Consider the following 54864-nt stretch of genomic DNA (forward strand, 5'->3'; position numbering starts at 1 on the left):
GAACTTGGTGGCACTCTGACTGGTGATCCAGGTGTGGACTCCAGAGTCCAGCGCTGCTCATTGCATTTGGCTATTATTCTTTCAGTAAATAGTAAACTTTATAAACCAAGTCGAGAACAAAAGAACCGGGGCAGAGTGCAGGAGGCTTTAAGAGCCCCGGCTCTAACACCTATCTGATATTTTTGACAACCTACCTTTGGTATAGTTGGATTCCTGACCAATTGGGTACCCATAAACCTCCACTTCACAGAGTGTAAGTACTTTATGTGGACCAGGTAAAAAAACAGTCACGTAACGTCCCTCCACAGGTGTGAAACGCAGAGGGTATATCCCCCCTGGAGAGATTCTATCAATGACACCAACCCTGAAAGAGAGACAGAAAAAAAGAAAGTAGCTCATACATGATGTTTAATATCTAGTAGGGGATTATCAGTGATGCAGACTGTAGTGTCAGGCTTAAAGTAACTGAGCTGACTTGACTGAGGTTGAAGGTAAAATTTCTCTGCAAGTAATAAAAGGTACAAAATTGTGCTTTTTTCATATATATCATAATATATTAATAAATGTTAAGTTCTCACAGTGGGTTTGCGGCACCATCTTCTTCTAAAGAGTTGCCAATGTGAACCTCTGCCCCGTTGATCCTTTCTGGATAACTGTCTCCTCTGTTGGTGATGGTGACGTAGGAGATTGTGTAGATCTCCAGTAGGTCCACTCTCCACCAGGGGTTGGTGTGTTGAGCAGTGCTGCTGCATGATCCATATGAGTAAAGCGATTCATGGTTTCCATCAATGGCATTGGATGCGTCTGAATAAACATCTGAATAGCGGCGTGACTGACTTGCTCTGCCAAGCAGGGCCACATTTTCTATGAAAGAAATACATATTTAGCCATATGTGCCCTTAATAGGAAGATTATGAATTATGTCCATTTTCATTTAGATTGCATGATGCTTAAACTAATTCATGCTCAAATTATTTTCACAATTCTTTGAAGACTATTTTTCTCAGGTAGTTATTATTATTGTTCAAAACATGACCACCTCAGACCTTTTCTGACCTGTATAATTTCCATTATTTGCAAAACAGTTAAATGAGTGTGTGTTTTGATAAATGTATGCGACTTCCTCTGATCTCTGATGCTGTTTTATAGTAATCACATCATTTTGGCTATTCTCACATTATACTTACCAAGGGCTGAGCACGTCCCCAAGAGGAGCAGCAAAAAGAGAAAAACCATGTGTTTCATTTTTTTCTGCTGGAGACTGATGAGAGAGAGATTCATTTTTAATAAAAAGTAAAGATGATGGATGGAAGAAAAAGACAAGAGAACTAGCCGCAAACTAAAAGCATTATTTTTCTCTCTTTTTTGAAGAATGAATCATGGTAAAGAGATAAGTTAAATTGTTGTTTCTTTTTGGCTATCCTTGCTCTGGACATACCTGTGATTGATCTTGTGATTGTTTGTCGGCTGCACTTCAGATTTATTCCAAGACTTCCCTGTAAGTACATGTGAAACGCACCAACTGTCTGGTACTTAAATTGAGGTTGAGTGGAGGTAAACAACACTATGGGCAACAAGGGAGTAACTTTAGTTTATTCCAACAAAGTAATTATGGAACTTAAAGGACAGGGCTTTTGAAATACCTTTAAAATGTTTACCATTTGGAAACATATTTAACATTATGTTGTTTTCCCAAAATGTCAATATGGGTACACACCAATTCTGGTGTACAGCAATACACGGTAGGAACCTAAAATCTTGAAATAATGAGGGACATATCAGTCTTTCACTCATTCATTATCCTTAACCACTTATCTGAACTCGGGTAATGAGGGGCTGCAGTCAATCCCAGCTGACTGATCACAGGACAATTTTTGCTCATGGTACTTAAAATATTCTGCCCATTACTAGACAGACATAGAAATAAACTGTGCATGCACCTTAAAGTCATAAATATGCAAATGAGTGCATTTTGTCACCTGCCGAGACAGATGAGAGAGAGATTCATTTTTAATAAAAAGTAAAGATGATGGATGGAAGAAAAGTATTTACAAAATATTAATATAATTTATTCACCCTTTCCTCTAAATTCCTACATTAAACTGTTATTTTTTCTTATTCTTCAACTGTTCTAACATTTAAGTACCAGTAGGAAGTATTATTAGTACCTTATAAATTACACTGTAAATCGCAGACTATTATGTATATATATATATATATATATAGTACAAAGAATGTGAAATTGAAAATAAATTAATTTCTTACCCGGATTACTGGTGAGAATTAATCTTTTGTCCCTGGAGTTCGATGAGTCAGTCAGAGTTACTGTGTCTTGTTGATTAGGCTTTTAGTTGTAGCAGCAGCTTCTTCTTCTGACAGTGTAAACTTGGTGGTTAAAATGGTTAAAAATGCTTAAAACAAGCTATATAATCTTGATCTGTGGATACGATAATGATGAAGATCAAGTTTTTTTAAGGACACTATCCAATCACATCACCTCATGGGAGTGTATTTCCATGCACTCCTCATCCTTCCATGGCAATTTAAGGACACATCATGAAACAGAGATGGGTGAGCCTGAGGGGGCCTGGCTCGCCTACAGAGCTGAGAGCAGAGCTCATAAATGACAGTATAGCCAAATGAACAGCAGGTCTGTTGTCATTCGCTCAGATTTTGTTTGATTTTATCAGATGGAGTCGCACAATTGTTGTTAACTCTTTTATCCTGTCCTTGAAATTGCATGGACTACTTGATGCTGGTAACAGAAGCCAAGAGGGGACAAAGGACTGGGCAGGGAGTCCTTGTTTCACTCTTTTATCAGTTTTGTAAATGCTTTCAGGAAATATTAAATATGAACCAGCTGTGAAACCGTAGAATCACAGTTCCCATCAGTGGCATTGTAGCCAGCCTCAAGAACATCCCCATGATCCCTGGTAGGTTGATTTTATCAGATGATTTTGCAATAGTTATTGTTAGTTGACTTTTTCATTCTTTCCTTTGTGGTAATCACATGTCGTTTGTCATGTCATGAGAGGCAGCTGATACCCTACAAGAGCAATGGGAGCTGATGATGCCCTGGACCTTTTAGTGCTCGCTGTAAGCCAATATCCGATCAAAGGATGCTGCAAAACTAGTATCCCTGTTTTTATCAATGGCATTGTATACAGTCCCCCCAAAAAGGAAATTTTAGATATGACCTGGCTGCAAAACTAGGATCATGGTTTCAATCAGTGGCATTGTAGACACAAGAAGTAGCTGATGCCCTGATTGGACCTTTAGGTGCTGGTTATAGAAGCCAAAAGGACACAAAGGACTGGGAAGAGAGCTCCTGCTTCACTCTTTTGTCAGTATTGTAAATATAGTCAGGAAATATTAAATATGAGCCAGCTGTGAAGCTAGGATCACATTTATCATCAGTGGAATTGTATACAGCCCCAAAAACATCCCATTGTCCCTTATAGGTTGATTTTATCCAATTACATTGCAATTGTCATTGTTAAAATTTGATTCCCATTCTTTGAGGTGATCACCAGTCCTTTCTGAGTGGGAAGCAGTTGATGCCCTGGTTGAACCTTTTGATGCTGGTTGTAGAAGCCAAGAAGGGACAAAGGATGCTGCGAAACTAGAATCCCTGTTTTTTTATTTTATTTTATCAATGGCATTGTATACAGTCCATAAAAAAAGGAAAATATAAGATATGAACTGGCTGCAAAACTAGGATCATGGTTTCAATCAGTGGCATTGTAGACACAAGAAGCAGATGATGCCCTGATTGGACCTTGAGGTGCTGGTTATAGAAGCCAAGAAGGGACAAAGGACTGGGAAGAGAGCTCCTGAATCCGTGTATCATTCGTTCTTTCCATTTTCAATTGGAAAGTAAGAGTTGCGTGTAAGAGTTTTATACTGAAACAAGTAAGAAAGAATGACAGTAAAGTGTTTATCCTTCATGTTAGCTCGCTCTGAGCAGTCTCAATGAATTTACCATAAATATCACAATACGGGTGCACTACATTATATAGGGACGGCTGGTTTGACTACGGTGAAGCGAGTGACGGCTCACTGGACCGCAGTCAAACTTCCGGGTCACGTAAACCTGACCAATTAAATATTAAAATCAAATTAAGTGGGCGTCCCGGTGGCTCACACCGGTAGAGCGCTTACCATGTAGGCTGAGTCCTTGCTGCCGGGTTCGAATCCGGCCTGAGCTCCCTTTGCCGCATGTCTTCCCCTCTATCACCCCATTTCTATCTATCACTATCAATAAAGCAAAAAATGCCAAAAAAAAATAATCTTTAAAAATCAAATTAAGTCCTTGTGCCTGTTTTTCCATTTCATATTTTTATCTGAGCCAAATCTTGAAATATGAAAAAATAAGCATTTTTTTCGTTTTTTGTGTTATAATTGAAAACAAATAACAAAATAACCAGTCAATTTGTCATTATTTGATTTTTGATTGCCAATTGAAAATGGAAAGAACGAATGATACACGGATTCAGAGAGAGAGAGAGCGATGCTCACTCCTTTTTTAGAATTTAGCCTTCTAGTTTGGAGGCCCTTATTCTAAACATTTGTGACTTCTAATTTTAACATGTTACATAAGCTCACATGTACAAGATAGGAGTTCATTGACTACAAAACACAACTATATATTTATTTACCGTCCTCTGCCATCATATGTGTCCTGAACAGTAAGTTTACGCATGATTATCTATTTTCATTTCATTTCATTTATTCTTTATTTATTTCTCGATGAATCATTGAGGGCATCCCCTCATTTACAATGATGTCGAGAGTACAGAGAAAACACAAAACAGAGTACAGAGAAAACACAAAACAATACAGAGAAAACACAAAACAGAGTACACAGAAAACACAAAACAGAGTACAGAGAAAACACAAAACAGTACAGAGAAAACACAAAACAGAGTACAGAGAAAACACAAAACAGAGTACAGAGAAAACACAAAACAGTACAGAGAAAACACAAAACAGAGTACAGAGAAAACACAAAACAGAGTACAGAGAAAACACAAAACAGAGTACAGAGAAAACACAAAACAGAGAACAGAGAAAACAGCAGTTTTTCCAAATTCAGTATTTGTCCGAGGAACATTGAGCATTAAGCATTGATCAGAGTGTGTTGGATAATTACTATGTGACCAGTTTAATAAGGTGCTGAGGTATGGTGGCATATCACCTATCAATACTTTATAAATGAAGAGGAACCAGTGTATGTCTCGTCTCACAGATAAAGGTGCCATCACACCTTGTTGTATAGGAGTCAATGATGGGTGGAGTAACTTTCACCAGTGATGAATCGGAGAGCAGAGTGATAAACAGAGTCCAGTGAGGTGAGAGTGGAGGCAGAAGCATGTCTATAGATAACATCAGCATAATCCAGAACTGATAAAAAGACAGCCTGAATGATCCGTTTCCTACAGAACAGAGGGAAGTTTGCTTTGTTTCTGTATAAGTATCCGTTTTTTTGTTTTAATTTACTTGTAAGTATATCAATATGAAATTTGAATGTGAGTTTTTGATCTAGCCAGACACCCAGATAATTGTATTGTGAAACCCTTTCAATGCTGTGACCTGTTAAAGTGGTAATATGTAGACCGTCTTCTGCAATATGTCTGGCTCTTTTGTCTGAATTGAGAACTAATTTTAGATTGAGGAGAGAATGTTGTAGTTTTTCAAAGGCCTGTTGGAGAGTTTCAATGGCTGAATGTGCAGTGTTAGCGGTGCAATACAGAACTGTGTCATCGCCCTAGAGATGGGCGTTACAAATTAGATTGCGTGATGCAAAAACTAATTTATGTTGAAATTATTGTCACAACATTTTTGTTATGAATTAAATAAGAGTGTATTTTGAGAAATGTATGCAACTACCTTTAATATTGTTAAATAGTAAACACATCATTTCTGCTATTCTGAGCATGTCCCCAAGAGCAGCAAAAGAAGAACTCCAACGAGTTTAATTTTTCTTCTGAAGACAGACAAGAGAGATTATTTTTTACTAAAAATTAAAGAAACACCAACTCTGGTGTACAGCAATATGTGGTAGGAACATAAAATCTTGAAATAATGAGCAACATATCAGTCTTTCACTCATTCATTATCCTTAACCACTTGTCTGAACTTGGGTCATGAGGAACTCCAGCCAATCCCAGCTGACATAAGACGAGAGGCGGGGTATACAAGGCTCATATCAGCCATTTATTGGGTAAATTACACACCGACATATGCAATTTAGCCAACCAGTTTATGTTTTTTGAGTTGACCACAATACAATTTTTGGCCATGTTAATTATATAGTAATCTGCCCCATACCAGGCACTGAGTATTTACATAATATTTAATATAAGTTATTGATCCTTTCCTTTGAAATGCTATGTTGTAACTGTTCCCCTTGTCATTTGAAGTATCAGTAGGAACCAGAAAGAATTTTATTTGTACCTTATAAATTACACTGTAAATCACAGACTGTATTTTACTCCCAAGTTGGCTCTTAAGAGTATTTTAAGTGTAATTAATGAAGATAAAAATATAAATTGTTGTACAAAGAATTACTTACAAACAAGAGGAAGTAATGAAAAACAACCCCAATTCCAAAAATGGAAAATGAAAAGTTTTAGTTGAAACATGAAACATATTGTCCTTGTACAGTTTATAGTGAAATATGTCAAAAAGGACTGCCACATTATTGCATTCTGTTATTATTATTATTAGTATTATTATTAGTATGATTGCTGTAATATCTGTAAAGGTTACTTGTAGTTGGTATTGCCACACCAACTGGAATTAAATGTTAGTCTTGCTTTACTAACGTTTTTTTTATAACCTGGCACATGTAATTACACACAAAATACTTTAAATTGGCTTTCTATCACACACACATATATATACCTCTGATGAGGAATTCAAAGTCCATTCAATGTTGTACATGTGTAAGTGATGCCAACCTCTTGTATGAGAAAAACTCAAAACTCCTTCAACCATTACTGAATATTAATATAGTAATTTGGTTAAAATTATGCAATTAATTGTTAATCAGAGTTCCAACTTGATAGTTAGTAACTTTATGAGACTGATTTATCTAAAGTGGCTATCTTTTCTCTGTATTACAGAATGGTGTCCCCTCTAGTTGTGACTTAGAGTAGGGAGGAAAAAGGGTTTGTTTAAAACTCTGCTTAAGAACAAATCTGAAAGTGTAGAAATAGAAATAGAAATAGAAACAGTTGTGGTTTTACAGGTGCATGGGCACTTTTCTAGCTGAGTGCAACAGTCTCTGCCTGTTCAGTACAGCCACAATTTCTAGTTTTAACTTAAATGTTTGCATATTTAACAACAGGCACTTTAACTTTAAACAGTTAACTCTTGAGGTGCCAGGAGGCACATTCTTCCTTTTGTTTGCAGTCTTTATTCTAAGCTCAGCTATTGGCTTGCTGCAGCTTTATATATAACAGAGAGGTGAGAAAGGTATCAAAAAGGTATATTATCACATCCATCATTTGGAAAGAGAGAGAATAAGTGTATTTGTATTGAAACTATTTCTTCGAGAGGGAGGAGTCGTCATGTTGGATTAGTTTCAACAGTGTGTGTTTGAATGATTGCCAGAAAGACTTTTGGCACTTTGTGTTTCATGTTTACTCCTCCGACATGACGCTATGTCCTTCTCATGTTACGCTACCTACTTATCAAATATTCTGTGATGAGCTCTTTGTTTCTAAAAAGGCTGCAAGCTTCCCTCAGCTTTAATGTACTTTTTGTGAATGAACCTGTAACGGGTTTCATAAATCGTTTGATCTGTGGCATTTTATCCATCTGACTTCAGAGCAGTTTGTTTATATACTGCTCGTAATGAAGACTGCAGTTTCACATATAGAAGTGGTCTTGTAAGTCAGGTGCCCATTTTAAATAGGTGGGGCTGTCGTCACATTTTCCGAATACTTAAACAGATTATTCTTGTTGCAGGCGTAAATGTGTTCAAGATGTCTTTTATAATATTTGTCTATTTTATCTGTATTAAAAAAATAAAAATAAAATACTCGCTATCAGCCCCATTGCTTTTTTGTCTTAAATGTATGTTTGAACATAGAGATCAACCAGTTATTTTCCTTCTTAACTTTAATCTATCACTATTATTTTGCTCAGCACACAGCAGCTGTTAAAAAAACACGTCAGACTTTTTATCTTCATTGGTGCTCAAGTTTAATGAAGTTCTTTTAAGCAAAGATGATATATAATGCAGCAGCAGCAGTAGCAGTACAATCACAAGAGACAGTGAGACAACATTATGAATGGAAACAGGTAGTAGGCCTATTTCACAAATGAATGTTGTAGATTATATTATCACAGAAATAATCTTAAACCCAGTTAACCTGACTAATATCTGTCTAAGACTGGTGTCAAACATGCAGCATGAGGACAAGAACCGGCCGGCCAAAGGGTCCAATCTGGCCCTGGGGAAGATTTTTCGTTAATTAGTTAATTCATTATGAACCATTTAAGAATCTGCTTCTTTACACTAAAATAATGGGGGGTAATTAAATTGGAGTTGTTGTTTATTTAGGTTATTATGCAGTTGTTTTACTAGTGAGGTGATATTGAGCTGTACGGTCCATTGTCTAAACTGAGTTTGACACCCCTAGTCTAAGACAAACTTACTGAATCGATTATTTTTGTTACTTTCATATGACAGCATTGGTTTAGTTCTTGCAAGTAAAATTTGAAGCTGAATCCAGGGCAGAGGCATCAACCTCGGCCTCTCACAGGGTCAGGTGCTCCTGTCTTCCAGGGATAACGACGGTACCGTAGTGACCATCCATCCTGTTGGGAGGCTGGAGTTCAACAGTAGCACCTGCCGGGTTGTTGTGATCACTCACCTGGTAGAGGGAGCACAAATACCTTGATTAACTCAGCAAAAGTCGGCAGACATTTTATTTTTTACTTAAATAAATGTCTTCAGTCCATGGTTCCCTTCCAGGAGCAATATTTTGACCTTTATTTTATCTAACTGCAACCTCTGTGACTTTAATAGATTTCGACAGTAATCTAAAATCTTTCCTCTACCTTTAAAAAAAATAAAAACAGATTTTAAATTTACTTATTCCACCTGAAGTACTTGGAAATCTCACATGAAAGAGGAATTGTTCATATCAGCTTGTGAAAAGATGAATGTTAGTAAGCAGTATTTTCCCCCACCCTGCTAGTTTGAGTTCATTAATCTTAGTCATGCAAGATGTGCCAATGTAAACAACACTGCTGTTACCACTAATGTGCTACATCGGTATTTACCCTGAATAAACTGATTTTGCAATAAACAGATGTTCACTGATGTTTTAATATTTTCTAGGGCCCCTGTCAAGTGCCCTTAATCATCGAAACACTGTTGCCAACATAACATTTTTATCGATAGACTTTGCAACTTTTCAGAGCCTTTTGCCGACTTTATAAATAAAAAGTGCCTAGCGACTTAGTGACTATTACAAATAAAAAAATAAAAAATTATTCATAAAAATAAAATATTTAGCTCATTTTGGGCAGTTTATTAGGCAGGTAACTCAATGCCAACAAAGCTTATTCTTAATTGTCGAGAACAGGAAGGGGAGTAACTAACACAAGCCCTGTTACGGTGAAGGTACAACATTAAACACATTATGTGAACAACAACGGAATGTTGATACAATAAAGACAGACTCAAAATTGAACCATTATAACAAGAAAAAAGCATAAACATCACAAAGAGTGGACAACTGCAAAGCATCATGGGTCCCAACCGAGAGCTGCACCGGCTGGACAGCACAGAGCCAGACATAGAAATAAACTGTGCTTTCACCTTGACATCATCAATATGCAAATTAGCGCGTTGCATCGTCTGGCAACTTTTAGCATCTTTCAGAGCTCGTGTAAGCTATTTTTATTGGAAAAGACCCATTGTGACCCATAGAGTATGCACACTAGAGTCCTTCTTAAGCTGAGCTGCTCGAGAGCTCACTGTTTTTTATTAGCCTTTCTCATATTATTGACAACCTACCTTTGGTATAGTTGGACTGCTGACCAATTGGGTACCCATAAACCTCCACTTCACAGAGTGTAAGATATTTTTTTGGACCAGGTAGAAAAACAGTCACGTAACGTCCCTCCACAGGTGCGAAATGCAGAGGGTATGTCAACCCTGGAGGGGTTTTATCAACGACACCAACCCTGAAAGAGAGACAGAAAAAGAGAAAGTAGCTGGGGGATTATCAGTGATGCAGACTGTAGTGTCAGGCTTAAAGTAACTGAGCTGACTGGACTAAAAAAAGGTGCAAAATTGTGCCATATATATCATAATATATTAATGAATGTTAAGTTCTCACAGTGGGTTTGCGGCACCATCTTCATCTAAAGAGTTGCCAATGTGAACCTCTGCCCCATTGATCCTTTCTGCACAGCAGTCTCCTCTGTTGATGATGGTGACGGAGGAGATTGTGTAGATCTCCAGTAGGTCCACTCTCCACCAGGGGTTGGTTTGTTCAGCAGTGCAGCTGCATGATCCATATGTGTAAATCGATTCATGGTTTCCATCAATGGCATTGAAGGCGTCTGCATAAACATCTGGATAGCGGCGTGACTGAGTTGCTGTGCCACGCAAGGCCACATTTTCTATGAAAGAAATACACATTTAGCCATCATATGTGCCCTAAATAGGAAGATTATGAATGATTGTCCATTTTCATTTAGATTGCATGATGCTTAAACTAATTCATGCTCAAATTATTTTCACAATTCTTTGAAGACTATTTTTCTCAGGTAGTTATTATTATTGTTCAAAACATGACCACCTCAGACCTTTTCTGACCTGTATAGTTTCCATTGTTTGCAAAACAGTTAAATGAGTGTGTGTTTTGATAAATGTATGCGACTTCCTCTGATCTCTGATGCTGTTTTATAGTAATCACATCATTTTGGCTATTCTCACATTATACTTACCAAGGGCTGAGCACGTCCCTAAGAGGAGCAGCAGAAAGATAAAAACCATGTGTTTCATTTTTTTCTGCTGGAGACTGATGAGAGAGAGATTCATTTTTAATGAAAAGTAAAGATGATGGATGGAAGAAAAGTATTTCCGAAATATTTAATATAACTTATTCATCCTTTCCTCTAAATTTCTACATTGAACTGTTCCCCTTATTATTCAACTGTTCTAACATTTAAGTACCAGTAGGAAGTATTACATTAGTACCTTATAAATTACACTGTAAAACACAGACTATTATAAGTGTTACTGACTTTTTTTTACTCCCAAGTTGGCTGTTTATGAGTTTAATTCATGAAGATAAGAATATATATACAAAGAATGTGAAATTGAAAAGAAATTAATTTCTTACCCGGATTACTGGAGAGAATGAATCTTTTGTCCCTGGAGTTCGATGAGTCAGTCAGAGTTACTGTGTCTTGTTACTTGTTAGTTGTAGCAGCAGCTTCTTCTTCTGACAGTGTAAACTCTTGTCTGTGGGTTTAAAAATGCTTAAAACAAGCTATATAATGTTGATCTGTGGATACGATAATGATGAAGATCAAGTTTTTTTAAGGACACTATCCAATCACATCACCTCATGGGAGTGTATTTCCATGCACTCCTCCTCCTTCGATGGCAATTTAAGTACACATTATGAAACAGAGAGGGGCCTGGCTCACCTACAGAGCTGTCTAAACCTCCCATTGTCCTTGATCAATTGTTTAATTCAAAATACAATTGAACAAAAGTAGCAGAGGGGTGGACACTTGATAGGCAGAACAGGGTGCAGTCAGGGCATGACTTGACCATAGGCATGGGTTGTTTTTTTTTAATTGGCAAACACAAAAAAAACATTCTCTGTTTTGGACTTTCAGGTTTGAAAAGGCCCTCATAAAACCCCTCATCCAACTCGCTTTCTCTATTAACCCTTTATCGGGCGAAGAACTATATTTGGTAACTTCAGTGGATATCAATATGAGGTCCCCATGTCTCTCTGTTTGGTCGTAGAACCACATGGGTTTTTCTTCCAGCTAATCAGCAAAGATCAGGCTATTCACCACTTTAAATCTCATAAATCTGCACATTTTTTGTCGTAGATTTGCCACTTTCATCTCGTAAACATTCTGGCTGTCAAAATATTACCTCCCTCCCCGCGTCCGTATGTTTTTTTTTTTTTTACACATTCTGGCTGTATGTAATATCCTCTAATATTCTCTAGGGTTGAAATTTGGAATTTGCAAGTATTTCAATGAGTGCCCTGTTAAGGGTTAACTGGAAAATTAAACCAACAACTTTTCTTTCCCGAAACCGAGCTTTTCAAAACAAGCTCAAGAATGTTGATTGTATCTAATTGTATCTGATTGCAGTTGTTATTGTTGTTTGACATTGTCCTTTGTCACCTCTTTAGACCTAGCCAATGCCCTATTTGGACCATTTGGTGCTGTTTATAGGAGCCAAGAAGTGACAAAGGACTGGGTCCTTGTTTCTCTCTTTTGTCAGTTTTGTGAACACAGTCATGAAAATATTAAATATTAACCATGTGTGAAACTGGAATCCCTGTTTTTGTCAATGACATTGTCGGCAGCCTCAAAAAGATCCTACAGTCAGTGTTGAGCTGTTAGCGGGGAACAATTATGCACTTTGAGAAAATAGCTGAAATGACAAGAATAAAGTCTCATTTCAGTTCAGTAAAGTAGCCAGCAAGCTACAACCTGATTTTACTCAATACATCATACAGTACTGTGCAAAAGTCTTCGGCAGGTGTTACAAAAATGCTGTAAAATAATAATGATTTAAAAAATAGAAAAATTGTATCAATTAACAAAATGCAAAGTGAGTGAACAGAAGAAAAATCTAAGTCAAATCATTATTTGGTGTGACCACCCTTTGCCTTCAAACCAGCATCAATTATTCTAAGCATTTTTCACACCTGCCCAAGACTTTTGCACAGCACTGTATGTCTAAACAAATTCACATAAATTATATAAAAGCAGAATTTCCCATAACAATAGTCATAGTAGCTACTACCAAGAATAGCTCATGTATGTGTTGGAGGATTTTAGTTCTACTACACCCTTAAATACTGTGGTTATTGCTCAATTTATGACATTGATGTAAATCAGGTTGTAGCTTGCAGTTTACTTTTGTAAACTGTTCGCGTAGAAAACAATGTTCCTTTTGATGACTTTGAATATGAACTGGCTGCGTGACAATAGAATCACAGTTATGATCAATAGAATTGTATTCAGCCCCCAAAACATCCTGATATGTTGATTTTTATTGGATGACGTTGCAATAGTTACTGTTTAAACTCTTCCATCCTGTCCTTTGGGTTATCACCTGTCCTTTGTTCATGAGACGTAGCCATGTCCTATTTAGAGCTTTTGGTGCTGGTTATAGAAGCCAAGAAGGGACAAAGAATGCTGCAAAACTAGAACACTGTTTTTATTTCAATTGCTGACCCAAAAACATCTCATGACCCACGGTAGGTTGAGCTGCTAGCCTCGGGCAGTGGTAAGGAGCAGGCAACAGAGGCCCAACTCCCTCTACTTTCACCTGCACTGGACTCATGTGAAACATTTCACACATTGCAGACATTTATATTTACTGTATATACTGTATATAATTACACTTCACTGCCTTTCATATGCTTGCACTACTAGTTTTGGCATACCACACGTGGATGTAGTGGGTTTTTTTTTTTGTATTATCCTTATTCTATTCTATTTTTATTATCTTAATCTGTTTCACTCCATGGTGATCAATAAAGGCATATCTTATTTCTTATCTCACCTTGTTTGTTGATCAGTTTCAAACTCAGATTGCCTCAATTTCCAATTCCAAACACACAAAAAACAAAGCTTTGTTTCAGACTCTCAGGTTTAAAAAAAGTCCGTCAGTCGTGTTAAAACTTGATCTAGACAAATGCTGATGAAAAGAAAAGAACAATAGGAGTCAATGTTTTATTGATTAAATTGCATTTCAATATTTATGACATGCAGTTTTTGTCCTACAAGATGTGGTGAAAGTACACCAAAAAGTTCAAATATGGACAAACTTAATGCACAAAGTGATGTCATTGAAACAAAGAAGAAACCCAAAAGGCATTTGTTTACAAGAAAGTGATCTTTGCTCATTGTTTTGCATTGTGAACTTGATCTAATCCAGTCGAGAGCCATAAACCTCCACCTCACACAGACTCAGGAACTCTTCTCGTCCTGGGATGACGACGTTGACGTATCGCCCGTCCATCCCATTACACTCGAACTCACCGACACCACCTGCTGGGATACTTGAGATCACAGCACACCTGGCACAAGAAGCAGAGATTGCATTAACTCATAGTTAACAGTCGTAGCTCAGCAGTCGTTGAGATATTTTAGTGTGGAACTCAGCTGTGTACTACGGAAGATGATTAGGGCCAGGTTGGAGAAAAAAATACTGAGGGGGGGAAAAAACAATTATGCACTTTGAGAAAATAGCTGAAATGACAAGAATAAAGTCTCATTTCAGTTCAGTAAAGTAGCCAGCAAGCTACAACCTGATTTTACTCAATACGTCATACAGTACTGTGCAAAAGTCTTAGGCAGGTGTTAAAAAATGCTGTAAAATAAGAATTATTTAAAAAATAGAAAAATTGTATCAATTTACAAAATGCAAAGTGAGTGAACAGAAGAAAAATCTAAATCAAATCAATATTTGATGTGACCACCCTTTGCCTTCAAACCAGCATCAATTATTCTAAGCATTTTTTCATACCTGCCCAAGACTTTTGCACAGTACTGTATGTCGAAACAAATTAACATAAATGACATAAAAGCAGATTTTCCCATAACAATATTCATAGTAGCTACTACCAAGAATAGCTCATTTATGTGTTGGAGGATTTTAGTTCTACTACACCCTTAAATACTGTGGTTATTGCTCAATTTATGACATTGATGTAAATCAGGTTGTAGCTTACAGTTTACTCTTGCAAACTGTTCGCATAGAAAACAATTTTCCTTTTGATTACTTTTTGACACGGGAACAACAAATCTGTGAAGATCTTTCCAACTGTACCAAACTCAAAACTTTTTTCTCATCATTTCGACTTTTTTCTCGAACTGCATAATGAAATAAATAAGTCCTCCACTCATTGTTTTTTCTCGTACCTGGCCCCAGTTCTCTTCCGTAGTGTACCGACGGCTAGTGCATCTAAAATATTGATAAGATATTGATTTATTGATTTGATTCAACAAGCTACCTGGTGTTGTTGTTGCCAAAGTTTGCAAGAGAATCTCCAATGCGGATCTCTGCTCCATTGAGACGTTCTGCGTCTTCATCTCGATTGGTTATCTTTACGGAATACACTTTGTGTGTTTTGCCCAGATCCAGTCGCCACCAGGGGTTGACGTTATTCTTTGTGTGAGAGCAGGAGCCGTCCTCCCAGTTGCTGTTTGGATTTCCATCGATGGCGTTATATGCAGTGCCAAACTGATAGAGTGACGACTGTGAGGCTTTTCCTTGCAGGGCCAGGTTCTCTCCTGCAAACAGAACACATTTACAAACATTACCTGGGCCTCTTTGCAGTTATCTTCACAATAAAATCCAAACAGTTTTATTAAATGCTGTATATACATGTCTTCTGGTGCACATTTGTTTCTTGCAGTTCAATAACCCATTGAGAAATTGTCTTTCAATTTGCAGTCATAATGTAGAATGTAGGGTAAATGCAGAATTAGCCACCATTTATTGTGTGATTATTAATTAAATTAATACATTTATAGTCATAACATCTCTACAAAATACAGAAAGTACAACTAAATGTATCACTCAGCTGTGGTTAATTAAACTTTAAATGTTAAGCAAAACGGTATCAATAAAATGCAGTATATAGGCATGATCAACCCCTATTTATGATATTAAGCACACTGACTCATAGAAGAAAACATAGAATTGAATGATTGAATGATTGAATGGTTGGCTCATACCACAGTTTATAGATTATATTAAAATTAGAGCCGGGACTGGATTAAAAAAAATAATCGAATTAATTAAAGGCTTTGCAATTAACTAATCGAAATGAATCGCATTTTAATGACATATAAATATTTGACCTGAGAACAGTGAGAAGTCATTTTTTTTCACATGGATTTTTAGTATATTTTCAGTCATTGAATAATGACTGAATACATAAACTTAAGCAACAAAAACATTGTTTATTTTTGTTCAAGTCCAACAGACCAGTGCAATTTTTGCCATTAAGTGTAGCAAGAGCAAATTTAGAAATATAGTACATTTCTGAAATTCAGGTAGCCTCTAGGTAGGTAGACCTTCTGTAAACTATAATACTTTAGTTTTTTAAGTAAAACACAATACTTTCAAGTAGATTCAGAACATACATTGGAAACCCTGACTATTAGAAAACATCTCTCTGTTGCTTCAGAGGACATAATAGACTTTGTTGATTTACCAACAGCTGGTTTAAAAAAATCAAATTAATTTCAGTCCATCCGTTGTTTCATTGTAACAAAATGTCCCATCATCCACGGGACCAGCCAAAGCGCTCTCATCAGCTTCGTCCTTCATGTTTCACTGTGGTTTGTTGTTGTCTAAACTCATGAACACTAGTTGGTGCTCCAGTATAAAAGGTCTGCCTGAAACTCATCCAGTTTCAATTTTTTAACGCGTTAATTTTTGTGTAATTAATTAATCTTAATTCACGCGTTAAAGTCCCGGCCCTAATTAAAATCCCTGCAGACTTAGTTTTCGTAATAGCTCAAAATCTCACCTGTTGGGGCGCGGTACCCGTAGACCTCCACTTCACAGAGTGTGAGGTACTGTGAACTCGGGAGCCGCACGGTCACGTAGCGTCCCTCCACACGGTCAGTGAAAGCCTGAGTGAACTGACCTCCACGGCTGAGTCTAGAAATAGTAGCAACACTAACAGAAGAAGATGAAGACAGAAAGAAAGCAGAACATGAATCACATTTTATACCTGCAGGGTTGAACATGAAGATGAAAGAAACAAGATTATTGAGTCTCAAGGCTTCATTGTTGAAAGCCAAACTGTAAAGTGAATTATCGTCACATTTTTGTCTAAAGAAATCTAGACTATAACGATACTAAAGCTACTGTGCATACTAGTAGTTTCCCAATTTTCAAATAAGATATTTTCTTTTTAGAAATGACACCTAAAGCTTCAAATCTTTGGTTGGATGGTTCTCATGGCAGCAATTGACTAATATTTAGTTGTTCATGCAAAAATTATAAAAAAAAATAAATGAAAAAAAGTCATGTTTGGAACATTACTCAACAGTATGTGTGTTGTTCACTCAGTAGATTTAGTTACTGGTGGCCATTTATGATTTAAAAAAATATCTAATATATTTTTTTGTTCAATATTTCTACTTTTTGTGGGCTTAACATCAGACAGACTTGTAATTACAGCAGGACAAAGAGATTAAAATGAAGAGGTAATTTGTAGTAACAGAAAAAAAGCCATTTTTGAAGTGAATAAACCAGCACAATTTTGATTGATTTTCTTTGGATTGCTCAATATAAATACATGATTTAACAAAATTAAAACATTTTTTACTTGTCTTGTGAAAAAAAAACAAGATTTTTGAAAAAAAAAAAAAAAAAAAAAAAATATATATATATATATATATATATATATATATTTGTATTTTAAAAAAATGAATTATTCTTTAACCATTGACCATTACAACTTCTTTAAAAAAGTGCTGTAGCCAATTCCTGTAGACATTTCCTGAATTGGCTCTGAAAGTGGGAAAATTTAAGCGAGCAAGCTCAATTAAGTTGATGTGTTCCTATCAAAACTGAACATGATTCTCAGCCACACCAGAAAATCTCAAAAAGTTTTTGATAATGCAGGATATTTTTCTTTTGGTATTTCTCACTTTGGGTTGGAGCTTCATCAGTGTCTTAAGTTTTCCAAACAATTTCCTGATGAAAGCCTGTTTTTACTCAGTTATTAAGTTCACTCACACTGGGTTTTTGGCACCATTGTCTTCTAAAGAGTTGCCGATGTGAATCTCTGCTCCGTTGATCCTGTATTCACAGCAGTCTCCTCTGTTGGTGATGATGATGGAGGTGACAATGTAGCTCTCCAGCAGGTCCACTCTCCACCAGGCGTTGCTCTCTTCATCAGTGTGGGAGCACGATCCAGCCCCAAAGTTGGATTCACGGTTTCCATCAATGGCACTATAGGCAGCTCCAAATGCATGCTCGTAACGGTCTGATTGGGTCGCTTTTCCACGCAAGGCAACATTTTCTGTGAATGAGAGTTTCATTAACACATAAAAGATAGAATGGAAGATGGATTGTTAAAGGTGGAGTCGGGGATTCTGGAGAAAGTGAAAACTTTCATTTTCTTTTTTTTCCTTCTTCTTACTCCATACTTAAATAAAAATAAGGAGGTATCAGCATCAAAATGTACTTAAAGTATCAAGATGAAAAGTACGCAATATGCAAAATGGTCCCACATTGTTAAATATATACACAATATCCAATATATACACACACACATGGACAAAATTGTTGGTACCCCTCGGTTAATGAAAGAAAAACTCACAATGGTCACAGAAATAATTGAATCTGACAAAAGTGATAATAAATAAAAATTCTATGAAAATGAACAAATGAAAATCCGACATTTATTTTGAACCGTGGTTCAACAGAATTATTTTTTAAAAATAAACTCATTAAACAGACCTGGACAAAAATGATGGTACCCCTAGAAAAGACTGAAAATAATGTGACCAAAGGAACATATTAAATCAAGGTGTGTCCACTATTTAGCATCACACGTGTCTACAATCTTGTAATCAGTCAGTGGTCCTTTATATAGGGCTACAGGTAGTCACTGTGCTGTTTGGTGACATAGTGTGTACCACACTCAACATGGACTAGAGGAAGCGAAGGAAAGAGTTGTCTCAGGAGATTAGAAAGAAAATTATAGACTAGCATGTTAAAGGTAAAGGCTATAAAACCATCTGCAAGCAGCTTGATGTTCCTGTGACTACAGTTGCACATATTATTCAGACATTTAAGATCCATGGGACTGTAGCCAACCTCCCTGGACGTGGCCGCAGGAGGAAAATTGATGACAAATCAAAGAGACGGATAATACGAATGGTAACAAATGGTCAAAAACTTCAAAAGAGATTAAAGGTGAGCTTCAAACTCAAGGAACATCAGTGTGTGTGTGTAGTGGTTAGCACTCTTGCCTCACAGCAAGAGGGTCGGCGGTTTGACTCCAGCTTCCTCCCACAGTGCAAAAACTTGCAGCTTAGGTTTAATGTATGAGTGTGATTGGTTGTCTGTCTCTCTGTGTCAGTCTATGATAGTCTGGAGACCTGTCCATGATGTACCCCACCGCTCACCTAAGGTAAGCTGGGATCAGCTCCAGCCAATAGGATAATGAATGAATGAATGAACATTGATGCATTTATGAAAGCAGCATCTTACTCGAGGTAGTGCTAATTCTAAATAATTAATATACTGTTATATGGTTTAATTACATCATACATCAACATGTTAACCCATGTTAAATCTTGAACTGAAAAGTATCTCAAGTTGCCACTAAAATGTATTGGAGTAAAAAAAAGGATCTTTCACGTTGAGATTGTGCTTACCATAGGTGGAAACTGCACATGTCTCCAGGAGGAGCAGCAGAAGGAAAACACTGAGTTTCATCATTCTGGTTGAGACAGATAAAAATAAACAATACACCATGGTTTAAAATATGTAAACTTCTTAATCATTACTAAAGTTTAGTTATCCAGAGGGGAGATGTTGTGCTGCTGTTGAAGTACAGTGACTTTGCACCAAAAAGACCTAAACAGGTACCATAAACAGATAACTTTAAAGTGAAATACACACAATAAATCACACAGTCAACCATTTTAATAATGAACACTGACAAAATTAAGAATAATTGCCAAAGATAAATAGCAAACATCATTTCTAATTCACACCAAGCAACATTTTCTGCATAATATGTTCTGTAAACCGTTATTAGGCTATTATTTCCTGATGTCTACATGTGGTGTAAAATCTTTTGTAATAATTACCTGGAGACGCAGACAACCTGATGAGACAAAAAGTTACCAAACTGAGCTAGACTGTTCCTGTGCTCTTTATAAGTCTTTTGACTGAAGCATATCAACCAATCCTCAGAAATCACATCATATTCATCATCAACACTTATGCAATCCTGTTCTTCTTGTTTACTCGTGTACCACCATATTTCACTTCCCTACTCATGAATTACATTTCACAATTACACGGCAAGACAGATTACACAATACACACCAATTTATCACAAATAATAAATTGTCTCTTTCCCTCACCTAAATCAGATACATATCTGATGTTTTTTCAAAGCGACCTCAGTCTTTATGGTCCTGCAGTGTGAATGTAGCCTATTGTTGGTATGTAACTGCAACTCCAATTAATTAAAAAAAAAAGTTGGGACATTGTATAAAATGTAAATATAAACAAAATGCATCAAGTTCACAGTGTATGTTTAAAAAAATAACATAAAAAATCCTTTATTTGTACAGTTTTAATGTCAAAAAGGATTAGAAAATCAGTTTTATTTGCTTTTTACACATCGTTCTACTCATTTTAAGACATTCTAAACTTCTATTTGATGCTACTTTGTTCTTCTACTGAACCACACCTCAGTACATTTGTCCAAAATTTTAAATCACTTTGCAGTAATGTTTTTTTATGCACTGTTTATAATATTCCAAATATATGATACATATAACAATATTACACTCTCAAAGGAGCCACTCTGCCCAACAAGTAGTTTTACTTTTGATACTGGTTGTACACTACAGTTTTACAGAAAAAGTGAGACAACCAAAGTGTTGTAAGCAGAGTGGTACTGTTGCTTTAATTCAGTAAATATCTGAATACTTCTTCCACCGCTGCTTAGTTGTGTCACAAAGCCTCTACGACCCTGGTCTCACAGGAATCCGTGAAATAGCCACAGATTCGCTTAACTCAAAATCCGTGGAATAGCCACGGAATCACTCAAATTTCCGTGAAACTGACACAGATTTCGTTACAATTCAAGTTAATGACAGTCATATCCTGTGGCTATACCGTGGATATTTTTTCCTATTGGTTTGTGTCCAAGTCTCGTGACTTTTTGACTTAGTTTCTGCAAAAAATGGATTTTGATTACATTTCTAGCGAGAAGTTTTATTTTCTAAATATTCACTCAGTGAATGTACATAATCACTTTGTTTGTTGGAATAGCCACGGGATATGACTGTCATTAACTTGCATTGTAGCCAAATCAGTGTCAGTTTCACGGAAATTTGAGTGATTCCGTGGCTATTCCATGGATTTTGAGTTAAGCGAATCCGTGGCTATTTCAAGGATTTCTGTGAGACCATGTTACCTCTGCAGACTATGGCTTTATTAAAATGGACCAATACAGGAGGAGGATTGGCTGAACATGCACTTGATTAACGTGCACACTGTGTGTAGCTTAGAGTTATAACCATGACTTCAATTCAGACAAGAAGAGATTTTTCAGCAGTCTGATGCTTAATGTGTGATTAAGGTCTTCTGCAGTGTGCTCCTTAATCAATGTGAGGGGAAATAATCTCTGACCTTAGCACATGGACAGTTACCAAACATCCCAACAACACAGGAAACAAATGAAAAAAACAGTGTCCAGCAATGCTGAAAATGCTTAGTTGCAGATTTTTTTATTTTGCACGATGTGCACTTTCCCTGAAACTTTTGCCATCATCACTTCAATATCTCACTGTTTCAACATTTCAGATGCTCTGCTACTTCTCTGTTTTTCTCTCTGAAAACGCACTGTGAACCATTTGACTTGTATCTCTAACTATGAATGTTTACGTGTTATGGCATCTAATATATGATTCAGGGCAAACGCTTCTATCTTTAAGTACATAACCCGAAATTTTACTTGAGTAAAAGTTTAAATGTATGAGCAGCAAATCAGACAAAAGGTACCCACATTAAAAAACACTCCAGAATAATATATATTGGATAATTGGATGATCGTCATTGATGCATTAAATTGACATAAATAAGACATTTTCTTTAGTTTTAGTCATGCAATCTGCTTTAGCAAATGACTAGTTTCAAAGTAGCTAGTAGTGGGGCGTCCCGGTGGCTCACACTGGTAGAGCGCTTACCATGTAGGCTGAGTCCTTCCTGCGGCGGAGCCGGGTTCGAATCCTGCCTGTGCTCCCTTTGCCGCATGTCTTCCCCTCTTTCACTCTATCACTATCAATAAAGCAAAAAAAAAAAAAATGCCAAAAGTAGCTAGTAGTTACTGAGAACACATGAATGGATTTCTGATAAGCTTCTAATTTTGAGGAGCATTTCTTTGTCAAATGTAGTTTCAGGACTTTCATGCTTTCAGCTTTACAAAACAGTTTCTGGTCAGCTCTACGGCACAGAGGAAGAAGATATAGAGTTGTGGAGGGAGGTTATTTCACTGCGGCTTTACCTCATTTAAATATGCTTCAACCTGAGCTCCACTTACACTATATGGACAAAAGTATTTGGCCACACCTGTTAATTACCAAATTCAGTTGTTTCAATCAGACCCCTTGCCACAGGTGTGTAAAGTCAAGCACCTAGCCATGCAGTCTCCATTTGCAAACATTTGTGATGCAAAATAGGTCGTTCTGAAGAGCTCAGTGACTTCAAGCGTGGTACTGTGATAGGATGCCACCTCTGCAATAAGACGGTTTGGGAAATTTCATCCCTGCTGGATATTCCACGGTCAACTGTAGGTGATTTTATTAGAAAGCGGAAGTGTTTAGGAAAAAAAGCATCTCAACCATGAAGCAGAATAATTGAGCGAGAGAGACGGGAGTTCCGGGAGGGCACAGCAGCAGGTGATGATGCACCACCATTGGCCAGTTGTGATGGTGAGTGGACCAGGAGAGGAGCATTCCCATCATGGGGCCAAACCAGATCCACGGTAGTGAGACCAGCAGGAGTGATGCCGAGCAGGACCATAGCTCGACACCCTGTGAAAGAGAGAGCAGAGAAAAGTGCGAGTACTCTGGGAAAATAAAAGCTTGTGTCATGTATTAATGGAACATCAGAGAGAGAGAAAGAGGGCCCCGGTGTATCGTGTCCCCCGACACATTGGGCCTATAGCGGCATAACTATGAGTTCTGTGGAGTGACGAATCACGCTTCTCTGTTTGGCATTGATATGGTCGAGTCTGGGTTTGGCAGATGCTGGGAGAACGTTATGTAACCTGCCTGACTGACTGCATTGAGCCAACTGTGAGGTTTGGTGGAGGAGGGATAATGGTATGGGGCTGTATTTCAGGGTTTGGGGCCATGTTAATGATTTGGCATAACAAGACATTTTGGACAGTGTTATGCTTCCAACTTTGTGACAACAGTTTGGGGAAGGCCCTTTTCTGTTCCAACATGTCCATAAAGACAAGTCCATAAAGACATGGTTTGATGAGTTCAGTGTGGAAGAACTTGACTGACCCGCACAGAGCCCTGACCTCAACCCCATCGAACACCTTTGGGATGAACTGGAATGGAGATTGAGTGCCAGCCCATCCCGTCCAACATCAATGCCTAACTTCATAAATGCTCTACAGAACGAATGGGCACAAATTCCCACAGAAACACATCTTGTGGAAAGCCTTCCAAGAAGAGTTGAAACTGATATAGGTACAAAAGGGGTATCAAGGTCATATTAAAGTTTATGTATTTGAATACAATGTCATTACAAACCCTGTTGGTATAATGATCAGTCATCTGAATACTTTTGTCCATATAGTGTATGTGGGTCTCACGGTAAAATGTGTTAAGATGGTTATCAAAGTTATTCATAATTATCATAAATAATAACTCTTTTTTTGTAAAATCATATTACTTGATTTACTCTAAGTAAGCTCAAAATCAATTTGAGAAAAACACACAATATATATTCTTAACAGACTATTTACACTGTGTGTGTGTGTGTGTGTGTGTGTGTGTGTGTGTGTGTGTGTGTGAGAGAGAGAGAGAGAGAGAGAGGGTATATCACAACAATAATACTTAATTACACATAATGATATAATCATGGATTATATTTAAGAGAATGCACGTATCCTTTCTTATTTTACCCAGTCCATGAGGAGGATTGGAAGAATAGCAAGAAAAGGCTTGAGAGTTGGTTCCATGTTGACTACAATCTGTTGCTGTGTGTGGTTGCAGACTGGTCGCTGTTGTCTTTCAGGGTGAGTTGCTCAGTGCGGACTCACTCTGTTGGCTCCTGGTGCCTTTAAAATTAATTGAGAGACCTTCTGTTTCTGTTGTGGTCTTGGCTAACTTGTGATAGTTAACTTTACATAGTTACTTACTGTAAATGTCTAGAAACTTTCCATAGGAAGTTAAGCTGGAGAATTTGGGAAATATTCTAAATCGGAAACTTTCCATGGGAATTAAATAGGTAATTGAATAGATGTTAACTGGAAATTGGGGTAATTTCAATGAACTGTATCATATCCAAACATAAAAATAATATAATAATACAGTTAAAAAACATGACATGTCAACAGATTTATTTGTAAGTTGAAATTTTTCACGTTTTAATTTATTTTATTCATGAATCATTTATTTCATTGAACAACAAAAATCCCCAAAAAGTCCCATTCAAAATGTTGAATGAGAAGAGTCAACATGTTAATGAATAAGCATGTGATGGAGCAATGCACTGTGCATGTAGGGGACGCGGCCTAAGTAGGGGCATGGCCTCAGCAGCCCTGCACTAAGCAGTGTGCTGTGTGCATGTTATTGAGGAATAGCAGATATTCAAGTGTGCTTGCAGAAATCTGATTGTTTAGGTCAAGATAATGCTAAAATATATTTCCCCCAACTATATTTAAGTTCCCTGTTAAGGGCCAACCTTTAATTCTGTAAATTCCTGCTTTATTCTAGCCTGGGTATACCCAGACTGCCTTGCACGCTCAAATTTCATTTCGAACCTCCAGGCGGTCTGGAAACCACGGCAGTTTCTTAGCCCTGTTTTAGGGATCCAATCACAGAGCGGGGAGGGACGGTGAGACGATGACGCGTACTACTCGGCACTTGGAAGCTTGTAGTTTTCCGGATCCAACATGGCTGCTGCAGACGCGAAACTCTCTTTAGCTGTAGATGGTGTTTTAAATAGTTTAGAGCGAAAGTTGAAAGGCGAAAGGTCTCTCGGCGGCTCCGCTGTCCCCCGTAGCTCGTACCAAGATCACCGGTAGCGGGGCTATTAGCGCCGCACCGGCGGTCCGGGCGGCTCGTTGCGCCGAGCCGGCGAGACCGCTGGTCACCGCCGGTGATCTCGCTACCAGCCAGGGGACAGCGGAGCCGCCGAGAGACCCGCAGCAGCTTGTTTATTGCCCATAAAATCAGTGGATGTGTGTGGCTGAATGACATGAGGGGGAATAAGATTGAAAATAAATAATCTTGCAGAAAGCGAGAACTGGAGAAGCAAAGCAGCAAGCAACACTCTCTCACAGACACACACCAACACTGCCGGTAGAATGTGAGAGAGCAGCCAGAATCAGAACATGCTGCAGAAAAATGTTGCAGAAGCACAACTGGGCATTTTAGTCTCAAAGTAGAGATGCTAGAGGGCTAAACATTCATTTCTGTCGCTCAACATACGTCATCTGGTATAACTGATACGATTGGCTAAGAGCTACCTACAGATGCTTTTGATAGACATTCTTAGCGCCCAATAAACGGCTCTGGAGGATCGTAAACCACGCCTCCTCTACGGAGAAGTTAATGGCTGGTTTCCAGACCAATCTAATTTGTGATTAGTCTAGTGTTAGCCAGGCTAGTTACTTCCTGTAAATTCATAGAGAATTTTCATAGGAAGTTAAGCTGGAGAATTTGGGAAATATTCTAAATCGGAAACTTTCCATGGGAATTAAAGGGAATTAAATAGATATTAACTGGAAATTGGGGTAATTTAAATGAACTATCATATCCAAACATCAATATAATAATATAATAATACCACAATTAAAAAACGTGACATGTCAACAGATTTATTTGTAAGTAGAACTTCATCAAGTTTTAATTTCTTTTATTGATGAATCAATTCTTTCATTGAACAACAAAAATCCCCAAAAAGTCCCATTCAAAATGTTGAATGAGAAGAGTCAACATTGTACCGGGCGCAGTAATGTGCAGTAATGTGCTGCCCACTGCTCCTTGCATGGTGTGTTCACTTGTGTGTAAAAAAAAGGATGGGTTAAATGCAGAGGTTGAATTTCCCCATTGTGGGATTAATAAAGTAATCTTCTTCTTCTTCTTCTTCTTCTTCTTCTAGAGAATTGAACATGTGATGGAGGAATGCACAGTGCATGTAGGGGGCGTGGCCTCAATACGTTTCCAACTTTGAAAATTCACGTAATTTTGCAACCCTAATATTAACTAATCAAATGTTGAGACAGGCTTAGATGGGAGTTTCAACTTCAACAAATTCAATTAACCCATTGAGGCCTGTAAAGCCTGTAAAACCTCTGGGTGATTTCAAAATAAGCCCATAAAATCTGAAGAAATTCAACAGAAGTGTCAACGCTTCTACTAAATAATAGATTTTTCAGCCTCTGTAGCAGATAGAAATGAAATTCAAAAAGTATTTGAGAGCTTATACAAATACTACAAATCAACGTATCCGCTTTCCAGGCTTCAATGGGTTAATGAGATGACACAAAACAAACACACATTCAAAATCACAGTCCAGCTGTGGTAAGATTAAAAATGCCAGCATCAACGGTTGAAAGAATCATACCGTACACTTTTAACCTGTGACATTATGTCCTTCTGACTTCAGAGCAGTTGTGGTTTTTTTACGGTGTAGAAGTGGTCTTGTAAGTCAAGTAGCCATTTTTAAATACTTACAAATAGTTAGAAAATAAATAACTATTGCTTCTTGTCTTAAATGTACATTTAAAACACATCAGCCATTTATTTTTCTTATTAGGGCCTCGGGGCAATCGCACCAAGCACTGGTCCCATACAGCAATAATTAGGGCCTCGGGGCAATCGCACTGAGCACTACTGTTATACTGTGGATTTCTTCTTATTAGGGCCTTGGGGCAATCGCACCGAGCACTGGTCCCATACAGCAATAGCTGTAGTATAACTACAGTATAACTACAGTATAACTACTGTTATACTGTGGATTTCTTCTTATTCCTCTTGCGGACGCAATTTCGTCCCGCTACAAATTATATATCAAAACGTGCGGTTTGATCGGGATCGGTGTGCTATTACTTTTCTCTACGGAATATGAATTTTTCGCGACGTAAGTCGCGAAAAACTGCCCAAAATTTTGCATTGAAATGAATGGGACGGCCGAAAGAAAATGAGCAAAAAAGAACATTAATTGAAGATTTTCAGACGTCTACTTCTCCGGCATAATTTCACCTAGAGACTCCATTTAAACTTTAAACAGTAGACACAAGTCTTGTGTATTGGTGTATTACTTTGCGTTTCGATAGGTCATATAGTTTTTTATCAATCCCTGTTCAATGACCATGATCATTTTTGGAGAAATTCTGAGATTATAATGGGTGTGTATTGCACGGAATGTTCGTGTCAGAGTGTGTGATGTCATCGCTCAGAGTGTAGAGGGAGAGGTAAAACTGTCAAAAAATAAATTTGAAAACTGCACTCCAGGCCGCAAATTCCACTCTACAGAAATAATTTATACATAGAAATGTAGGAAAATTTGTCTTCTCACTCACAATCCTCTGGTAAAGCTGTCAGAGTTATAATTTGGCCGTACGACGCAAAGATGGGCCACCAAAACCACCAACAGCCTCATTGGGTCCCATATTAAAAACGCAGGAAGATTTCGGAAAAAGTGAGATTTAACTGTTTTTTTAGATTGCTCTAACAAAGCTATTTTTTCATTTTTCTTAAAAAAAAAACATATGTAGAGGTTCAGGAAGAACTCAGGACGCTCAAAGTGAAGTCGGATCAATGATAGGTATTATGGTTTTGCCAAAAATGCTTTCTGTTCGAGGCCAGAAATTTCACTCTGCCCACCTCTGGCTGCTTTCACTCTGCCAGAAGATTCCACAGCTGTTAATTCCGTTGATTGCTCTGCTCTGATTGGTCGACCCCCCGCTTTGATGTTTTGATGTGATTACAGTTACAGATACACACGCACACACACACACACACACTGGTCATTTAATGTAATAACAGTTAAAGTTCCAAGCACGCACACACACACACTGGTCATTTAATGTAATAACAGTTAAAGATACACGCACGCACACACACACACACATATGCGCGCGTAAGCGCGCACACTCCTCCAGATACAAATGTTTCACACACACACATTTTGAGGTTAAAGGGCATAGGTTGCTGTATAAATAAATACTTGAAGAGGAATAGTATCATCACATTACTAGTATTAATTGTTTAAAATCTCTGAAGAATCTCATCATAGTGTACACACACCGGCAGTAGCCCCCGTGGCCCTTTCAAAATTTCCCCCAGAGGAAATTTTCTAGTTCCTCTTGCGGACGCAATTTCGTCCCGCTACTAGTCCTACAACTTAAAGAGTTGCAGGACAAATTGTATATCAAAACGTGCGGTTTGATCGGGATCGGTGTGCTATTACTTTTCTCTACAGAATACGAATTTTTCGCGACGCAAGTCGCGAAAAACTGCTCAAAATTTTGCATTGAAATGAATGGGACGGCCGACTCCATTTAAACTTTAAACAGTAGACACAAGTCTTGTGTATCGGTGTATTAATCCACGTTTCGATAGGTCATATAGTTTTTTATCAATCCCTGTTCAATGACCATGATCATTTTTGGAGAAATTCTGAGGTTATAATGGGTGTGTATTGCACGGAATGTTCGTGTCAGAGTGTGTGATGTCATCGCTCAGAGTGTAGAGGGAGAGGTAAAACTGTCAAAAAATGTATTTTAAAACTGCGCTCCAGGCCGCAAATTTCACTCTACAGAAATAATTTATACATAGAAACGTAGGAAAATTTGTCTTCTCACTCACAATCCTCTGGTAAAGCTGTCAGAGTTATAGTTTGGGCGTACGACGCACAGATGCGGCACCAACACCACCAACAGCCTCATTGGGTCCCATATTAAAAACGCAGGGAGATATTTGAAAAAGGGATATGGAAACGTTTTTTTAGATCGCTCTAACAAAGCTATTTTTTCATTTTTCTGAAATAAAAACATATGTAGACGTTCAGAAAGAACTCAGGACGCTCAAAGTGAAGTCGAATCAATGATAGGTATTATGGTTTTGCCAAAAATGCTTTCTGTTCGAGGCCAGAAATTCCAGTCCACCTCTGGCTGCTGTCACTCTTTCGGAACTTTAACAGGTGGTGTCAGTTAATTCAGTTGATTGCTTTGATCTGATTGCCTTTGATCTTTGATGTGATTACAGTTACAGATACACACACACACACACACACATGCGCGTAAGTGCACACACTCCTCACACATGCATACACCTGCTTCAAACACGCACACACAGGTAACTTTGTGATTTTAATTACACACATAGGTAACTTTATGCGATTTTCGCTACACACACACACACACACACACACACACACACACACAAATGCGCGCGTATGCGCGCACACTCCTCCACATACATGTTTCTCTCTCTCTCTCTCTCACACACACACACACACTTTGAGGTTAAAGGGCATAGTTTTAAATCTCTGAAGAATCTCATCATAGTGTACACACACCGGCAGTAGCCCCCGTGGCCCTTTCAAAATTTCCCCAGAGGAAATTTTCTAGTTAACATTACTCTCTTCAGTATTATTTTTGCCCAGCACACAGCAGCTGTTCAGCTTTTTTATAAAAAAACAAACAAAAAAAAAGGTCAGAGACTTTTTTTTAATCATTAGTGATGATGTTTAATACAGACTTTATTTCAGCAAAGATGATATACAATGCAGCAGCAGCAGTGGCACTACAATCACACGTTCAGTGGTAAAGAGTCAGCATTAGGAATGGAAACAGGTAGTAGGCCGAAATCACAAATGACAATATTAATACAGGGATCATCAAAAACCCAGTTTACTTGACTGATGTCTGTCTAAGACAGGGGCTTGAATTAGTGGCTGGAGGACCAGAACTGACCAGCCAAAGGGTCTAATACAACCCACTGGGGGTTGGGGGGATAGGAGATGTTGTTATTTAGGTTACTATGCAGTTGTTTTTCTGGTGAGATGAAATTACATTTTACACACATTTTTATTGGTTATTAGTCATAAGAACAATCAGATTGTAGCTGAATCTGTTATTTTGGTTAATTACATGTGGCAGCATTGGTTAAGTTCTTGCAATTGAAGTAACATTTTAAAGCAAATCAAGTGCAGAGCCATCAACCTCCGTCTTGCACAGGGTCAGGTGCTCCGGTCTTCCAGGGATAACGACGGCACCGCAGTGACCATCCATCCTGTCGAAACGCTGGAATTAAATGGCAGGTTCTGCAGTGATCAAAAGAAGCAGAAATCACCTGATTAACTCAGCAAAAGTTAGCCGAAAAAATGTATTTACACCACAGCCATGAGTCTAATTTGACTTTAATGAATGTCTTCAGTGTCTTGTTATTTCTTTTATATATTTTGACAAATTACCATTGGTTTCGCTGGGTTTCTCACTGGCTAGGTACCCGTAAACCTCAACTTCACAGAGTGTTAGCCATCTTTTTGCACCAGGTAGAGACACAGTCACGTAACGTCCCTCCACAGGTGTGAAGGTCAGAGTGAATGACTGCCCTGAAGGGATTACAGAAATGGTGCCAACCCTGAAAGAGAGACAGAAAAAGAGAAATGAGCTCATCTGTGATGTTAAGTATCTAGTGGGGGGTTGTCAGTGATGCAGACTGTCGTGTCAGGCTTAAAGTAACTGAGCTGACTGGACTGAGGTCTAAGGTAAATCGTAGTTATGGATATGAAACAGTAGATATGAAAATAAACAGTTACATTTCTCTGCAATTAATAAAGGTAAAACTTTCTTTTTCATGTATATAGTGGTGCATCACAATAAATTAGAATATGATAGAAAAGTTTCCTGTAGTTCAAGTCAAATAGCCCCAACCAAGTATTGAGTCATGTAGATGGACATACTTTTCATTGTCCAGCATTTCCATATTAAACATACTATTTAAAATTGGTCTTTTGTAATATTCACATTTTTTTGACACACTGAATTTTAGTCTTCATTAAATGTAAGCCATAATCATTATAATTAGAAGAAATGAAATGATTGAAGACAAGGAATGTTTCATTCTGTGTGTGATCTGTATTATGTGTTATTTCCACTTTTTGAATTTAATTACTGACATAAATAAACTTTTCTATGATATTCTAATTCATTGAGATGCACCTGTATCATAATATATTTATGAATGTTAACATGCACTCACACTGTGTTTGAAGTGCCATGTCCTTCTAAGGAGTTGCCAATGTGAACCTGTGCTCCGTTGATCCTTTCTGCACAGCAGTCTCCTCTGTTGGTGACGGTGACGGAGGAGATGATGTATTTGTCCAGCAGGTCCACTCTCCACCAAGGGTTGCTCTCTTCATCAGTGTGGGTGCACGATCCAGCCGAGAATCTGGAGTCACGGTTTCCATCGATAGCACTGTAGGCACCTCCAAATGGATGATCATAACGATCTGATTGGGTCGCTTTTCCACGCAGGGCGACATTTTCTGTGAATGAAAGTTTAATTAACACGTAAAAGATAGAATGGAAGATGGATTGTTAAAGGTGGAGTCAGGGATTCTGGAGAAAGTGAAAACTTCATCCATGCTGAGATCTGAGAAGTATTCAGATCCCTAAAGTTAGTAAACATAGTAAAAAAAAAAAAGTCCTGGATTTAAAATCTTACTTAAGTTAAAGTACAGACATATCAGCATTAAAATGTACTTAAAGTATCAAAATGAAAAGTACTCGTTATGCAGAATGGTCCCACTAAGATTGTTTTATATATTCCAAATATATTATTGGATTATTATTATTACAATTGATGCATTTATGAAAGCAGCATCTTACTAGAGGTTGGGCTAATTTTAAATTCATCATATACTGTTATATGGTTTAATTACATCGTACATCAACATGTTTTCCCATGTTAAATCTTGACCTGAAAAGTATCTCAAGTTGACATTAAAATATCTTGTTTTTTCTCCTTTTTTCCTGTAAGATAAAAGCGTCTGCTGAATGACTAAATGTAAATGTAAATTAAAATGTATTGGAGTAAAAAAAACAAGGATCTCTCACTGTCACGTTGAAATCGTGCTTACCATAGGGGGAAGCTGCACATGTCTCCAGGAGGAGCAGCAGAAGGAAAACACTGAGTTTCATTGTTCTGGTTGAGACAGATAAAAGCAATTAATAATCCACGTCTTAAAATATCTAAACTTCTTAATCATTACTGTTGAAAATGTATCACATCAGAACAGTACGGTGATTTTGCACCAATATGACTGTGCAGAGGTACTTAAACAGATAACTTTATAAAAGAATATTATACTTTACATATACAATGCATCACACAGTCAACCGCTTACAATAATTAACACTGAAAAAATAAAGCATAAAACAAATAAAATGTGTTCAGTATCTGTCAATTACTAACCATTTATATTGAGATAAATAAAAATACGATAAATAGCGAACACCATTTCTAATTCACCCAAAGCCTCATTTTCTGCAGTGTATGTTCTGTAAAAAAAATATTTCATATCGCTGCATATTGGAAAATATATACGGTGACACTGATACATACTTATATGTCTACAATAGGCCGATATGAAATAGCAAATACATAGTATTCAGTAAATTTATATAACTGATAATATTAGGATTAAGGTTTAACATGGTGTGGTTGTTATTAGCTTCCTGATGTCTACATGCGGTGTAAAATATTTTGTAATAATTACCTGGAGACACCGTCAATCTGATGAGACAAAAAGTTTCCAAACCCCTAAAAGCTAGACTGTTCCTGTGCTCTTTATAAGCCTTTTGACTGAACCTTATCAACCAATCCTCAGAAATCACATCATATTCATCATCAACACTTATGCAATCCTGTTCTTCTTGTTTACTCGTGTGCCACCATATTTCACTTCCCTACTCATGAATTACATTTCACAATTACACGCCAAGACAGATTACACAATACACACCAATTTATCACAAATAATAAATTGACTCTTACCTAAATCGGATACATATCTGATGTTTTTTCAAAGCGACCTCAGTCTTTATGGTCCTGCAGTGTGAATGTAGCCTATTGTTGGTATGTAACTGCAACTCCAATTAATTAAAAAAAAAAGTTGGGACATTGTATAAAATGTAAATATAAACAAAATGCATCAAGTTCACAGTGTATGTTTAAAAAAATAACATAAAAAATCCTTTATTTGTACAGTTTTAATGTCAAAAAGGATTAGAAAATCAGTTTTATTTGCTTTTTACACATCGTTCTACTCATTTTAAGACATTCTAAACTTCTATTTGATGCTACTTTGTTCTTCTACTGAACCACACCTCAGTACATTTGTCCAAAATTTAAAATCACTTTGCAGTAATGTTTTTTTATGCACTGTTTATAATATTCCAAATATATGATACATATAACAATATTACACTCTCAAAGGAGCCACTCTGCCCAACAAGTAGTTTTACTTTTGATACTGGTTGTACACTACAGTTTTACAGAAAAAGTGAGACAACCAAAGTGTTGTAAGCAGAGTGGTACTGTTGCTTTAATTCAGTAAATATCTGAATACTTCTTCCACCGCTGCTTAGTTGTGTCACAAAGCCTCTACGACCCTGGTCTCACAGGAATCCGTGAAATAGCCACAGATTCGCTTAACTCAAAATCCGTGGAATAGCCACGGAATCACTCAAAGTTCCGTGAAACTGACACAGATTTCGTTACAATGCAAGTTAATGACAGTCATATCCTGTGGCTATACCGTGGATATTTTTTCCTATTGGTTTGTGTCCAAGTCTCGTGACTTTTTGACTTAGTTTCTGCAAAAAAATGGATTTTGATTACATTTCTTGCGAGAAGTCTTATTTTCTAAATATTCACTCAGTGAATGTTCATAATCACTTTGTTTGTTGGAATAGCCACGGGATATGACTGTCATTAACTTGCATTGTAGCCAAATCAGTGTCAGTTTCACGGAAATTTGAGTGATTCAGTGGCTATTCCATGGATTTTGAGTTAAGCGAATCCGTGGCTATTTCACGGATTTCTGTGAGACCATGTTACCTCTGCAGACTATGGCTTTATTAAAATGGACCAATACAGGAGGAGGATTGGCTGAACATGCACTTGATTAACGTGCACACTGTGTGTAACTTAGAGTTATAACCATGACTTCAATTCAGACAAGAAGAGATTTTTCAGCAGTCTGATGCTTAATGTGTGATTAAGGTCTTCTGCAGTGTGCTCCTTAATCAATGTGAGGGGAAATAATCTCTGACCTTAGCACATGGACAGTTACCAAACATCCCAACAACACAGGAAACAAATGAAAAAAACAGTGTCCAGCAATGCTGAAAATGCTTAGTTGCAGATTTTTTTATTTTGCACGACGTGCACTTTCCCTGAAACTTTTGCCATCATCACTTCAATATCTCACTGTTTCAACATTTCAGATGCTCTGCTACTTCTCTGTTTTTCTCTCTGAAAACGCACTGTGAACCATTTGACTTGTATCTCTAACTATGAATGTTTACGTGTTATGGCATCTAATATATGATTCAGGGCAAACGCTTCTATCTTTAAGTACATAACCCGAAATTTTACTTGAGTAAAAGTTTAAATGTATGAGCAGCAAATCAGACAAAAGGTACCCACATTAAAAAAACACTCCAGAATAATATATATTGGATAATTGGATGATCGTCATTGATGCATTAAATTGACATAAATAAGACATTTTCTTTAGTTTTAGTCATGCAATCTGCTTCAGCAAATGACTAGTTTAAAAGTAGCTAGTAGTGGGGCGTCCCGGTGGCTCACACTGGTAGAGCGCTTACCATGTAGGCTGAGTCCTTCCTGCGGCGGAGCCGGGTTCGAATCTGGCCTGTGCTCCCTTTGCCGCATGTCTTCCCCTCTATCACCCCCTTTCACTCTATCACTATCAATAAAGCAAAAAAAAAAATGCCAAAAGTAGCTAGTAGTTACTGAGAACACATGAATGGATTTCTGATAAGCTTCTAATTTTGAGGAGCATTTCTTTGTCAAATGTAGTTTCAGGACTTTCATGCTTTCAGCTTTACAAAATAGTTTCTGGTCAGCTCTACGGCACAGAGGAAGAAGATATAGAGTTGTGGAGGGAGGTTATTTCACTGCGGCTTTACCTCATTTAAATATGCTTCAACCTGAGCTCCACTTACACTATATGGACAAAAGTATTTGGCCACACCTGTTAATTACCAAATTCAGTTGTTTCAATCAGACCCCTTGCCACAGGTGTGTAAAGTCAAGCACCTAGCCATGCAGTCTCCATTTGCAAACATTTGTGATGCAAAATAGGTCGTTCTGAAGAGCTCAGTGACTTCAAGCGTGGTACTGTGATAGGATGCCACCTCTGCAATAAGACGGTTTGGGAAATTTCATCCCTGCTGGATATTCTACGGTCAACTGTAGGTGATTTTATTAGAAAGCGGAAGTGTTTAGGAAAAAAAGCATCTCAACCATGAAGCAGAATAATTGAGCGAGAGAGAGACGGGAGTTCCGGGAGGGCACAGCAGCAGGTGATGATGCGCCACCATTGGCCAGTTGTGATGGTGAGTGGACAAGGAGAGGAGCATTCCCATCATGGGGCCAAACCAGATCCACGGTAATGAGACCAGCATCAGTGTGGAAGAACTTGACTGACCCGCACAGAGACCTGACCTCAACCCCATCGAACACCTTTGGGATGAACTGGAATGGAGATTGAGTGCCAGCCCATCCCGTCCAACATCAATGCCTAACTTCATAAATGCTCTACAGAACGAATGGGCACAAATTCCCACAGAAACACATCTTGTGGAAAGCCTTCCAAGAAGAGTTGAAACTGATATAGGTACAAAAGGGGTATCAACGTCATATTAAAGTTTATGTATTTGAATACAATGTCATTACAATCCCTGTTGGTATAATGATCAGTCATCTGAATACTTTTGTCCATATAGTGTATGTGGGTCTCACGGTAAAATGTGTTAAGATGGTTATCAAAGTTATTCATAATTATCATAAATAATAACTATTTTTTTGTAAAATCATATTACTTGATTTACTCTAAGTATGCTCAAAATCAATTTGAAAAAAACACACAATATATATTCTTAACAGACTATTTACACTGTGTGTGTGTGTGTGTGTGTGTGGGTGTGTGTGTGTGTGTGTGTGTGTGTGTGTGTGAGAGAGAGAGAGAGAGAGAGAGAGGGTATATCACAACAATAATACTTAATTACACATAATGATATAATCATGGATTATATTTAAGAGAATGCACGTATCCTTTCTTATTTTACCCAGTCCATGAGGAGGATTGGAAGAAAAGCAATTTTAATTTCTTTTATTCATGAATCATTTATTTCATTGAACAACAAAAATCCCCAAAAAGTCCCATTCAAAATGTTGAATGAGAAGAGTCAACATGTTAATGAATAAGCATGTGATGGAGCAATGCACTGTGCATGTAGGGGGCGCGGCCTAAGTAGGGGCATGGCCTCAGCAGCCCTGCACTAAGCAGTGTGCTGTGTGCATGTTATTGAGGAATAGCAGATATTCAAGTGTGCTTGCAGAAATCTGATTGTTTAGGTCAAGATTATGCTAAAATATATTTCCCCCAACTATATTTAAGTTCCCTGTTAAGGGCCAACCTTTAATTCTGTAAATTCCTGCTTTATTCTAGCCTGGGTATACCCAGACTGCCTTGCGCGCTCAAATTTAATTTCGAACCTCCAGGCGGTTTGGAAACCACGGCAGTTTCTTAGCCCTGTTTTAGGGATCCAATCACAGAGCGGGGAGGGACGGTGAGACGATGACGCGTACTACTCGGCACTTGGAAGCTTGTAGTTTTCCGGATCCAACATGGCTGCTGCAGACCCGAAACTCTCTTTAGCTGTAGATGGTGTTTTAAATAGTTTAGAGCGAAAGTTGAAAGGTGAAAGGTCTCTCGGCGGCTCCGCTGTCCCCCGGCTCGTACCGAGATCACCGGTAGCGGGGCTATTAGCGCCGCACCGGCGGTCCGGGCGGCTCGTTGCGCCGAGCCGGCGAGACCGCTGGTCACCGCCGGTGATCTCGCTACCAGCCGGGGGACAGCGGAGCCGCCGAGAGACCCGCAGCAGCTTGTTTATTGCCCATAAAATCAGTGGATGTGTGTGGCTGAATGACATGAGGGGGAATAAGGTTAAAAATAAATAATCTTGCAGAAAGCGAGAACTGGAGAAGCAAAGCAGCAAACAACACTCTCTCACAGACACACACACAACAACCATCCATTTCTGTTGCTCTACTACGTCATCTGGTATAACTGATCTGATTGGCTAAGAGCTACCTACAGACGCTTTTGATAGACATTCTAAGCGCCCAATAAACGGCTCCGGAGGATCGTAAACCACACCTCCTCTACGGAGAAAAGCATTATAGGTGTCCAGACCAAATCTCAAATGCGATTTGGTCTGGTGTTAGCCAGGCTAGCTTTATTCCTGTTTATTCCAATAAATTCCCATTAATTTTCATGTTAAGTTTCAAACTTTGAAAATTAATGTAATTTTGCAACCCTTATAGAGTTTCAACTTCAACAAATTCAATTAATGAGATGACACAAAACAAACACACATTTAAAATCACAGTCCAGCTGTGGTAAGATTAAAAATGCCGGCATGAACGGTTGAAAGAATCATAACGTACACTTTTAACCTATGACATTATGTCCTTCGGACTTCAGAGCAGTTGTGGTTTTATGGTGTAGAAGTGGTCTTGTAAGTCAAGTAGCCATTTCTTAATACTTACAAATAGTTTATTCTTCTCGCAGGCAGTGTGTTCAAGATGTGTTCTATAAAATGTGTCTATTTTGTGTATATTTTAAAAAATAAATAACCATCGCTTTTTTGTCTTAAATGTATGTTTAAAACAGATCAGCCAGTTATTTTCCTTATTTTGAGTGCTTGCTTGCAAAAGCACACTAATTGTTATTCCGTGGGCTTATTCTTATTCTTCCGTTTCTTCCGTGGTGTTTTTTCGTTCGACAACTCCTCCCAGAGTTTTGGTCGCACATACACAAAAAAGGTATCAAATTGACCGGCTCGCCCATGACAAGTGTGCTATGACTTTTCTAAGGGTTTCAACAAACGGTTTTCAAATTATTGGGCAAAAACACGTCAAAAAAATCCCCCGAATGTAACCCTATGGAGAGTCTAGAGTGATGAGGGAGAGGAAGAATTGTCAAAAAATAAATTTGAAAACTGCCCCGCAAATTCCACTCTACAGAAATAATTCATACATAGAAACGTAGGAAAATTTGTCTTCTCACTCACAATCCTCTGGTAAAGCTGTCAGAGTTATAGTTTGGGCGTAGGACGCAGAGATGCGCCACCAACACGCACCAACAGCCTCGTTGGCTCCCATATTAAGAAAGCAGGAAGATTTCTGAAAAAGGGAGATGTAACAGTTTTTTGTAGATCGCTCTAACAAAGCTATTTTTTCATTTTTCTTAAAAAAACAAACATATGTAGATGTTCAGGAAGAACTCAGGACGCTCAAAGTGAAGTCGGATCAATGATAGGTATTATGGTTTTGCCAAAAATGCTTTCTGTTCGAGGCCAGAATTTCCAGTTTGTTGATGTCAGTGTGGCGGAACTGTCTCCACCGTAATTTCAGTTGATTGCTCTGCTCTGATTGGTCGACTCCACCTGGCCACCTGGTTTCTTAGCTACCAAAACCACCACCCCCCAACACAGACATTTTAACTGAAAACAGTTTACTCTAACTCAGCGTCCCAACCATGTTGACGCACCCCCAATCCCCCACACCTTCAAAAAAAACAAAATGCAATAAGCTTTTTTATAGCCATATTAAAGGCGGCATGTTTAATCATGCTCAAATGAGAACACACATATAATTAAATAATCACCATCACAACAATGCTGTCTCGCATTTGAATTAACCTGAACACAGTTTCAATATAATGTGTAGGGGTATCTGGTTCAGATACACATTGACTCCATTAGGGGTACCAAAATATTTAGAGGTAAAGCTAATTTAGGTCAATTTTGCTATCGGAAATTGACTAAATTAATATTTAATACTTTAAATGAATTAAAGTTACTCGATGGGGCACCACCTATTCACTTAGGAATAGGAAAAGATAGCAAATCATAGTTAATCAGTCTCATAAAGTTAACAAATTATCAATTTGGAACATTGATTATGCATGAGTGATTTGCTAACCTCTGCTATGGAAAGAACTCAAAATTCCTTCAACCGTTACTAAATATTAATAAGGTAATTCGATTATAATTATATTTATAATTATAATCGAATTACCTTATTAATATTTAGTAACGGTTGAAGGAATTTTGAGTTCTTTCCATAGCAGAGGTTAGCAAATCACTCATTCATGTGCAACATTAAAGGGAGAAGCATATTAATCCAAAAACATATTTATTCTAAATAAAGCAAAGCAAACAGAACACACAATAACTAATCTAAAAGACTATTTACAGTGGAAATGTGGATGAGAAAGATTGTGTAACAAAATGGCTGCCGAAAGGCGGTCATTTAAATGAATCAAAATGGCGGAAGCCCTTTTGTTCTTGAAGAACAATAGACCATGCAGTCTTGAAGGTCTATGTGTTGTGGGAAGCCAAATTAAAGTATATTTCATGTGGATTAGTGTGTTAGCAAATCAAAGGAGTTATAGTTAATTTACATGTACAACTTGAGATATGTAGAGCAACATTAATCATACAACTTCAAATGATCTAGCTACACAAAATATCCCAACAAATATACTTAAACACACAACAGATCAACACCATTGATTAAAGCTTAACACACTTGTTCTTGCTTACTAACTGCCCAGTACTATACCACAGAGTCCAGAGTTGAAAGGGGAAAGCAGCACTCCTTTTGAGGAAGAATCTGGTTCCTGGTTGGGTTTTGGTGGTTGTAGCGTTGTTTGCTGTTGGCTCCACAAGCTTGGTGAGGGTCTCTGTGATTATGTCCAGTATAGATCACAGGCAGGAAACTTAGAAGCATCGTGGTGGGCCCACTTGGTTTGGGTCCTCACCGGCCTTCCCTTAGAGCTGGAGACAGAGGGGAAAGTGTCTGATCTTCCTCCTGGAAGATCAGACCAGGACAGCAGGCATGCTGTTCCTCAGGGAGTCGAGAAGAGAAGAGAAAGAAGGGGTGGCTGCAGGACACTTTTGTGTCTCAACCTGGAAGTTGTATTTCCTGTTGGTATCAGCCAATGAGACGCCTTTAGGTATCTCCAGATACCTGTGGGGGTGGGGGTCGTTTGTCTTTGTTTGGAGGGGGACAAAGAACGACCTCCATCTTGAAGCATGGAGAGAATTTGTTGATAATTCTCACTGCATTCAGTCTTTAATCCAAATGAAACTTGTGAGAAGCTGTGAGCCCTACAAATGCAACAAAGTTATGTGCAAGCTTACACTTTTAAGAGCAAAGAGGATGATGACAGGCTCAGGATCAGAGGCAGAAAGCACATAAGTTGGGGAAAATGTTATAATATTTTGAGCCGCGTTGAACAAAAATTGCAGCAAGTTTAAATGAGCGTGAAGCTAAACAACCCGTCATCATAACACAGGTTGGAAAAATGGAAGAAGATAACTTCTTCTACGCTTCATTTTAAGATGCTTCATTTAAGAAGAAGTGCATTTTGAATAGCCTACATTTATTTATTAATTAATATTACAGTTTTTGATTTTACATTTTACAAAGGAAATGTTTATTTACACTTCTTTATTGTGTGGGGAAAAAAAATGTAATTGTGTTATTATCAGACCGCCATTACAGCCCCTAGCGCCAGCTCGTGCACCCCAAGGGTTGCATGCATCACACTTTGGGAATCCCTGCCCTAGACAATAACAGGTTGCCTTACATAGTTTTTGCTGCTTCTTCTAGGGTGGGTAGATAGATATCTTACCTTATTAGGTGGAGGGCCAGGGACCTATGGAAGCCCTAAACGGCCATGCATTCATATATTTTTTTCTCATGATAACGAGTTAATTTCATTTGTTTTCTCAAGATAACGAGATAATTTTCTGGAGATCTGTAGTCCAGACACGTAGCCAGCAAAGGGCCCGCCTATTTTACTCACTGGCCCACCCAGCCAAGTATGATAAAAACATATTTTTAAACATGTATGTAAGAAAGGAAATTAATGTATAATTGTATTTGTAACCCGGCCGTGTGGGATGAGCCTCTCCACACCCTGGAACTCTGCGTTGTGTTGTTTATGATAATGTAGGGCGGAGGAGGGACCAGTCGGACACGGGTGGTTGTTATATTTGCGGCTCAACTATAGCACATGATACAGAAATGCAGTGCCACACACCTTCCTACAAGTGCTGATTGCACTTAGATTTTTATGATTTTCATGCTTTATTTCTTACAGTATTATTATTATTATTATTATTATTACTATATTTCTATAGCACCTTTCAAAACCAGGGTTACAAGGTGCTTTACAAAGTACATTATCACGGAGGCAATACAACAGTTAAAACAAAAACAACAGAACATCATCAAAAACAGTGAACAAGCAAAAATAATAGGATACAAAATTAAAATACGTGTAAGACATTAGAAATCATTGCACAAATGCCAGTCTGTATAAGTGGGTTTTTAAAAGTTTTTTAAAATGATACACAGACTCAGCTGCCCTGATACTGAGGGGGAGCTTGTTCCACAGCGTTGGAGCTAAGACAGTAAAGGCGTGATCTCCCTTTGTCTTGAGCCTAGACCGTGGGACGCTTAACAGTATCTGATTTTGAGATCTGAGGGATCTCGGTGCAGAGTAAGGGGTTAAGAGTTCTGAAATATAAAGTGGAGCTAGACCATGGAGAGATTTATAGGTAATAAAGAGGATTTTAAACTGAATTCTGTAACGGATGGGGATCCAGTGTAATGCTGCGAGGACTGGAGTGATGTGTTCTCTGCGTTGGGTGTTTGTGAGAAGTCTTGCTGCTGCATTCTGTACCAATTGTAGTCTATTAATTGCTGCATCATTTATACAGGTGAACAATGAATTGCAATAGTCCATGCGGGAAAAAATAAGAGTGTGGATGAGCTGTTCAAGTATGTTTCTGGGGAGCATTGGTTTGACTTTGGCGATGTTTCTAATTTGTATGTAGCAAGACTGAACAAGGCTTTTAATGTGCTGATTGAAGTTGAGCTGTTGGTCAAATATGACTCCCAGGTTCTGAGCTGACTGTGTTGTGTTAATTGTTAGAGGTCCAAGGTGAGGGGAAACACTGTTAGAAATATGATCAGGGCCGATAACCAGGACTTCCGTTTTATCTGTATTGAGTTGTAGGAAATTGGAAGCCATCCAGTCCTTAATGGCAGCGAGGCAGCAGTGCAGAGAGTCCAGTTTGCTGTGGTTATCCGGGTGAAGAGAGACATAGAGCTGGGTATCGTGGGCGTAACATTGATATGACATAGGGGTGAAATGACGGATGATATGTCCTAGGGGCAACATATATAAACTGAACAGTATTGGACCAAGGACTGAGCCCTGCGGGACCCCACATGACATGACAGCTGATGAAGACCTAAAGTTGTCCACAGTGACTCTGAAAACCCTGTCTGTTAGGTATGAAGCAAACCAGTTAAGTGCAGTTCCATCTATGCCAACCATGTATTTCAGTCGATTGAGGAGAATTGTGTGATCTACTGTATCAAACGCTGCACTCAGGTCCAGTAAAATGAGAATAGTGATATTTCCAGAATCTGCACTCATCAGGATGTAATTTGTTACTCTTAGTAAGGCTGTTTCTGTATTAAACAGTAGATAAGGTGTCAACGCACAGCATAACATAGGCCTGCATCAGACAGAATTCTCACATTAACAGCAAGTGGTTTCAGTACCACGGACAGCTCATGCGTAACAGAAAATGCGCAGATCATAGCCTACGGCAACCAGTTAGTGTGGAAACCAGTAAGGACACAACACCGGCCTTTAGACTTTCTGTTGTCTCACGCCAGTGTTAACTTGTACTGTTTAAGATTGAGCTGCCAGCCGTTGTGAGAAATATGTTTTTATCACACTTGGCTGGGTGGGCCAGTGAGTAAGCAGTGAGTAGGCCCATTACTGGCTACGCGTCTGGACTACAGATCTCGAGAAAATTATCTCATTCTCTCGGGAAAACAACTGTCTCGAGATAACGAGATAATAACGAGATAATTATCTCGTTATCTCGGGAAAAAAATACATGAATGCATGGCCGCTTAGGGCTTCCGTAAGGGACACTTATGCTGTTGTCTGATTTATTTAAAAAGCTGCCTTTTCATAAAATCTAAGTTCAATCAGCACTTGTAGGAAGGTGGGCGGCACTGCATTTCTGTGTCATGTGCTATAGTTGAGGGGACAGCTCATTAACAGTAAAGTTGTGGCCATAACTAAAATCAAGATTCTTAAATCTCCATGGGCCTGAAAGGAATTGCAGAGTTGGGTGATGATGCTCTGTGGGTTCCTACTTTAAGTAACCCTGGCTCATTCCACACCATAATTAAATTGCTGAAAAAAATGTCATTGTTTATTCAATTTTAATGTGTGTTTATGTGTGATTATGTCTTAGTGTTCACATTATTTTATAAATGTGGTTCATATCAGACTGCCTGTGAACTTACAGTCCTGAATTGTGACCACTGTGAAATGCGATATGACTGTTCAGCCTGAGAAAAATTAGATTCCATGTGATCTGTGCTGCATACTGTACAAAACAAAACAAAAACAGATACAAATAAGCAAAAAAAAACAAAACAGATTTGGGCCACTTTTGCTTGCAGTAGCCAGTGTTGTGTGGCAATCTGCCATAAAAACTGTCTGCTTTATTTGAGTCTATATTTTAATGTTCAAAATCCACACCCCAGTCAACTCTCCCTTGTTCAGCCAATAGGAATCTGCCATTCATTGACTTTCTTCTTTAAATACTCAGCAAAAAAAGATAGCTGTATAACTTACCATACCCTGGACCAGTAGTTCTCAACCTTTTTGAGTCGCGACCCCAAATTTAACATTCATGTTGTCTGTGACCCCCCCTCACTGAACAGAATCTCACAGTTCAGATCATACAAACTCAGTTGATGCGACAAATTTTGGACAATTAATGAAGCAGAGAACAACTAAAACATCTCTCTGTCTGTGCATTTATATATTTTTTTATATTTTATTGTTAGTTTTAATCTAAGTCATTTGCTATAAGTTTAAAGGTCCATTCTGACCTCCTGAGTGTGTAACAGTCAGCTTCAAGCCAGAGACTCCTTGGAAAGTAATAACTTGCTACTTTGGGATTTGTCACAAAATTACCCAAAAAAGAATCAAATTGACCTCAAAATGATTTAAAAAAAAAAAAGACATAAAATTACCAAAAAATTACATAAAATTAAGCAAAAAGGGACTTAAATTGACTACAAAATGAAAAAATGACCACAACAAGACACAAAATGACCAAAAAAGACGTAAAATGACCAAAAAAAGACACAGCATGACCAGAAAAGACACAAAATGACCAAAAAAAGACACAAAATTACCAGAAAAGACACAAAATTACCAAAAAAAGGACACAAAATGACTAAAAAAACACAAAATTACCAAAAAGACTAAAACACATGAACACTTTAACACAGTGGAGACAAAGCTGACTTCCAAAATGATTTGGCAACCCCCAGAAATCATCTCGCGACCCCAATTGGGGTCGGGACCCCAAGTTTGAGAATAGCTGCCCTGGACAACAGGCTCCCCGTGGTGGTAGCCACAAGAACATATTGAATTCTTCAGACCCCGGGAATGAGAGTTTCGCTCAAACACAATGGCTCTAATTGATATTTATTTATGTGATGGTGACTCTCTAACTGCTCAGTTGTAACCTCCTGTCCCTTGGAAGAATTGCAACATTCAGTTCACAAACTAGAAGTAATGGTGTGGGACATGAAAATTGAAAAGGAACATATACCATAGTTAAATCAACCTCTGATGGAAATCAGACATGGCATTAATGAAAGTCAGGAACATGGATACCGGAATACAAAGGAGTTTTTGGTCCAAAATACAGAGTACCTTAGAGATCAGCTCAGAGACACTATGGCGACAACAGCATCACTCAAAACTCTTAAAGATATACATTGGGTTCTGTCCCCCATGGTTGAGATAATCCGCCGGCTGCAGGAAGAAATAACTTATTGTAGCCTTAAGCTACTCAGTGTCTTTGAGGAGGTTACTGCAGTAAGACAACCACTCTACATGATTTTACTTCAATCCAATCCAATCCGCTTTATTTGTATAGCACATTTAAACAACAAAAACGTCTCCAAAGCGCTGTACATAGAATCAACAATAAAACAAACATTTACATATAACAATCAGCAATAAATAATAAGTGTATTACTCTAAAATGATGCTATAAATAAAACAATAAAATCAAACAGATAGTAAAATAAATAAAAGACGTAGTTTGAAGTAGTAAAAGAAATAAAAGACACAGAGGACCACAAAACTCCCGCAAAGTTAAAAAGCCAGGGAATAAAAATGGGTCTTAAGACGAGACTTAAAGCACTCCACCGTGGGGGCTGTTAGGACATGGAGGGGGAGGGCATTCCAAAGTCTGGGGCCCACCACAGAGAAAGCCCTGTCCCCCCTGGTTTTAAGTCTCGCTCTAGGCACCACGGGCTGGAGCCGGCCCTTGGACTTCAATTTGAGCGCTGGAGTATAGATTTGGATGAGGTCCTTGATGTACTATGGGGTCAGTCCATTCAAAGCTTTAAAAACAAACAACAAAATCTTTTTTTTTTTTAAAGATATTTTTTTGGCCATTTTTCAAGGCTTTATTGATAGTGAGACAGATAGAAAGGGGGTGACAGAGGGGAGGACATGCGGCAAAGGGAGCTCAGGCCGGATTCGAATCCGGCTCCGCTGCAGCGAGGACTGTAGCCTCTGCACATGGGGCGCCTGTGTAACCCACTACGCTACGGACCACCCGAAAACAACAAAATCTTAAGATCAATACGAAAATTAACAGGGAGCCAGTGCAAAGATGCGAGGATTGGGGTATTTACTTACAGATATCGGTCACTTTGTCGGCGCTAGAAGTCAGATATCAGCTTTTCGCCTTAGGGCATTCATAGTGATCCCACAAAGGCGTGATATTCGTGCCCTCTCATAGTGCAGTCCAGCGTCGTGGAACGAGGTGATCTATGTTTTGAAGCTGCCATCCACTGTGCCATCTTGGAACTCCTTCAGATGAAACCATCTAGCAAGTCTACATACCAGGATGTCTCTGAGAACTCCTTCCTGGAATGTTTAATGAGAATTCAATATCAGGATATCTTCGAAAAATACAAGACCTATAAAACAGTGCTTTGGTATATAGGTGTTGATTGGGCTCAGCTCTGCTAATAATACAAATTAAGAAAAGCAGGGAAATTTCAGCTTCAGAAAGACCCTGGGATTTCATGGGCTCTTTCCCATAGAGTTCCAGAGGTAATGTGTACTCTTTTGTATTTATGGACTATTACATCCATTCGGTTGAGCTTTACAGAAGAGAGGGTGTCCAAGTTACTCACCAACAAAATTATAACCTGATGGGGAGTACCAGACTACATCCTGTTACCCCTAAATTCCACTGCATGCATAATGGCTGCAGATCTGTCGGTGGAGCCGATACGCATTCATTATAGTCACTGTGTGAGGTTCCACCGACTCCATATCCGCTGTGTAGTGAGTCCGTTGGTCCACCGCTATCCGTCAGCCCTTGCAACACTTGCGCAGAGCTTCTATTTTTGACGGATGATGGAGCACGGCGCATCAATTCAGCACAGAGCTGAGACCATGTGAACCAGTAACTCTGCCACTGAGACCATGTGAACCAGTAACTTTGTCGCTGAGACCATGTGAACCAGTAACTCTGCCGCTGAGACCATGGGAACCAGTAACTCTGTCGCTGAGACCATGTGAACCAGTAACTCTGTCGCTGAGACCATGGGAACCAGTAACTCTGTCGCTGAGACCATGTGAACCAGTAACTTTGTCGCTGAGACCATGTGAACCAGTAACTCTGCCGCTGAGACCATGTGAACCAGTAACTTTGTCGCTGAGACCATGAGAACCAGTAACTCTGACGCTGAGACCATGCCAACCAGTAAGTCTGCCGCTGAGACCATGTGAACCGGCGACTGCCGCTGAGACCATGTGAACCGGCGACTCTGCCGCTGAGACCATGCGAACCAGTAACTCTGTCGCTGAGACCATGTGAACCAGTAACTCTGTCGCTGAGACCATGTGAACCAGTAACTCTGCTGCTGAGACCATGTGAACCAGTAACTCTGCCGCTGAGACCGTGTGAACCAGTAACTCTGCCGCTGAGACCGTGTGAACCAGTAACTCTGCCGCTGAGACCATGTGAACCAGTAACCCTGCTGCTGAGACCATGTGAACCAGTAACTTTGTCGTTGAGACCATGTGAACCAGTAACTCTGCCGCTGAGACCATGCGAACCAGTAACATTGTCGTTGAGACCATGTGAACCAGTAACTCTGCCGCTGAGACCATGTGAACCAGTAACTCTGCCACTGAGACCATGCGAACCGGCGAATGGCACTGAGACCATGTGAACCAGTAACTCTGTCGCAGAGACCATGTGAACCAGTAACACTTCCGCTGAGACCATGTGAACCAGTAACTCTGTCGCTGAGACCATGTGAACCAGTAACTCTGCTGCTGAGACCATGTGAACCGGCGACTGCCGCTGAGACCATGTGAACCGGTGACTCTGCGGCTGAGACCATGCGAACCAGTAACTCTGTCGCTGAGACCATGTGAACCAGTAACTCTGTCGCTGAGACCATGTGAACCAGTAACTCTGCTGCTGAGACCATGTGAACCAGTAACTCTGCCGCTGAGACCATGTGAACCAGTAACACTTCCGCTGAGACCATGTGAACCAGTAACTCTGTCGCTGAGACCATGTGAACCAGTAACTCTGCCGCTGAGACCATGTGAACCAGTAACTCTGCCGCTGAGACCGTGTGAACCAGTAACTCTGCCGCTGAGACCGTGTGAACCAGTAACTCTGCCGCTGAGACCGTGTGAACCAGTAACCCTGCTGCTGAGACCATGTGAACCAGTAACTTTGTCGTTGAGACCATGTGAACCAGTAACTCTGCCGCTGAGACCATGTGAACCAGTAACTCTGCCACTGAGACCATGCGAACCGGCGACTGGCACTGAGACCATGTGAACCAGTAACTCTGTCGCTGAGACCATGTGAACCAGTAACTCTGCCGCTGAGACCATGTGAACCAGTAACTCTGTCGCTGAGACCATGTGAACCAGTAACACTTCCGCTGAGACCATGTGAACCAGTAACTCTGTCGCTGAGACCATGTGAACCAGTAACTCTGCCGCTGAGACCATGTGAACCAGTAACTCTGCCGCTGAGACCATGTGAACCAGTAACACTTCCGCTGAGACCATGTGAACCAGTAACCCTGCCGCTGAGACCATGTGAACCAGTAACTTTGTCGTTGAGACCATGTGAACCAGTAACTCTGCCGCTGAGACCATGCGAACCAGTAACTTTGTCGTTGAGACCATGTGAACCAGTAACTCTGCCGCTGAGACCATGTGAACCAGTAACTCTGCCACTGAGACCCTGCGAACCGGTGACTGGCACTGAGACCATGTGAACCAGTAACTCTGTCGCTGAGACCATGTGAACCAGTAACTCTGCCGCTGAGACCATGTGAACCAGTAACTCTGCCACTGAGACCGTGTGAACCAGTAACTCTGCCGCTGAGACCATGTGAACCAGTAACCCTGCTGCTGAGACCATGTGAACCAGTAACTTTGTCGTTGAGACCATGTGAACCAGTAACTCTGCCGCTGAGACCATGCGAACCAGTAACTTTGTCGTTGAGACCATGTGAACCAGTAACTCTGCCGCTGAGACCATGTGAACCAGTAACTCTGCCACTGAGACCATGCGAACCAGCGACTGGCACTGAGACCATGTGAACCAGTAACTCTGTCGCTGAGACCATGTGAACCAGTAACTCTGCCGCTGAGACCATGTGAACCAGTAACTCTGTCGCTGAGACCATGTGAACCAGTAACACTTCCGCTGAGACCATGTGAACCAGTAACTCTGTCGCTGAGACCATGTGAACCAGTAACTCTGCCGCTGAGACCATGTGAACCGGCGACTGCCGCTGAGACCATGTGAACCGGCGACTCTGCCGCTGAGACCATGCGAACCAGTAACTCTGTCGCTGAGACCATGTGAACCAGTAACTCTGTCGCTGAGACCATGCGAACCAGCGACTGGCACTGAGACCATGTGAACCAGTAACTCTGTCGCTGAGACCATGTGAACCAGTAACTCTGCCGCTGAGACCATGTGAACCAGTAACTCTGTCGCTGAGACCATGTGAACCAGTAACACTTCCGCTGAGACCATGTGAACCAGTAACTCTGCCGCTGAGATCATGTGAACCAGTAACTCTGTCGCTGAGACCATGTGAACCAGTAACACTTCCGCTGAGACCATGTGAACCAGTAACTCTGTCGCTGAGACCATGTGAACCAGTAACTCTGCCGCTGAGACCATGTGAACCGGCGACTGCCGCTGAGACCATGTGAACCGGCGACTCTGCCGCTGAGACCATGCGAACCAGTAACTCTGTCGCTGAGACCATGTGAACCAGTAACTCTGTCGCTGAGACCATGCGAACCAGCGACTGGCACTGAGACCATGTGAACCAGTAACTCTGTCGCTGAGACCATGTGAACCAGTAACTCTGCCGCTGAGACCATGTGAACCAGTAACTCTGTCGCTGAGACCATGTGAACCAGTAACACTTCCGCTGAGACCATGTGAACCAGTAACTCTGTCGCTGAGACCATGTGAACCAGTAACTCTGCCGCTGAGACCATGTGAACCGGCGACTGCCGCTGAGACCATGTGAACCGGCGACTCTGCCGCTGAGACCATGCGAACCAGTAACTCTGTCGCTGAGACCATGTGAACCAGTAACTCTGTCGCTGAGACCATGTGAACCAGTAACTCTGCTGCTGAGACCATGTGAACCAGTAACTCTGTCGCTGAGACCATGCGAACCAGTAACTCTGTCGCTGAGACCATGTGAACCAGTAACTCTGTCGCTGAGACGATGTGAACCAGTAACTCTGCTGCTGAGACCATGTGAACCAGTAACTCTGTCGCTGAGACCATGTGAACCAGTAACTCTGCTGCTGAGACCATGTGAACCAGTAACTCTGCTGCTGAGACCATGTGAACCAGTAACTCTGCCGCTGAGACCATGTGAACCAGTAACACTTCCGCTGAGACCATGTGAACCAGTAACTCTGTCGCTGAGACCATGTGAACCAGTAACTCTGCCGCTGAGACCATGTGAACCAGTAACTCTGCCGCTGAGACCATGTGAACCAGTAACTCTGCCGCTGAGACCGTGTGAACCAGTAACTCTGCCGCTGAGACCGTGTGAACCAGTAACTCTGCCGCTGAGACCATGTGAACCAGTAACCCTGCTGCTGAGACCATGTGAACCAGTAACTTTGTCGTTGAGACCATGTGAACCAGTAACTCTGCCGCTGAGACCATGCGAACCAGTAACTTTGTCGTTGAGACCATGTGAACCAGTAACTCTGCCGCTGAGACCATGTGAACCAGTAACTCTGCCGCTGAGACCATGTGAACCAGTAACTCTGCCACTGAGACCATGCGAACCGGCGACTGGCACTGAGACCATGTGAACCAGTAACTCTGTCGCTGAGACCATGTGAACCAGTAACTCTGCCGCTGAGACCATGTGAACCAGTAACTCTGTCGCTGAGACCATGTGAACCAGTAACACTTCCGCTGAGACCATGTGAACCAGTAACTCTGTCGCTGAGACCATGTGAACCAGTAACTCTGCCGCTGAGACCATGTGAACCAGTAACTCTGCCGCTGAGACCATGTGAACCAGTAACACTTCCGCTGAGACCATGTGAACCAGTAACCCTGCCGCTGAGACCATGTGAACCAGTAACTTTGTCGTTGAGACCATGTGAACCAGTAACTCTGCCGCTGAGACCATGCGAACCAGTAACTTTGTCGTTGAGACCATGTGAACCAGTAACTCTGCCGCTGAGACCATGTGAACCAGTAACTCTGCCACTGAGACCCTGCGAACCGATGACTGGCACTGAGACCATGTGAACCAGTAACTCTGCCGCTGAGACCATGTGAACCAGTAAGTCTGTCGCTGAGACCATGTGAACCAGTAACACTTCCGCTGAGACCATGTGAACCAGTAACACTTCCGCTGAGACCATGTGAACCAGTAACTCTGCCGCTGAGACCATGTGAACCAGTAACTCTGTTTTTGAGACCATGTGAACCAGTAACACTTCCGCTGAGACCATGTGAACCAGTAACTCTGTCGCTGAGACCATGTGAACCAGTAACTCTGCCGCTGAGACCATGTGAACCAGTAACTCTGCCGCTGAGACCATGTGAACCAGTAACACTTCCGCTGAGACCATGTGAACCAGTAACCTCTCCTTGGATGGAAGTGTGTGCAATGGTTGGTTTAAAAAAAAAAGAGATGATGTTTAGTATGATTTGCATTAAGTCATGTATTTAAATATACATTTCATGTTTCATCACTTTGTGCAGAATTAACAATTGAAGAATTTTTTAAAAAGCCTATCTTTTCAACTGGTGAACGGGGGCAGGTGGGTCCAGAGGTCATCCAGCTGTTCTTGGACTGTGGGGGTGTCTGTATTTTTAGAACCTGATGACACACAATACCAAATTTATTCATACATTATAAATACTCAATTGTGAATTAATATTTTATTATTCAAAGGAAGTAGTTAAGACAGCAGATTTTATTATCAGGCCATGTCTGTGTCCACTGTGATGGGGAAAAAAACAAACCCATACCTTGTAGACTGGAGAAGGAGTTGTGGGTGCGTTATCCATCATCCACAGCCGGCTGGTTGACGGAGGTCTTTGAGGTACCCCATGGGCGGAAGTGGTTGGGCTAAGTGGGGCAGGATCTGCAAGGTCGAGACTTGTCCAACGCACTTTCTGAGCGCGGCATCTTGGAAGCAGTGGTCTTCCTCGTCTCACTTGGTCCTGCAATATACAATAGCCTGTACAACAATAACTCACAAAATAACACAATTGTAACAATAATATGCAACTGTAAGTGATTTGAACTAAATTAATTTGCTAACTTAACTGTCCCTAGACCAGCATAAAAACTATATACTAAACTATACACACTAAATACTCTACTATAAACCTAACCTACTCCTAACCTAACCTAAATATAAATGTGCAAAAAATATGAAAAGTTAGCTTAGTCTGCCTTGAAGATCCTGGACACAGGAAACCTGGAAAAGTCAGAAAATACAGTGACTTCTATACTATATATTGAGGACCACATGCTGAAAAATCTGCATAATGTGAAATACTTACTCTGATGTGAAACAACAACATGGTGAAGGCTTCTCAGGTTTTAGCCTACAAAATAAATAAATACAACATGTTAATGAGACAGCAATACTTAATTAGATGAGAGTCTGATGAAGCGTTAATTAATGAATGAACATTATTGTTACCAATTTTTTTTTACTAGTTACTAGTTTTTGTACTAATAATCTATTTTCCCCCACTCTCTGATTTAAAAATAAATAAATACATGAATAATACTAATAATATCGATTATCCCAAATACACCGTTCCTTCAGATATATTTGTATATCACTATACATGACATCACAGAACAGTGGTTGAAAGTTCTTTATGAATATAATTTCATTGTTTCTCAACATTACAAAAGCAATTTTTTAAAATTGCTTACCTGAAAAGGTGAAAACAAACAACTGAATGCTGAAGGTCAACGAAGAACTGGATACTCAAGTCTCTTAGGTGAAGTAGTGTTTATCTAGAACAGGATGACAACCGTGAGCATTGCAGCAATGTAACAATAATGTGTTATTAATGTTTTAAATAACTGAATTAATGTATCACTTAGTCATAAAAATCAGTATGAAGCTGAATATAATCATTTGAATTAAATACACACATAGCACCTCTAGATACATAGCAAATGTAGCAAAATTTTCAGCATATGTGCCCCTCTGCATCCTTTATAGATAATATAAATTTTAACTTTCTTCATACATTTTTACGTGTTTTATAAATTTTTATAGCACCCATGGTCCTCAGGGGTCAAAAAGGACCTCATGACATTAGACTGGTTTTAGGAAATGTAGAAAAAAATATTACCAACTTTTTTTTCACCTTTTAAGGTAACTCATGACCAAAAAAAATTATATTTCATTTTCATATTTTTTTTATTATTATTGGTCAATTTTATTCAAATATACAAATAACAAAACATAAGTTTCACTAAAAGTTGACATGACCTACTCTGTGCATTCCCATCAAGAATAATTTTTTTCCACTATTACTATTGAAAAAAGTATTCAGGTTTTTTTTACTTTTTTCTCTCTTGAAATGAGGCCTAATTTTGAATATTTTACTAAAATTGACCAATAATAAAGAAAAAAATATGAAAATTATATATCAATCAATCAATTTTTGGGGCATGAGTTGCGTTAAATGATAAAATGATTTAAAAAAAAAAAAAGTTGGTAAAAAAAAAAATGTTCTCCTAAAAACAGTCTTGTGTCATGGGATCCTTTTTGACCCCTGAGGACCATGGGTATATAGTCGACGGGAGGACCACACAAGGGTTAAAAAAATGAAAGTAGTTTATGTTAATAACAGTCTTTGACAAACACTCACCAGTAAATAAATGGTCAAGCTGTAAATCTGTGAGGTGAAAAACAGGATTAAAGCTTGCAAAGAAGATGAATATGAATGGATATATTGATAATTCTATTGACACCACAGCTCGGTAACACCATGGTAATAGTTAGGTAATAATCTGATAATAGTGGCGAATACTTTCAAAAGCTTTCAGTGTAAGAGTACCCAAATGCACCCTATACTAAATTTAAGCTATGACTCTGATATTACAAATACACCTTATTACATAATAACCTCTATTATCAAAATAGTACTGCAGTATTAATATCGGAAGAAAACAGGATTAAAGCCTACAACGAAAATGCTTCACAGCACCACTTGAGGACACACACACACACACACACACACACACACACACATACATGAATTAATCCAAAGCCCAAAGCTCAGTTTACTGCTGACAGCTGGTAGCGGCGGCATCATCTAAACAACAACAACGGTTGTTTCATGACGTTCACGACCACAACTCTACGCTTCATCACTGGTAATAAAAAGGTTAAAAAATGCTGTTTCTTGTTTCTAAATGATCATACAGTAGTTAAATTGTTAGATCCATGGCCTGCCGTGACACGGAGCAGAGACCTGCAGTCCAGCGGTGCAGGCTGTCTCTCTGAAGCAGAGGATGGCGCTCTTCTTAATTTATGTCAGTCTTCTCAGACAGCCCATGTTTTTAATGTTTTGATCCGGCCTGTGCTTGGATCAGGCCTTTATTGATTCA

General features: G+C 39.3%; 2 protein-coding genes and 2 long non-coding RNA genes across 4 annotated transcripts in view; all 4 read right to left on the reverse strand.

Annotated features, from left to right (window-relative positions):
- LOC131976074 (uncharacterized) overlaps positions 1-290 on the reverse strand; it is a 3775-nt gene extending 3485 nt beyond the window's left edge. The window contains exon 1 of the long non-coding RNA XR_009394777.1: positions 195-290. This is a non-coding gene — a long non-coding RNA (uncharacterized LOC131976074). The remainder of the gene's footprint in view (positions 1-194) is intronic.
- A 13661-nt stretch (positions 291-13951) lies between these two features.
- Positions 13952-20155, reverse strand: LOC131976068 (fucolectin-4-like). Its single transcript, XM_059338963.1, has 6 exons — positions 20083-20155; positions 19645-19709; positions 17996-18281; positions 16776-16927; positions 15249-15528; positions 13952-14312 (listed from the first exon to the last, which is right to left on the reverse strand). Exons 2-6 carry the CDS (start codon positions 19706-19708, stop codon positions 14162-14164), a joined length of 933 nt encoding a protein of 310 aa, XP_059194946.1. The 5' UTR covers position 19709; positions 20083-20155; the 3' UTR covers positions 13952-14161.
- Positions 20156-29921: 9766 nt separating this feature from the next.
- Positions 29922-33070, reverse strand: LOC131976206 (fucolectin-like). The gene is made up of 5 exons (XM_059339128.1): positions 32984-33070; positions 32345-32409; positions 31465-31750; positions 30674-30843; positions 29922-30523 (listed from the first exon to the last, which is right to left on the reverse strand). Exons 2-5 carry the CDS (start codon positions 32403-32405, stop codon positions 30510-30512), a joined length of 531 nt encoding a protein of 176 aa, XP_059195111.1. The 5' UTR covers positions 32406-32409; positions 32984-33070; the 3' UTR covers positions 29922-30509.
- A 19555-nt stretch (positions 33071-52625) lies between these two features.
- On the reverse strand, positions 52626-53239 carry LOC131976207 (uncharacterized). The gene is made up of 3 exons (XR_009394782.1): positions 53173-53239; positions 52788-52832; positions 52626-52702 (listed from the first exon to the last, which is right to left on the reverse strand). It is a non-coding gene; the product is annotated as an uncharacterized LOC131976207 (long non-coding RNA).
- Positions 53240-54864: the final 1625 nt, after the last annotated feature.

The sequence above is a fragment of the Centropristis striata genome, chromosome 8 (genome assembly GCF_030273125.1).
Source record: "Centropristis striata isolate RG_2023a ecotype Rhode Island chromosome 8, C.striata_1.0, whole genome shotgun sequence".
NCBI lineage: Eukaryota > Metazoa > Chordata > Actinopteri > Perciformes > Serranidae > Centropristis > Centropristis striata.

Bases quoted from the DNA above. Each gene is read 5' to 3' on its own strand.
- LOC131976206 (XM_059339128.1), bottom strand. From the start codon at position 32,405: ATGAAACTCAGTGTTTTCCTTCTGCTGCTCCTCCTGGAGACATGTGCA. The intron at 31,751-32,344 runs GTAAGCACGATT...TTTCATTCACAG, and splicing joins ATGTGCAGCTTCCCCCTATG to AAAATGTCGCCCTGCGTGGA. The intron at 30,844-31,464 runs GTGAGTGCATGT...TCTCTCTTTCAG, and splicing joins CATGGCACTTCAAACACAGT to GGTTGGCACCATTTCTGTAA.
- LOC131976068 (XM_059338963.1), bottom strand. From the start codon at position 19,708: ATGATGAAACTCAGTGTTTTCCTTCTGCTGCTCCTCCTGGAGACATGT. The intron at 18,282-19,644 runs GTAAGCACAATC...TCTCATTCACAG, and splicing joins ATGTGCAGTTTCCACCTATG to AAAATGTTGCCTTGCGTGGA. The intron at 15,529-16,775 runs GTGAGATTTTGA...TTCTGTTTGCAG, and splicing joins CGGGTACCGCGCCCCAACAG to GAGAGAACCTGGCCCTGCAA.